Consider the following 72,089-nt stretch of genomic DNA (forward strand, 5'->3'; position numbering starts at 1 on the left):
TGTCAGTCCTTTGAATATGGAGGAAGGTAAATACAGATATATAGGCGTTAAGCACATGGTGGGGTAAAACTCATGTCGTCAATTCTTAATAATTGACTCATGACTATTACAACAAAAATATCATGCATCCATCATCTGTGCTATGCCCAAGGAGCGAAACATAGATCTTTAAATTCTACATGTATGAGCGCTGACATAGATTGATTTCGAGTTTCGAATTAAAACTTATAACTTTTGAAAATTACTCTATCAAACCTGCATTATATTTGCTACGAAATTACTAATATATTTTAGATAAATAAAATATAACATACTAAAAGAAATTTGAAGCAAAATTTAAAATGAATTTGAGATAAAATTATAAATATTTTTTAAAAGAAAAAATAAATATAAATTACAAATAAAATTTGAAACGATATAATTTCAAAAAAAATATTTAAAATTTATTTAAACTTGTGAAGAAAAAGATTTGTTTCAAAATGTATAAATTGGATATTTAAGACCGAAATAAAATTTGGTTTTAGATTTATATAAATTAGAGATGAATTTAAAATAAATGAATTTGAGATGAGATTTCTAATGAATTCTTATAAACAAAAATAAATACATATTACAAATAAAATTTGAACAACCTAATTTTTGTAAAAAAAAATTGTTTAAAATTTAAAAAAAATTTGAGATAGAAAAAAAATTGTTTCAAATTTATATAAATTAGAGATAAGTTTTTAAAATAGAAATAAAATAAATTTGAGACCAGATTGCTAATGAATATTCATAAATAAAAAAAAATACATATTACAAATAAAATTTAAAATAATATAATTTCTGTCAAAAAAAATTATTTAAAATTTAATAAAAATTTGAGATGGAACAAAATTTGTTTTAAATTTCTATAAATTTGAGATAGATTTTTAAAATAGAAATAAAATCAGTTCAAATTTACGTAAATTAGAAATGAATTTGAAATAAAATTAAAATGAATTTGAGATGAAATTATAAATAAGTTCTTATAAATAAAAATAAATATATATTATAAATGAAATTTGAAATAATATAATTTCTGTCAAAATTCTGTTTAAAATTTTATTAAAAATTGCGATGGATTTCAAATTTTTATAAGTTAGAGATAGATTTTAAGACATAAAAAATATATCTTTTTCTAATTTATGTAAATTAAAGATAAATATTCTTGAAGCCGGTGGTGATATATTCATCTTATTTAGTGTACAATATTCTTAAAGCGGGTGGTGAATGATATCTTCACCTTATTTAAAGATTATTTGTTTTCATTTGTTAAATTAATTGTTTCTATGAAATTCATTTTTTATATTTATTTCTTTATTAATAAAATCTCTATACTTTGCCTTATTTTTTTTAAATATAATAATTACATATTTTTAATATTGATGCAGAATGTCAATGATAGAGAGAAGGATATAGAGGAACATCACAGGGGAGAGGATGGATGATGAAAATCTCCGGATACAAAGGATTTGGTCCCATGAAAATAATAAATGACGTAAGAATCGATTACTCGTCGGATTTAAAAATTTATTTAGTTACTTGCAATTTAATTAATGATTAAGTTTACTGAAATGATATGAATATTTATTACTATTAATATTAATTGTATGATATATTTTTTAATTGAGAAATTAGTTATTTTTGATATTTTTAATCTGTTTGAAATGTGTTATGATTTATTGTAAGGTAACATGTAGATGAAAAATTGATTAAAATATAAATTTAATGATAAATTTAGAAATATATATATATATATATATATATATATATATATATATATATATATATATATATATAAAAAGATAAATTCAGTTAGCCTCATTCACTATACCTGAGGTAACTAGTCAGGTCCCACAAAAGTTTCCGATCAGCCACCAAGATAAATCGGGGAGCGCGGGTGATGGCCAGCCCAGAAACCCAGCATCCTTTGATTGCCCTCCCCATTTGGAGGAAAAATTCTTATAAATACACCGTAACTAGGGATCAAATCGAAGGTGTCTAGATAATAATTTAGATATCCTACCACGGTACCATAGCTCTAGGGACATAAATGGATTTATACAGGACGACTATACAAACAGAATCATAAACTAATTTATAAATAGATTAAAATTATATTTGATGGGTCAAATTAAAAATAGATTTATAAATTATTTTTATAATCCATCTTTAAAATTAGAAATGGATATTTTCATCTTAATATTAGCAATAGATTTTTCACTAATAAATTTTTGAGACAAAATATATCATCTTAAATTTTCTTTAGAGATGAAAAGATAACCTTCGGAAAGATTTTTTCATCTATGAATCTCTATTTTCTTGTAGTATATATACTCAAATATCTAAAACTTGTGAAATTCTCAAAAGGCATACATAACTTTTAGATTTTTTAAAGAACACACTTTTTTTTTATTTTGCTCCTTCTCCCAACCATTGTTGTGTTGCATTCAAAGAATAATACAATTATGGTGTTGGATTTCAAAGAACAACAGCACTATGGTATTGTATTTCAAGTATCAGCATCACTTTGGTGTTGATTTTTAAAAATAAGCACCACTTTGATGTTACATAAACTCTAAAATAGCATCAATGTGGTGTTAAATTTTGAAAATTAGAAACATAGTGATGTTGATTTTTTAAAATACAATATTATAGTGGTAGTGCTCTTTTAAATTCAACAACATAGTGATGTTCTTTGAATGTAACACCACAGTTATTAACAAGAGAGGTAAAATAAAAAAAAATATGCCATTTGAGAAATCTAAAAATTAAGTGTACTATTTAGAAATTCTATAATTTTAAATACGATCTTGGTCAATTGCAGTTAATAATTTTGTTAGCACACTCCAGAGAGCTAGAGGGGGTGATTAGCTCCAATCGCTTCGTTGATGATTTTGTTATAGCGGATAATTGAAGCGAAGACTCCATAATGCTACCACCTTTGATTTCATTTGATATTCACCTCCTTGAAGTGACTAATCTAAAGGTTTACTCCTCACTATGAAATCCTCCTTCTAGGAGACCGAAAAGCCTTGTACAAGCAAATACACAAGCGAATATGAGATACAACAAGAAATACAATAAGAACAAGGAAATAGATACAACAATTAAAGACCTTTGCTCTTGATCTATTGTTGCTGTGGATCTCCTCTTGATACTTGGAAATGTAGTAATACTTTGCTCAAAGAACCTTCAAAAACTGGCAGAAAAAATAGGAGAAAAAGTGTTGTATATTTGAATCTTCGTTGTTGCCTTTCTATCCCATGGATTAGGACTCCTAATTAATTGTTCTTACCTCCAATCGATTTTCACATCAAATTTAAGCGCACCCAACCATCCAAACCTCGCATCGGCTCTTTTCTTGATCACTTAATCTATTAGTCAATCAATTACGGGCCTTACTTAATCAATTACGAAGCCTTTTGTTCGCTCACGAGTTCTCCCAATCGATTACCCAATTGATTAAGCAGCTTTAATCGATCACCTGATTGATTTAGAAGCTCTATGTTCGATCACCTGATCAATGTATGATCCTCCTTGACACACTTGGTCTTGTCAACATGCGATCCCTCTTTGACCCATTTGGACTTCTTTTACCGACGTCCAGTCCTCCTTGACCCATTCGGACTTTCTTTTTCCTAACGGCAGTTATGACTTACCTTGCCTAACTTCCAATTAGGACTTTACCAGTCAAATACCGGTCCTCCTTGACCTACTTGACATTTTTCACATATTGTCTTGGATCGGTCCTCCCTGACCTATTTGACATTTTTCACATATTGTCCAACAACACATTGTCCAAACATATTATCCACAACATATTATTCAAACATCGAAACTCAAGTTCGAAAGTCGAATCGACTTAAACTTAGTGAAACTCGTCAACCTTAACTCTAGGAACGATTGCACTAACAATCTCCCAATAAATTTAACCCTTTTTCTCTTGCAAAATCTTTAATTTTTTATATATATATTTTTTATTCTTTTTAATTTACCCTATCAATGAGAAACTTGGTATCAACTCTTCAGCATTTAATTTTTGCCTGAGGTATGATAACGAAAGACAGCCTACTTTGTCTTCTGTTCATATGACATAATCCTTTCTTTTTTTTCAGAAAAAAATTACAAAGATACGTTTTTTTCAAAAAAAATTACAAATTTTCCCTTCCATTAGACGATGAACACCAACAGAGGGAGAGAGGATCCTTCTCCACTATGGACGTGTCGTCATTCAGTTATAATTTATTGTGCCCTTTTTTTCATTTAGATTATATAGTTTAAGTTGAGATGGACGATTAGAGACTGTTCAGAGACTACTAACGATGGATGGGTGCCTGAGCTGCTAGGTACCGAGCGGGGGTGGCCTCCAAAAGACCTTCGGTCATCCATCCAGAATCAAACTATAACTTAGATAGGAAAGTAAAATCAAAAAGAGATCGTAACCAATTACGATTGAATCACGACCATAATTTAATTATAATTACATTATAGATCATCTCCTGATCCACTTTTTATGGACAAGAGAATTCGGTCTTCAACCGAGGAAGCAAACCCTAAAATATAGGAACCCATTTGAGTTGAGCTCTAAAAGGTAGGTAAGTATTGGTATAGAGGATATTTCCTCTACCATGCATTCTCTTTTAATTAATATACTAATTAATAATTAACGTGCAGTAGAATCCAGATGATGCGAGTGTGGACGAGAAATCACCTAATTTACAAGAGCCAAGCAATGCATGTCAGAATAGTTTGTCCTCTTGCAGTTTGTTCTTCGTTTTTAAAACACATTAATCGTTTAATTAACAAGGTCAATTAGTCGGTCTTTCATATCATTATTTTTATAAAGCGAATCTTGCAGTGGAGTAGAATATGGCACCCTGTTCATACAAATTTTGACAATGATCGAATCTGTAGTTATATATATACATATATATATATCTTCCTGTCAGGGCAGTGATGAGAAAATAAAATAAATTTTTTGAAGTTTTTTATCTTCTCAAATATGTCAAAGTTAACAAACTGATGTTTGACGTTATCTAATTAAAGAGCCACTTGTAGATTATTTTAGGTTGACCGAGTTCAAGTGTGTTCTGACATCTTCAAGTTTGGCTGAGTTCTTTAGTTTAGTTATCCTCCCAAATTATTCAGTTTACTCAATTTGATAGAAAATCTTGTTCAATTTAATAGAAAATATATTCGATTCTAATTTAAAATGTTAAATTTAAGAGATATTATATTCATTTTTAAATTTTTTAAGCCTAAAAAATATAAGGGACAATTAGATAATGATATTTGCTTGAGGGAATTGAAATAAACAAAATTTTACATGCAAAGAATAGAAATAAAATTTTTTGAATATAGGAAGTAGGAACTACATATAAGGTTGAAGCACTGGTTGAGAATTTTTCTCCAATTTACTCTTAGAATAAGCTACTGTGAATGATTGATAATAAAGTCAAGGAAAAAAAAAATAGCTTGAAGGATCAAATCTAGCAAACGGAGATACTATAAAAGATGAGTTTAGTTAGAGTGGGAATTCTGTCTATTTTCACGTGGAACACGATCCATCTCAAAAACATTAAAAATTAATTTTCCAAAATACGGATTCTAACAATAAGATTAATTAACTACATTAGGACAACGTGGAGTGCTAGATTTGCTTCCTAAGTAATTTCCTTGAAAGATGAATAGCAATTATACTGCACACCGAAGAGGAGAGGAGAGGAGAATTTGTTGAATAGATAAACAAGAAGAGAAATTGGACAAAAAAAAAAAACAAAGAGAAAATTGTTGTCCTCAGAATTAAAGTTATGCCCTTTTAAGTTGGAGAGATCTTTTCAGGTCAATCTGCATCAAAAATGAATGTTTTATTGGATCCTTACTTAATTGAGGTTGTCTCTTCATATTATATTAGTGAAGTCTTCGTCACACCTTTACTAACTACCACATCGTCATTTGGTCTGTGCCAATAATTTCTTAGTAAATCAATAATTTAGGTGAAATAATTAAACCAAAACTTAAACTCATGATCACAAATCGTATGGTAATAATTTTATTATTGCGCAAGGCTTTCCTTAGAATAGTATATATATAGATAGATATAGCTACCACGCTTTTCACCTGAGTACAGAAGTCCCAAAAGCTTAAATTTTAATTTGTGTAGGTCTTCAATGGGGAGATCACCTTGCTGCGAAGATCAGAATGGCCTGAAGAAGGGTCATTGGACCGGTGAGGAAGACCGGAAGCTCGTCGAGTATGTACAGAAGCATGGACATGGCAGCTGGAGATCCCTTCCAAAACTTGCAGGTTAATTAATTCGATCAGTAAATTAAATCTTGGTTGATTAGTGAAGATTATCATGGACCACCTAAATCTTGATTTAACAGGTTTAAATAGATGTGGGAAAAGTTGCAGACTGAGATGGACAAATTACCTGAGGCCAGATATCAAAAGAGGCAACTTCTCTAAGGAGGAAGAGCAAACCATTCTCAATCTCCACTCCCTGCTCGGAAACAAGTAATATTAAACTTATGTAAATCTTACTACGGAATTACTAATCTGTTGAAACGTTTTAGATGGTCGGCGATCGCCTCGCACCTCCCTGGTCGAACCGACAACGAGATCAAGAACTATTGGAACACTCACTTAAAGAAGAAGCTCCTCCAACTTGGGGCCTTGCTAGAGTGGTCGCAGCAGCTCCAGCTGTTGGCTTTCATGGGGAGCGGGGCAGCATCAGAGCCCAACTGCCTTGTCTCCCAGATGACAACAGCTCCTGTCCCTTCCATGCCTTTTGCTCAAAATCTAAACTCATTTCAAGGCATTCAATCTTCGACATGGATGGGGTTGAGCTGCCCGGACGAGAACTCGATACTAATGTCTCCTCAATTGACTCTTCCTCCACTCGCAGACATCGATTTCGGACACTCAACCAGCAGCAGCTCCAGCTGCATTGACAATGGCAACTACCTTCCTTTCTCCTGGCCTGAGAGCTTGTTGGATGATCCATTCATCACTGATCACTTCCCCTGATCTCACTCGTTTCTTGTTGTTTTCCCTTCTTTAAGGGAAAATTGGCCTTTGCACAGTATGTGTATCGAAAACAAATAAGTAATATCTTATATAAATTGCTTTTACTCTTTATTAATTCATTTGGGTGTCAAAGATGTCTGATATAGGACGGTAAACGAATCAAACACCTGTGACTAAATTTGATATTTAATTTGGTAAGATTTTATTTATGTTCTCATGATAAAAGATAAAGTTATCACTTTAATAATCCTAGCTTCACATATTTTAAAAGAAGATAAATCATAAAAATTTATTCAGCTTTAGTTGAGTGACACTAGCTCAGCTACACCTACAGTGGTAAAATTTATTCATCTTTATCAATAAATTCTTATGTTAATACATAAATAAACTTATATTATCCAACTATAAAATTTCAAAAACAATCAAGTTCAATAACATTTAAATAAATCAACCTCAACACATAAAAAATCAAATCAAATTTGAATAATCATTTTAAGGATTTAACTTATTTTAAATTCAATTTAATTTGACCCAATTATCTTATTATATAAGTTTGAGGATCATGAATCTCGATTCATTTATCATCCTAATCTAATAAGATTTCTTTGATTTATAAGATACACTATTATATCCGTCTAACCGTCTCGAGATGATCTTACCTTTTTAAAGTTGGTATAAGATATTTAGCTCTTTAAACTGATTAATTTTGAAAGTGATCGGATCGGTTCCATAGAAATTTTTCACAGGATAAATCAGAAAACGCTCCTATAAATCATCCAAATAGAGTATTTTTAGACCTGTTTTCCATTGAAGGTGATACGACGCATGTTCGTGGGGTCAGTAAGATGATGTGGCTAGAAGTCAAGCTGACGTGGAGCTCAGGAGGGTCAGAAGTCTAGCCTCCGTGGCCGGTCAGAAGTCAAGCTGACGTGGAGCTCAGGAGGGTCAGAAGTCTAGCCTCCGTGGCCGGTCAGAAGTCAAGCTGACGTGGAGCACAGGAGGGTCAGAAGTCTAGCCTTCGTGGTCGATCAGAAGTCAAGCATATGTGGAGGTCAGAAGTCTAGCCTCCGTGGCCGGTTAAAAGTCAAGCTTACGTGGAGGCCTGAAGTCAAGTTTGCATGGCTAGGGTCAGAGTCTCGGTTGACGAAGCGAGTCGGACAATAGCCGGGCTCGATAATGATCAAGAATTGGGCCCACGGACCAGGTACAGCTGAGAATTGAACCCACAAGCCGGGTACAGCTGAAAGCTGGACCTACATGTCAAGCATAGCTGAGGGGGGCCCATAGGCCAGATAGAGACGCAGAAGGAAAGGCCTTGGTGTTGGTTAGTCCTAGGAAAACGTACCGATTCCACTGTACAAAAATTTTTTGTACAAGTGTCGAACCTTTCCTTAAATAACCTATTGTGTTCTTTAGAAGTTAAATTAGGAATTACAGACGGAACTTAACATCATTGATTCTAAATTTAACTTATCTGTTCTTAATGGTTTAGATTTGAATCGCAAGCGGAACTTAACACTATTTATTCAAATCCACCTATGTTATTAATTCCATTAAATATTAATTTCCAAAATTGGCTTCCAGGACTGCATGGCGAGGTACATGGTCTTCTTGGATATGGGAGCAACCACCACCGCCTAGACAAAGCCTTTTAAGGAAAGCTAATATTTAATTTCTTTAAATAACTCTAGGTTAACCAAAAGGAACAATCGAAACACAAATTTAAAAAATAAAAGAAAAGAAACACAACTTCGAAACAAATCCGAAAACTCTAGAATCATATGCCTCTTGTGTTTGGTATTTCCAAAAATAACTATACAAAGAAAACTAGTATGATGCGAAAAATAATTACTAGTTATACCTTTCTTTGTAAGCAAATAACCTCTTGATCTTCTACCGTATTCCTCTTCTTATCCCGGACGTTGTGTGGGCAACGATCTACCGAGATGAGAATCCACCTAAGCCACCTTCTTCTCCAAGAAAGATTCGGCCACCACAATTCTCCAAGAGAAGTAGAGGTCCGGACACCACCATAAGCTCCAAGGGATGTAAGAAACAAAACTTCCTTTCTCTCCTTCTTCTCCTAGCTAGAACCGGCCACCATCAAGAGCTCCAAGAGGGGATAAAACCGACCACTAAAAAAGAAGAGAAGAGGAGAGGGAGAACCTCTAGGGCCGGCCACACCAAGGAGAAAAAGAGAGGAAGAAAAGAATAGAGTTAGCACCCATGAAGAGACCTCTATCCTTTTTTTTATAATCCTTGGTCTTGACAAATAAGGAAATTTAAATAAAAACTCCTTTAATTCTTTTGCCATGAAAAGGAAAATTTATTTTAATTAAAAAATAATTTTATTCTCATTATTATAATGGCCGGCCACAACCAAATCTCCAAGCAAATAAAATTTTAAACACAAATTAAAACTTCCTTATTTGCTTCCAGAAATTTTATAAAAAATTTCTCCAATAATTTTTCCCGTGGATTATAAAAATAAAATTTTATAAATTAAAATCATTCTTTTAAACATGTGGATAATTTTCAAAAAGGAAAGTTATCTTTAAAAATATTAAAATCTCCTTTCAATCTACAAATAAGGAAAGATATCAAATCTTTTCTTAATCTCTTGTAGAAACTTATAAAAGATATATTTAATTTTTTAAACTCTCTTTTAAATCATGAATATGGTTAAAAAAGGAAAGTTTTCTTAAAATTAAAATCCACCTTTCAATCTACAAATAAGGAAAGATTTCAAATCTTTTCTTAATCTTTTGTAGAAAGCTATAAAAGGAAAGATTTAAATTTCAAACTCTCTTTTAAAACCATAATATCCACGTAAGAAATAATTTGAATAAAAAACCCTTTTTAATATGATGTGGCTGGCCACCTAAGCTTGGGCTCCAAGCAATTGGCCGGCCACCTTAAGGCTCAACCTTTAGGCTTGGCCGGCCCTAAGCTTGAGCTTCAAGCTTGGCTTGGCCGGCCCTTATAGGTTGGGTAAGAAGGTGGGTATAGATGGGTATAATTCTCTATATACAAGAGGCTATGATAGGGATCGAGAGGAGGAATTGGTTTTGGTCTCCCGATGTAATTAAGCTTCCCGTGTTCCCCCCGAACACACAACTTAACTTCATTAATAATAATTCATACCACTAAAGAATTATTATTGAACTACCGCACCAATCTCAAATTACATTTTGAGCTCCTTCTTATTATGAGTGTGTTAATCTCCCTGTGTTTAAGATGTCGAATGTCCACTAATTAAATGAGTTACTGACAACTCACTTAATTAATATCTTAGTTCCAAGAGCAGTCGGACTAAGTCCACCTGCAGGGTTTAAAATAACAATCCTTATGAGCTCCTCTTGGGGACATTATCAACCTAGATCACTAGGACACAGTTTCCTTCTATAATCAACAACACACACTATAAGTGATATCATTTTTCAACTTATCGGACTTATTGATTTATCGAACTAAATCTCACCCATTGATAAATTAAAGAAATAAATATCAAATATATGTGCTTGTTATTATATTAGGATTAAGAACACACACTTCCATAATAACTGAGGTGTTTGTTCCTTTATAAAGTCAGTATAAAAAGAAACAATCTCTAATGGTCCTACTCAATACACTCTAAGTGTACTAGTATAATTATATAGTTAAGATAAACTAATATCTAATTACACTATGACCTTCCAATGGTTTGTTCCTTTCCATCTTGGTCGTGAGCTACTGTTTATAATTTATAAAGAACCGACAACACGATCTTCTGTGTGTGACACCACACACTATGTTATCTACAATATAAATTAATTGAACATCTACATTTGGTAGACACTTGACCAATGTGATTCTTATAAATGTTTATACAAAAGCTAGGCTTTTAGTATACACTCCAACAATCTCCCACTTATACTAGAAGACTATGTTGCCATAAATACTGCCATACATCTTATTCCCATCCATTCAACATATCCATCAAAAGCTCTTGCCTTAAGGACCTTAGTGAAAAGATCTATAGGTTATCACTTGATGCAATATAGGTGGCAACAACTTCTCCTCGTTTATACGATGTCTCGTATTGGGTGGTACTTGGACTCTATTGTGTTTACTTGCCTTATGGACTTATGGTTTCTTCGAGTTTGCTACTGCACCAAATTATTTTGGGCAAACCAGAAATTATATCTAAGTCTATCTTGAAGTATCTGAGTCATACAGCTTCTATGGCTACCTCAGAGGCTGCCATATACTCAGCTTCTGTGGTGGAGTCCGAAAAAGCACCTATGCTTATCACTCTTCCATAGTTATGACTTTATCTCCTAAAGTAAACACAAAACCCCGAGGTCGACTTACTATTGTCCCTATCTGATTGGAAGTCAAAATCCATGCAACCCACATGGACCAAATTATCTACCTTGTAAGCTAGCATATAATCTTTAGTGCCTCTAAGGTACTTCAATATATGCTTTACCGTAGTCTAATGTCCTTGTCCAGGGTTACTTAGATATCTACTAACTATGCCCTCGGCAAAACAGATTTATAATCTCGTGCATAGCATACATTAGGCTTCCGACAGTCGAAGCATAAGGAACTGCCTTCATTTCCTCTATCTCCTTTGATATTTTCGGAGACATCTCTTTAGATAAAGCTACTCCATGTTGAAAAAGTAAGAAACCTTTCTTGAAGTTTTGCATGCTTAAAACGAGCAAGGATTGTTTCGATATATGAAGCTTGGGATAAGTAAAATATATTCTTTTCTTGCGATCCCTTTGATCCCAAGAATATATGCATTCTCCCAAGTCTTTCATATCGAATTGTTTGGACAATCATACTCTTACTTCTGAGAACACTTTGATATTGTTTCCAACTACGAAAAATGTTATCTACGTATAGTACAAGAAATACCACTACGTTTCCATCACACTTCTTGTATACACAAAACTCATTCGGTTATAAAATAAATCCATAGGTCTGGATTACTTTATTAAACCGGATGTACCAAGACCTTAAAACTTTACTTCAGTCCATAGACTGATTGAGCTTACACACAAGATGCTCTTTGCTCTTTGCAATGAACCCTTCTGGTTGCTATATATGGATGTTTTCTTCAAGACTTCCATTAAGGAAAGCTTGTCTTGACAACCACTTGCTAAATCTCATAGCTAAAAGAATCCGGATAGACTTAAGCATGGTTATCGGTGAAAAGTTTCCTTTTTCAACAAGTCTTGCTTTGAAAGTTTCTACCTTCCTATCTATCCCTCTTTTCCTATTGTAGACTTATTTTCACCCAATGACTTTTACACCATTTGATGATTTTATAAGCTCCCAGACTCTATTAGAATACATATATTCTAATTCTGTATTTATTGCTCTTTGCAAAGATGCTGCATCTTTTATCTTGGAGTGCTTCATTATATATTCGGGGATCAGGCTCATGTCCACCAGGGATCAAGTCCAAAGACTCTCCTAAAACATGAATCTTTTAGGTTGGCTAACAACCCTCCCACTACGACGAGGCACTTTCTACAATTATGTATCATTTGTGATACGTGTTGCAGTTTCTTGTGATATTTCATCTTGTACAGTTGGTACTAGATTAGACGTGTCATTTATTTAAGAACAATTTTACTTATGGGCTTGTGGTTCATTGTATAGTCATTTTCTGAAATCGGGCATTGGTGCTAATAATGACCTTCCGATTTTGAGGAGTACTATAAATCTCCTTTCGTTTCTCTAGGATAACTCACAAACAAGTGAACTCCTGCCCAACTTATCAGTGTCTCTCATGTGCTAGACCACCCAAATCCGAATATGCTTCAGACTAGGTTTACGCCCATTCTGCAATTCTATGGGAGTAGAGAGTTCTGACTTAGAAGGTACTATGTTCACTTCCGTTTCCAGTGTATATCCTTAAAACGAATTTGGTAATTTTCTGAATAACTCATCATCGATCTAATTATTCCATAAGAGCCTCATACCTTCTTTCCACTACACCATTCTGTTGGGGTGTACCAGGTGCAGTTAGTTGGGATTGAATCCCTTCTTCTGATAAGTGACTCATAAATTTTCCCAAGAGGTACTCGCCACTACGATATTACCATAGTGACTTGATACTTTTACTTTGACGTTTTTCCGCATCAGCCTTGTACTCTTTGAACTAATCAAAGCACTTAGTCTTGCGGTGCATCAAGTAAATGTATCTATATCTCAAATAGTTGTCTATAAAATAGACAAAATATTCGAACCTACCTCTTGTCTGGATAGTCATAGGACCACACAAAGCAGAATGAACCAATTCCAACACATCCTCGGCTCTATACCCCTTAGACTTAAAAGCTTCTTGATTATTTTTCCTTTCAAGTAAAACTCGCAGGTTGGAAAGATTTCCACTACCAATGAACCCAAGAGTTCATTGATTATTATCCTTTGAATCCTACTCAAGTTAATATAACCTAGCCTTAGATTGCCAAGGATGTGATTGGTTCATTTTCGAAGGTTGCTTTCTCTTATTAAATTTAGAAGATGTGTTACTAATTTCCATTTATTGCATTGTAGGAGTTATTGGATTTATAAATTGTCAAGCAACGTACCAGAATAGATATCTTTCCTATTTTCTTGATAACAACTTTGTTATCAAAATAGACACAATATCTATTCTTTAATAGTTTAGAAACTGCAATCAGGTCCTTTCTAAACTTAGTACTTAAAGATAATTTCTAAAATCCATATTTTATTCCTATCATAAGATAAGAGTCTTCTACTGCAACAGTTACCACTTTTGCAGCAGTGCCCATGTAGACGGTGACTTCCCCTTCATATAGTTATCGAGTTTCCTGGAACCTCTACAATGAATTGTAGACATGATCAGTGGCTCCCATATCTACACACCAGATACCGGTAGATAACACCACTAATCATATATTAACTAATGAATGAAATACACCTATTTTGTTCTTAGTTTTAAGAGGACAGTCTACCTAAATGTCCAAGTCCTATTTCTAATCATTACAATCGGGACTACTAAGTCTATTCTATAGTATAACAACTAGAGGATTGACAAACATTTTAAATCCTAAGAATCATAAAAATATTTGGTCAAGACCAACAACTTAAAATCCCCATGAATTTTGTATGCCACGATATTGTGGACGTATACAAAACCAAAGAGGAGATTTTATCCATTAATTTTATTATCTTATCATTCTATCTTTATGATAAATAAAATTAATAGTTGGTCTATCAAAAATTTGGTCAAAAACTTTGAATTTGAAATAATATTGATTCCTCAAAACAATATTATTTAAATTCACCAACACCTCAAACACCATGAATTTTGCATGCCATGATAGTGTGAATATATACAAATTCAAACATTTGTGTGAGGAGGGTTTTACCCATTAATTATCTTGTCAATAAGTCTTTATGACAAATAAAATTACCTTAAACACCGTGAATTTTGTATGCTACGATAGTGTGAACGTATACAAAACCAAACATTTGTAAGAGGAGTTTTTCCCATTAATTTTATTTTCTTGTCAACCTGACAAATAAAATTACCTCATACACCGTGAATTTTGTATGCCATGATAGTGTGGACATATACAGAAACTCGACATTTGTAAGAGGGGGTTTTAATTTTATTATCTTGTCAACTTATCTTTTTGACAAATTAATAGTTGGTTTTCCTTTGGTCATACAAATAATAGCAGTGACTCCGATGGGGAGGATACTATTAGACGTGCGTAAGTGTATACCATTACTTGACACTAAGTCCATTAATAAGATTATGCCCCTTCCGGTGGGGAAGATCATATGCTCTTAATTAATTTCCTATAGTCATCCTAAATAGAAGTTTGATCTAGTGATCCGCAAACAAACTCATCCGATATGGAGGAAGACAATCAGAGCCAACGAGCAAGTTTATTTGTATCACTTACAAACCAGTAATGGAGACCGTGGAATTTATTAAAATAAATCCCTCTCCCACTTAGTTATTTAAAGTGAGGAATTTTAAGTTATCCTAGCATACATCACATGCATACACACACATCACAGTAAATAAAAGTAATAAATATGAAAATTATTTTCCAACTATTATGGCATTTTCCTATTACTATCCTCCATGTGCTCCAACCCTAGCTGCTGTCATCTTTAGCCACCACCATCAGGTAGAGTTGTCACATTCATCTTGCTTCTTATTCCGCTGCGCCTCTGGTGCCCCAAAAGTACCACGCCTCGCAAGAATCCGATCCGCGACAAAAATAGAATTTTACAGATATCGATCCTATATTCCACGAGGGAATGTACAATGTAATCTAGATCAAAAATAAAATTCTAAAATCCTAGGGCTAATACAGCTCCTGCTGTATTAGTTACATACAATCATGCACACACAAAATAATGCCCTTGACATGTCCAAGGGTTCAATCACACACAACATCTATAAGTCAAAATAGTTGGAGCCTGCTACCACAAAGTTAGCACATCCTACTATTATCCTGCCTAAATTATGTATGACATGTGCATAACCTAATTTGAAAACCAAACACACATAGGCAAACCCTAAATCTGATACCAATTGTTGGTTAGTCCTAGGAAAATGTATCAGTTCCACTGTACAAAAATTTTTTGTGCAAGTGTCGAACCTTTCCTTAAATAACCTATTGTGTTCTTTAGAAGTTAAATTAGGAATTACAGACGGAACTTAACATCATTGATTCTAAATTTAACTTATCTGTTCTTAATGGTTTAGATTTGAATCGCAAGCGGAACTTAACACTATTTATTCAAATCCACCTATGTTATTAATTCCATTAAATATTAATTTCTAAAATTGGCTTCCAGGATTGCATGGCGAGGCACATGACCTTCTTGGATATGGGAGCAACCACCATCGCCTAGACAAAGCCTTTTAAGGAAAGCTAATATTTAATTTCCTTAAATAACTCTAGGTTAAACAAAAGGAACAATCGAATCATAAATTTGAAAAAGAAAAGAAAAGAAACACAACTTCGAAACAAATCCGAAAACTCTAGAATCATATGCCTCTTATGTTTGGTATTTCCAAAAATAACTATACAAAGAAAACTAGTATGATGCGGAAAACAATTACTAGTTACACATTTCTTTGTAAGCAAATAACCTCTTGATCTTCTACCGTATTCCTCTTCTTATCCCGGACGTTGTGTGGGCAAGGATCTACCGAGATAAGAATCCACCTAAGCCACCTTCTTCTCCAAGCAAGATTCGGCCACCACAATTCTCCAAGAGAAGTAGAGGTTTGGCCACCACCACCAAGCTCCAAGGGATGTAAGAAACAAGACCTCCTTTCTCTCCTTCTTCTCCTAGCTAGAACCGACCACCATCAAGAGCTCCAAGAGGGGATAAAATCGGCCACTAAAGAAGAAGAGAAAAGGAGAGGGAGAACCTCTAGGGCCAGCCACACCAAGGAGAAAAAGAGAGGAAGAAAAGAATAGAGTTAGCACCCATGAAGGCACCTCTACCCTCTCTTTTATAATCTTTGGCTTTGGCAAATAAGGAAATTTAAGTGAAAACTTAATTCTTTTACCATGAAAAGGAAAATTTATTTTAATTAAAAAATAATTTTCTTCTCATTATTATAATGGTCGGCCACAACCAAATCTCCAAGCAAATAAAATTTTAATCACAAATTAAAACTTTCTTATTTGCTTCCGGAAATTTTATAAAAAATTTCTCTAATAATTTTTCCCTTCATGGTGGATTATAAAAAGGAAATTTTATAAATTAAAATCATTCTTTTAAACATGTGGATAATTTCCAAAAAGGAAAGTTATCCTTAAAAAATTAAAATCTCCTTTCAATCTATAAATAAGGAAAGATATCAAATCTTTTCTTAATCTCTTATAGAAACTTATAAAAGAGATATTTAATTTTTTAAACTCTCTTTTAAATCATGAACATGGTTAAAAAAGAAAAGTTTTCTTAAAATTAAAATCCACCTTTCAATCTACAAATAAGGAAAGATTTCAAATCTTTTCTTAATCTTTTGTAGAAAGCTATAAAAGGAAAGATTTAAATTTCAAACTCTCTTTTAAAACCATGATATCCACATAAGAAATAATTTTAATAAAAACCCCTTTTTAATATCATGTGGCCGGCCACGTAAGCTTGGGCTCCAAGCAATTGGCCGACCACTTTAAGGCTCAACCTTTAGGCTTGGCCGACCCTAAGCTTGAGCTTCAAGCTTGGCTTGGCCGGCCCCTATAGGTTGGGTAAGAAGGTGGGTATAGATGGGTATAATTCTCTATATACAAGAGGCTACGTTAGGGATCGAGAGGAGGAATTGGTTTGGTCTCCCGATGTAATTAAGCTTCCCGTGTTCGCCCCAAACACACAACTTAACTTCATTAATAATAATTCATACCACTAAAGAAATATTATTGAACTACCGCACCAATCTCAAATTACATTTTGAGCTCCTTCTTATTATGAGTGTGTTAATCTCCCTGTGTTTAAGATGTCGAATGTCCACTAATTAAATGAGTTACTGACAACTCACTTAATTAATATCTTAGTTTCAAGAGTAGTACCACTCAACCTTATCGTCATGTCGGACTAAGTCCACCTGCAGGGTTTAACATGACAATCCTTATGAGTTCCTCTTGGGGACATTATCAACCTAGATCACTAGGACACAATTTCCATCTATAATCAACAACACACACTATAAGTGATATCATTTCCCAACTTATCGGACTTATTGATTTATCGAACTAAATCTCACCCATTGATAAATTAAAGAAATAAATATCAAATATATGTGCTTGTTATTATATTAGGATTAAGAGCACACACTTCCATAATAACTGAGGTCTTTGTTCCTTTATAAAGTCAGTATAAAAAAAATGATCTCTAATGGTCCTACTCAATATACTCTAAGTGTACTAGTGTAATTATATATTTAAGATAAACTAATACCTAATTACACTACGACCTTCCAATGGTTTGTTCCTTTCCATCTTGGTCATGAGCTACTGTTTATAATTTATAAAGAACCGATAACACGATCTTCTATGTGTGACACCACACACTATGTTATCTAAAATATAAATTAATTGAACATCTACATTTGGTAGACACTTGACCAATGTGATTCTTATAAATGTTTATACAAAAGCTAGGCTTTTAGTGTATACTCTAATACTTGGGTGAAACCCAGCAGGCCGGGATACAGATCTGGCGTACAGGTCGAGACGTGCAAGCCATGGATAACAGTAAACAGAAGCAAGTCGGGATATAGACCTGACGTACAGGTCGGGACGTACAGGTCACAGATAACAGTAGGCAGAAGTAGGTTGGGACACAGCTCTAGCATACAGGTTGAGACGTACAAGCCATGGATAACAGTAGGCAGAAGCAGGTTGGGACACAGACCTAGCGTATATGTCGGGACGTACACCCCATGGATAACAGTAGACAGATACAGGTCGGGATACAGACTTGACGTACAAGTCGGGATGTACAGGTCACGGATAACAGTAGGCAGAAGCTGGTCGGGACATAGCTCTAGAGTACAGGTCGGGACGTACAAGCCATGGATAAGAGTCGACAGATATAGGTCGGGATACAGACCTGGCGTACAGGTCGAGACGTACAAGTCATGGATAACAGTAAACAGAAGCAGGTCAAGATACAAACCTGACGTACAGGTCGAGACGTACAAGCCATGAATAACAATCGACAGATACAGGTCAGGATACAGACCTAGCGTATAGGTCGGGACGTACAAGCCATGTATAACAGTAAACAGAAGCAGGTCGGGATTCAGACCTGACGTACAGGATGGGACGTACAGGTCACGGATAACAATAGGCAGAAGCAGGTCGGGACATAGCTCTAGCGTACAGGTCGGGACGTACAAGCCATGGATAACAGTAAACAGAAGCAGGTCGGGACACAGCTCTAGCGTACAGGTCGGGACGTACAAGCCATGGATAACAGTAGACAGAAGCAGGTCGGGACACAGACCTAGCGTACAAGTCGGGACGTACACGCCATGGATAACGATAAATACAGGTCGGGATACAGACCTGGCGTACAGGTCGGGACATATAGGTCATGGATAACAATAAACAAAAGCAGGTCGAGACACAGCTTTAGCGTATAGGTCAGAACGTACAGGCCATGGATAACAGCTGACAAAGGCAGGTTGGGATACAAGCCTAACGTACAGATCGGGGCATACGAACCACGGATAACAGCATACAGAAGCAAGTCGGAGTACAGATCTCGGAATACAGACCCAACGTTCGGGCACTGCAGGACAAACAAGCCAAGAAATCGTAACTGCTTGTTAGAGAGTGTTAGAGAATAATCAATGTGTCAGGGAATATTCTAACAGTCGGGGCTCACTATACCTTTGGTTTTGCCGTTTGCCTATTAAGAAGAGCTACGTGTCAATCACCACCAGACAAAGCCTGATAGCCGACATTTCCTGACACTCGCCAGGTCCCAGAAACATTCGTTGCAGTATAAAAAGGGATGCTTTGTCCCTTATGCAGGTACACTCACTCGTCATTTCTCACCAGTCTTTACTTTTTGTCCTTTCTCTGTGTTTTCTGGGGAAAAAGTACTTGACTTGAGCGTCGGAGGGCCTGACCTAGGGACTTTTCCCCTGGTTTCTGGTCTCTAACGAGTCGAGGGCTCATCTGAATGTGCGTAGAGCAGCAGTGTCATCGTCCTGGTCATCTTCCTTAGTCAGGTGCCCGTGCGAACCTTTCAGGGGGGTGCCAGATAGATCCGACGCCGTAGCGACTTTCCGTCAACTTCCAGTACATCAAGGCTCGCCTCCATCCGACTCAGCTTCCGGACGGGATCAAATTTGGCGTCGGCTGTGGGAACACAACAGCCTGTTCCGGAACGTGAAGATGGAGGAGTCTGGTCGTATCAACGTCACCATGACCGCCAGAGAATATAAACTCTTCAAGGAGGCCAAGAGGCGAGCAGCCTCCGAGAAGCAAGCAACTGTCTCGCGACCGCGACAAGCTCCTGCTGAAGCTTCTAAGGAGCCCCTCCCTGTCTCAGATCGGGGCTCTAAGATAAAATAGCCTGAGGTATTTCCTCAGGTTCCTTATCGTGAACCCGACGTGGGGTATTATCAGCCATAGCCCAGGGCCACAGCCTTAAGAAAGAACAACCACCAGTCTCTATGGCTGAAAGTTCCTTGCCTAGAGATTCGAAGAAAGGGAAGGCTCTCATCATATCGGAAGTGTTCCCAGAAGACCCAGATGAGAGAGTACCATTCTCAGCCAGGATTTTAAATGAAAGATTGCCCAAGGGCTACAGGGCCCCGTCGATCGGAGAGTATGACGGGAGCAAAGACCCGGAAGAGCATTTACGCAAATTTAAAAATGTAACCCTGTTGCACCAATACAGTGATGCTGTCAAGTGTCGAGTTTTCTTGAATACTCTAGCTGGTTCAACGCTAAAATGGTTTGATGGATTACCACAAGGATCCATCACCTGTTTCTTAGACTTCAAGATGGCCTTCCTGCGTCGTTTTGCCAGCAGTAAAAAATATCAGAAGACAGATTACTGTCTTTTCGCTCTTAAGCAAGGGTCGACCGAGCCCTTAAGAAGTTATATCAACTGCTTCAATTAGGTGGCCCAGGATGTCTCCACCGCCACTTCAGAGATTCTGATGAGCGCATTCTCTCATGGATTAGGGGAAGGAGAATTCTTCAGGGATCTCATCAAAAATCCCGCTCGGAATTTTGATGAGATGGTGGAAAAAGATGCTTGCTACATCAAAGTAGAAGAAGCACAGGCGGCTCGGAGGAAAGCCGAAAGACCACCTCCCTCTACCAACAAGCTGGAAAGAAGGGTGCCTCAACCACCTCCTCAACCTTCGCCGCGCGCTCAGGAAGCTAGACCTACTTTCCATCCCGGGATGGAGATCAGACCAGCTCCTCGAGTCGCAGCTATGCATGCTCCCCGACCCTGGACCATGGAACACTCGGTATTGCACTTATCATCGGTCTCACACTCATGATACTAATCACTATTTCCAGTTTGCTCGGGATTCCAAGCAGGCTGCCGAGTTAGGCTTACCACCACCCGAGTTAGCCCCTCAAGTGCTCAAGATGATGGAAGAGCAATGAACCGCGGCTGGACAGGTCGGGCAACCTTGTCCTGACCTAGTGGGACCCAGTATTCATCAACCTGGTTGGGGGAAAGAGCCAGAAGGAGCGTGGGAAGCCGAGAATAGAGGCAATGCCGCCGTCCGATAGATTGGCATGATCTCTGGAGGGCCAACTGATGGAGACTCGGGAAGAGCACGCAAGTTACATGTGCACTGCTTGGAGGTTCACACTGTAGGATGCAGCCAAGAGCAGGCTGCTGGCCTTATTATCAGCTTTGGGTCGGCAGACCTGGAAGGTCTGGAGCTACCTTATGATGATGCCCTTATCATCAAAGCCATTATTGCCAATAGCTGAGTGGCTTGGGTTTTTGTTGACACCGGGAGCTCAGTCAATATTCTGTTCAGAACTGCATTTGAGGAGATGCAGATTGATACCACTGAACTTCATCTTGTGGCCACGTCTCTATATGAATTTACAGGCAATGAGGTGAAACCAATGGATCAGATTAAACTAGCCATATCTCTGGGCACTGAGCCATTGGTGCGTATAAGGAGGAGCACTTTTATAGTGGTGGACTCCCCTTCCTCTTATAACGTCATTTTGGGAAGGCCTGCTCTGCATGAATTTTGGGCCTCTATTTCAACCTTTCATCAAAAAATCAAATTTCCTGTGGGCGAGCAGGTCGGGGAAGTTAAAGGAGAGCAGAGGGTCTCCCGCCGATGCTATATTGATATGGTCTGGGTGGAAGCTCAGAAAAATCAAAGGATGCAAGATGGGGGTGTCCACGCTATTCAAGAAGAGCTTTTGCCCATGGCTGATGAACCTATCCCTTGGGAGGAGGTGCAATTATACGCTGAACGCCCTAAAAGTTTAACTCGCTTGGCAAGCGACCTTCCTTCTCTTCTCAAGGAAGAGTTAGTTCAATGCTTGATCCGTAACCGAGATGTCTTCGCCTGGTCTACAGAGGAGTTACCTGGGGTCGAGCCGGAGGTAGCCGAGCATAAGTTACATTTACTACCAGATTCCCGACTTTTCAAGCAAAAGAAAAGAAACTTCTTAGCCGACCAGAACAAAATAATCAGGGCTGAGGTGGATCAGCTCAGGAAGGCAGGCCATGTTCGAGAAGTGCAGTTCTCATCCTGGCTTTCTAATGTGGTCTTAGTGAAGAAGCCCAACAATAAGTGGAGAGTATGCATAGACTTCCGAGACCTCAATCGAGCTAGTCCCAAGGATTGCTATCCTCTGCCCCGAATTTATCAGATGGTGGACTCAACTGCCGGTTGTGAGAGGATCTGCATGTTGGATGCATACCAGGGGTATCATCAGATACCTTTAGCGGTGGAGGATCAAGAAAAGGTTAGCTTCATTACGGCTGATGGTACCTTCTGTTATACTATCATGCCCTTTGGTCTCAGGAACGCAGGAGCCACATACCAAAGAATGATGGACAAAATCTTCCGGGAGCAGATCGGGCGCAATGTGGAAGTTTATGTGGATCACATACTCATCAAATCCCCGTTAGCCGTGAACCTGATCCAGGATGTAGAAGAAACCTGCAAGACTCTCCATCAGTATGGGCTAAAGCTGAACCCCTTGAAATGCCTGTTTAGGGCTAAAGGAGGAAAATTCTTGGGCTACTTGGTGACCGAGCGGGGAATAGAAGCTAATCCAGAAAAAGTTTGGGCGCTACGTGATATGCAGCCTCCCCAGAATTTGAAGGAAACTCAGAAGCTGGTCGACAGAATAACAGCCCTGTCAAGATTCATTTCCAGATCCGCAGACTGGGCCACTCCTTTCTTTAAAGTGCTCAGGAAGGCTTCCAAATTCCAATGGGATGAAGACTGTACCCGAGCTTTTGAGGAGCTGAAGAAGTATTTGGAGGCTTTGCCATCTTTATTTAAGCCAGTTGTTGGGGAACCCTTATGGGTCTACTTATCTGCCACCCCCGAGGCCGTAGGGGTTGTGCTTGTTAAAGAACATGACAATGTACAACAACCTGTGTATTTCTTCAGTCATCTATTAAAAGGGGCCGAGTCTCGATACACGGCCCTCAAGAAGTTGGTTTATGGATTGGTCCTTATGGCTCGACGGTTAAGACCTTACTTCTTAGCGCATCCTATCACAGTTCTGACCAATAGCACAATGGAGAGAGCTCTGACTAATGTAGAAGTTGTAGGTCGGCTTATCAAGTGGGCGACGGAGTTGGGGGAATATGATATACAATATCAGCCGTGCACAACCATTAAGGTGCAGGCCTTAGCAGATTTCTTAACAGAAATACATCAGACCAACTCTGAAGAAACCTGGAAGGTCTATGTGGATGGATCGGCAAATCACCAAGGAAGCGGGGTCGAGGTCTTATTGATATCTCCCTAAGGGAATATACTCCAATTGGCGGTTTGATTGAATTTCTGAGCCACCAACAATGAGGCAGAATACGAGGCTTTGTTGGCTGGACTGCAAGCAGCCCGGCACGTAGGGGCAGCCTGGGTAATCATTTATTCAGATTCCCAGCTGGTAACTCAGCAAGTGACTGGCAACTTTATGATAAATTGTGATAAATTACAAGTATACCGGGAAGCTTATGAGAAGATGAAAGAGGAATTTGCAGAGATCACAGTAACCAAGATCCCCAGGTCGGAGAATGAGAAGGCAGATGAGCTAGCAAAGATGGCTAGTTCCTTAACCAGTTGGGTGTTGGACCGGTCAACGACACAAACTTTCCTTATAGCTCGGATAGATCTGCAAAACAATAGGGAAGCAACTATTGATTGGCGGGCACCCATGATCAACTATCTTAGGCAAGGCATCTTACCGACCGACCTAGAAGAATCACGGCTAGTCAGGAAGCAAGCCCATGCTTATGTCATGATCGGGGATCAGCTCTACAAGAGGTCCTTCTCTAGACCCTTACTCAAATGCTTGGATATGGAGGAGGCTGACCAGGCCTTGCGAGAAATACATTTGGGATGCTATGGAAGTCATGTAGGCAGTCAGACATTGTCTCGCAAGGTACTCCTGGCTGGGTATTTTTGGCCTACTTTACGGAGGGATGCTCACAAGCTGGTAAATACCTACCTATCCTACCAAAGACATCAAAATTTAACACATCGACCAACAGCTCTGCTGAGAACATCTATAGTCTCATGTCCTTTTGATTAGTGGGGTATGGATATTGTGGGACGATTTCTGATGGCTCCGGGTCAGAGGCATTTCTTGTTGGTGGAGGTAGATTATTTCTCTAAGTGGGTGGAAGTAGAGGCCCTGGCCAGGATCACAGAAGATGTTGTCATCCAATTTCTATAGAAGAGCATTCTTTACAGATTCGGTATTCCTCACAAACTGGTGTCAGACTGTAACACCCACGAAATTATAAGATAGGTGTATGAATATTATTTTTTTCCTTAGAGCATAGAAATGAAAAGAATAAGAGAAAAAGGAAAATAAAAACAAAAAGAAGAAATATAGAATAAGAAGAGGTGAGGTCAAGGATTGAACCTTGAACCTCCCACAAATGATGGAGATAGATTTATGAATGATAACCATTAGGATAAGAAGAAATAATTGGAATGAAAGGAATGAAAAATTTAGTTAAAGGAGAAAAGAAAACTAAGCAAAAGAGCAAGAGAAAACCAAGTTGCTTATCTCCTTTTCCCTCTTGGTTAAGAAAAGGGAGCAAGCAAAAGAAGGATTGACTACTTCCCTTCCCCTCTCTATTTTCGTGGGAATTAATGGAGTGAGGGAAAAGAGGAGTTGGGGGAAAGAATGGGGACATGTCTCATTGGCAAGGGATAAATAGGATTAGAGAAGAAAACAAAGGGATTTAATTCATTTTCTTCTTCCTCCTTCTTCTTTCTCCATTCTCACCGAACCAAGAAACTCCTTTCCTCTCCTCATACCAATTTCTAAGTTAAGTTCTTCTCCAAGAAAGCTAATTACCGAGAAGGAAACTTCAAGTTCTAGCCCTTACAAGCAAAGCAAACAAGAGAAGATACAAGAAGAAGAAGCTTCCACCTTCCTTATCACTAGAACACCTTTTTCTCTAAGGAAAACCACAAGCGAAAGGATGTAAGTTCCCCTCACCTGTGGTACAATAGCTTTTATTTTGCTATGAAGATTCGGTTGCATATAAAAAGAAAGAGAAAGCTAAGAAAACATCATGAAGGAATTCTAACCAAGATAAGATCAAAGGAAGGATATAGAGAATGAAAGGATCTAGATTTAATATGATTGAATATTTCTCTTGTAGCATGTATTTTATGGTAAGGATTTATCTATGTTAAAAATGTTTGGTAAAACCTAGATCCATGAGTATTCGGCCATGGTAAAAACTAAGGGCCTAGGAGAGCTTTAAGTTAAAATTAAGTATGCCAAGATCTCCTTAAGATAAGTCATGAAACTATTATGATATGCCATGATTATATGTTTAGTTAAACTCTATTCATGTCCATGAAAGTTCGGTTATGTTGGTTTTTTTAAAAGCCTAGGAGAATTTAAAGCAAAACCTAAGATGCTCATGATCTCCTTGATGAAATGTTATGTAGCTAATCTAGTGGGCTCATGTTTATTGTTGTAAGGAAATTAAATTCATGCTCTATATCATTCGGCCACTTCATGATTTAGGACTTAGGGAACTTAGAACCTAACCCAACTATGCTCATGTTATTCCTTGATATATATGCTATGAAAGTTGTTTAAGGTTTCCATGCTTTTAGGACACTTGAACCTAAATTTTTAGTCCTATAGTATTCGGCCATTACATGATGTATAACTTAGGAAACCTAGAACCTAACTCAATTATGCTCATGTTATTCCTTAATATTTTTGCTATGAAAGTTGTTTAAGGTTCTCATGTTTTTAGGGCACTTGAACCCTAATTTTAAACCCTACATGTTTCGGCCACATCAAGACCTAGGGCTTAGGGAACTTAGAACCTAACCCAACTATGCTCATGTTATGCCTTGATATATATGCTATGAAAGTTGTTTAAGGTTTCCATGCTTTTAGGACACTTGAACCTAGGTTTTTAGTCCTATAGTATTCGGCCATGACATGATGAAGGACTTAGGGAACCTAGAACCTAACTCAACTATGCTCATGTTATTTCTTGATATTTTTGCTATGAAAGTTATTTAAGATTCTCATGTTTTTAGGGCACTTGAACCCTAATTCTAAACCCTACATGTTTCGGCCACATCAAGATCTAGGGCTTAGGGAACTTAGAACCTAGCTCAACTATGCTCATGTTATTCCTTGATATATTTGCTATGAAGGTTGTTTAAGGTTCTCATGTTTTTAGGGCACTTGAACCCTAATTTCAAACCCTACAAGTTTCGGCCAATACATGATGAAGGACTTAGGAAACTTAGAACCCAACTCAACCATGCTCATATTATTCCTTGAAATGTTTGCTATGAAAGTTGTTTAGGGTTCACAAGCTAGAATGATAGTCTTTAACCCAACGCATGCTCGATAAGGTTCGGCCATGATAAGTTGTAAGTCTAAGTAACCTAGAACTCTACCTAAACTTACTCATGATAGTTCGTATGGTATAAGAAGTGATGCTTGCTTAGGGTTCACATGTTGGGATGAAGTTTTCACCATAAACCCAACCTATATGGTTCGGCCACAAAGAGACATTAGGGTTAGAGATCGAATTATGTTTTCCATGTATCTTATATGCCATGATTGTAAGATTTCCATGCTTCTATGTTTAATTATGCACACTTATGATCTATACATGATGGAAACCCTTATGCTATGGTGTGTATTATTTATGATGAAGCTATGTGCAAATTTATGCATGAAATATATGATTTGCTGTGTGCCCAATTTATGCATGAAATATATGATGTGCTGTGTGCCAAATTTATGCATGAAATATATGATGTGCTGTGTGCCCAAATCTTTACATACCATTATGATGAGCTGTGTGCCCAAAAGTCTATATGGTATGATATGATAAGTGACACGATGTACAAGAAGAGATAAGAACCATGATATGTAAGAACATGCTATTTTACTTTATGTATGGCTTGTACCAAGGGTGGGCTCCATAAGCGCCCCGGGGTCGATGGACTAAGAAACGGGCCTCGTTAGGGATGGGCTCCTAAGTGCCCTTAGGTCGATGGAATAAGAAATTGGCCTAGTATGTATGCCTTGTAGGGTTCAAGACTTGCTACCTTGGACCTATATAGGACGCGCGCACTTATGTATGTGGTACAAGCCAGGGCCCTAATCATGTTAAGATTATGTTTAAGTATGTATATTATAAGTTTTCAAAGGACATATTGCATATGTTTTCATGATACATGGTTAGGAATTTACCTTGCATATACCTTATGATTATGCCATGATATTTATGATGATGTTATGATATGTCAGGGTGAAATTGATGATTTTGTTATGTTATGCCATGATACCTTACACTTATGTTATGATATGCTGCATGATATACTGAATTACCTTCATGTGTTATGTCTTGTGATTTTGATATATGTCATACGATTTTTTGTGAGTAGGAAAGGAACTTACTGAGCCATGAGTGCTCACAGCTTACTTTCTTGTACCACAGATAAAGGCAAGGAATGGATGAACTAGGGGAGCAGCAGGAGGGGCTAGAAGGATGTGTGTGGTAGTGTCCTGGCTAAAGGAGAAAGACCTGCTTTTTGTTTAATAAGAACCATGCCTAATTATGTTACTGCTTTATGACTCTATGACATTTAATTTTATGTTTGGACATTATGACTTACAAATCATGTTAAGTATGCTATGTGATTTCTATATGCCCAGGTGATTAGTCATGTTGATTCATATAGAAAAAAAAAGAAATGTTTCTAATCGTTATAAATAAGACTTCCGCTGTAGTAAGTAGGTATGTATATGTATGTGTAAGTAACTCCCGTCTCCTTAGCAGGAGGGGCGGGGCGTTACACAGACAATGGAAGGCAATTTCAAGGGCAAAATATCCAGGCCTGGTGCAAGGGGTTTGGCATAACGCAGGCCTTCACTTCAGTAGCATACCCACAAAGCAATGGTCAGACTGAGGTAGTCAACCGAGAAATAGTACGAGGTCTGAAGGGTAAGCTGGATCATGTGGGAGGTCACTAGGTGGAGGAGTTGTCAAGCATCCTATGGGTTTATCGTACAACACCTCAAGAAAGTACAGGTCTGACACCATTCCATTTGGTTTATGGCAATGAAGCGGTCGTACCCATAGAAATTAGAGTGCCATCAGTCAGGAGGACATTATACAATGAAGGAAACACAGAGCGGCGGTTGGCTGAACTGGATCTCATTAGTGAAACCCGTGACAGAACGGCGGCTCGGCTGGAGGCCTATCGACAAAGAATGAGGCAAAATTATAACAGAAGAGTGATTCCTCGATTCTTTTGGGAAGGAGATCTAGTCTGGAAGCAAATTAAGCCTGTGGGAGATGTGGCTAAGTTAGCACTGCAGTGGGATGGACCTTACAAAGTCATCAAGAAATTATCGTCTGGAGCTTATTACTTACAAGATGACCTGGGCAAGAAGTTAGATCGACCATGGAACGCTAACTACTTGCGACCTTACAGAGTCTAAAGGAGCATATAAAGAAGAATAAGTCAGGCTGTAAGCTGAGCTATCACCTAATTGACAGACCGGGGAAAAAGCAGATCGGATAGAGCGGTGAGGGGATATGAAAGCGGAAATTGTATGTCCTAATATTTCTTTCGACAAACTAAGCAATTTTAGCAAAAGTAAACCTTAGAGTGCAAGCGGAAAAATAGTGAAGTAATTCACAAGAAATTGTTATGTCATTATACACAAGTAGTCAAGAAGGATCATTTGAAAGGAGCAAAAATCTCATCCGAAATCTCCTTAAGGATTCGGTCATGATCTAAAAATTCAGGAGGAGAAGTTGATTTCAAGTAGCCATGTTCATAAAGTTGTCGTAGAGCCCCGACCGCATCATATATAACAGAGGTGGAGAAACGTTGCCCTGCTTGTGTATAGAATTCTGGAGAACGCAGGTACAAAGCGCTGCTCTGTTGACAGTGGTCATTCTCTCCTTCCTTATAGATGGCTAGGGCTATAGATACTCCTTCAGCAGTAGCCCGGGCCTGAGCCAGTTCAGTCCGGGCTGTCAGAAGTTCTACTGTTTGAGAGGTTAATTGGGCTGCCTAAGATTTTAATTTCTTGTCCTGCTCCTGTGCTAAAGTTTCGGCAGCTCTCAGCTTCTGGGTCAATTGATCAATAGCTCGCTGATGCTCCAAAGCTTGTTGATCCATGCGTTGCTGGTGCACGGCATCGACTTGGCTTTTTTCTTCTTGGAGGCCTTTGAGCTTGTGGTTAGCACGTGTCAAGGATACTTCCATATCGGTATTCCTTTTGGTCAGTTCCTTTATCTCGGCTCTCAAGGCATGACTAGCCTGAGCAGGGCTATTTAATTGCAGCTCTAGTTCGGAAACCCTGTCCCGTAGCATCTTGTTTTGGTGATGAACATCATGGAAGGATTGATTTATTATCAAGGATTCTGCACAGGCCTGGGACATAAAAGAAATATCTAATAAGAGTGGGGAAGATAATAGCCGAGGTGATCATGGAGGCTTACCTTGATATATAATTCTAAAAATCTCTCCATCTGGGCAAGGGTTGGTAAGAGTTTCATCTGATGCATACTCTCTTCCCACAAAGTGGCCAAACGACCTTTCATTGTGAAAGAGCTGGTGGGAACATCTCGTCATGACCTTAGTTCAGCCTCAGAAGGGGTAGTGGTATGATAATGATGATGAGCAGGTGGTGAAGGCTGTGAAGGCCCAGCAGCGGAGCTAGAAGGCCCAGCAGCCGACCTAGAAGGAGCTGAGGGAGACACCTAAGAAGGTTCTGGCGGTGAAGTAGCTGGTGAAGGGCGATGCGAGGGGCCGGCCTTAGTGCTCTGATGCTGTTGCGAAGTGGAAGGTTGAGCTATTGGAGGCTCGACCTGAACCTCGGGCGGAGCAGGGGGAACATCTGCCTGGCTCGGGACAAGAGTCGGGGTCGCAATAGGAGGCGAAGGAGGAGAGGCGGTTGCAACAGGAGGTGAAGGAGAAGGGATAGCGGAAGGGCCCGAGTCTAGCACAGGATGAGGGGCTCGGTGGTGAAGTCTTTGAGCCAAAGGCCGATCATCCGAGTCAGAATCTTCAGATGGTAACTGAACCCTACGCCGAGAAGAAGAAGGGGCGTCACGATTCAAGCGATCGATTATAGAGCGTGCTTGACGAGCCGCCTGAGAAGCTTCTCTGAAGGCAGGGCTAGCGTAAGGTACGTTGGCTGATCTTTGATCGAGGCCAAGACCCGGGATATAAGTAGTTCAGGGAGGATTAATTGATTGAAGAGGCGTCAGGGTGAGGGGTTGGGCTGTAGGCAGAGCCCGGGGATGAGCCGGGATGGACGTGTTGGTGCAATATTCCCTAGGTCAAGATTGACCGGGTTGACTGAGCTTGAATTGAGTCAAGTTCGAGTCATGATGTGTGGGTTTCAATGTTTGACAATACACGTAGACAACACATGAAGATTGCAGGTACAATTGTTCATGTGGGGAGATTGTGAAGGAGAGTCAAGCAGGTCAAGGTTGACTGGATACTTGACTGGAAATCCTAGTGAGTGAATCTAGGTGAAAGTCCTGGTGAGTGAGGCCAGGCAAATGGAAAGTCCTAACTGGGAGGTTAGGCAGATGGAAGTCCTGGTGAGTGAAGCCAGGCATTTGTGAAAGTCCTGGTGAGTGAAGCTAAGTGAAAGTCCTAGTGAGTGAAGCCAAGCAAATGGAAAGTCCTAACTGGGAAGTTAGGTAGATGGAAGTCCTGGTGAGTGAAGCCAGGCATTTGGGAAGTCTTGGTGAATGAAGCCAGGCATTTGGGAAATCCTAGTGAGTGAAGCCAGGTGAAAGACCTAGTGAGTGAAGCTAGGCAGAAGAAAGTCCTGGTGAGTGAAGCCAGGCAGTTGGAAGTCCCGGTGAGTGAAGCCGAGCAATAGAAAGAACAAGTAGGTCAAAGGGATTGACTGGATACTTGGCACAAGGAGAAAAGTCCAAGTGGGTCAAAGGGATTGATCATACACTTGGTGAGGGAGTCCTAGCAGGTCAAGGGTGACCGGATGCTAGGCACGATGAACCAACAGGTCATAGTTGACCAGATGTTGGTTTAGGAGGCTTTAGACTTGATTTTGGGAGAAAAATCATGAGCTGGATCGATCAGCCGATCGATTGGCTCATGCCCAATTGATCGACCGATCGATTGGGCGAGTCTTCGCAACAAGCCTCCTTCCAATCGATCAGTGGATCGATTGGGACGAGTGCGCAATCGCACAGAATAGCGCTGGATCGATCAGCCGATCGATCCAGAGCCCTCAATCGATCAGTGGATCGATTGGGAAGTGCGATCTTCGCACGATAAGCCTTGGATTGATCAACCGATCGATCCAAGCAATTCCTGAGAGCACAGAGGCGCTCTGGATCGATCAGCCAATCGATCCAAAGCCTCCCCGATCAATTGGGAGCAATCCAATCGATCGGGATCTGACCGTTAGCATAATATTTAGCTGCAGGTGTTCGATTCCTTCGGCAGAACTTCACGCATTCATCTCAGATCGTCAGAGCAACTCCATAGCTTCTCCAAAAGTTCAGATCGCCAGTTCTTGAAGGTTCTTGGAGGTCTTCTAAGTCAAGAGGCGGATCAAAAGCAAGAAAGAAAAGCTAGGGTTAGGGTTTTCAGTTGTAAAACCTGTAAGATTTCGTGTATTTGTTTTTCCCTTTGCTTTCTTCTTGTAGTGTGAACTTGTTAGGGCTTCTCCGCCTTTGGTAGTTATCATAAAGGAGTATTATTCATAGTGGAGGGTGCGTGAGTGAGTGGATCCTTGGATTAGTCACCTCTTGTGAGGTGGATACCAAGTAAATCCTATTGTTTGCGTTGTGTGTTGTGTTTCTTTGTATTTCTGCTGCATATCTTTGAAGAAACAAGCAACGTCAAGCACGACAAGCGCACCGAGCTATTCACGCCCCCCCTCTAACTACATAATCGGTCCGAACAAGTGGTATCAGAGCAAGGTTGCTCTTCACCGGAATCATCGCCGGAAGGGGCAAAGAGCTAGAGGGTGAAGAAGTTGGAGCAAATTCTACAAGTCAACACTACAACAAAAACCCTCATAGACATCGGTTTTCCACCGGTGTCTATTATATTTTCGACCGATGCCTATGAAGGCGATGTAAAAGGTTTGTCATTTTAGACATCGGGTTAAAACCGGTGTAGTATCACTTAACGACACCGGTGTTCGAATCGGTAATTAATCGGTGTAGTATCACTTAACGACACTGTTTCATCAACGGTGTAAAACCGATATAATATTATATGTTAATAACACCAGTTTTGGCAGCGGTATACAACCGATGTAATATTAGTTAATGACACCGGTTTTGCAGCGGTGGAAAACCGATGTAATATCAGTATTTTTTAACAACACAAATTTGATTTCCGAAACAGTGAAAAACCGACAGTAACAAAAAAAATATACAAATATTCACAAATTACACAAATATTCTTCATTCAACAGTATCTAGAAAATACACAAATATTCACAAATTATATAAATATTCTTCTTACAACAATATCCATAAAATACACAAACATTCCTTTTATATAAAAAGCTAATAGATATCAGAATCAAGGTAGAACATTCTTTTAACAATACATCAAGGTAGAACATCGTGAGTCAAAAATCAAGCTGAGGCTACATTAAATTATGAGAATCAAAATCTGTTCAACTTGCTATACTGCTCCATTCTTCTTGCGCCTTTCATTTCCCTAATCTCATCACTTTTCACCTTCAAATGCCTAGTTTTCTGAGTTAAAACATCCACTGTTCTAATCTGTCAAACAAAAGTATCATTTGGTCTACTTAACTACAGTAAAGAAAAAAAAATAGAAGAATTATACATGCTGCAGAAGTCCTAGAATATCACCATAAGAAAGAAATTGACATGGGACAATATACACAATTTACATTCCATGCAAATGCATGCATCATCCAAAGTTTTCAAAAATCAAATACCTTTCCTACTCAAATGTAATCTAGCATGCATTCAGCCCACTCGAACTGCACTTCATCAATTTCAACTCTGGAGTACTTGAGATTTGTAAACTATAAAAACACATAAATAATATATTAGTAAACTAAGAACAAAAATCATAGTTGAAAGAGAGAAGAGAAGTCCGTTTTAGACCAAACAAATGGTATGCTGCAACTTAACTTAAGAAGATCGTTTCCACAACCTCCAGATTCCTTGGGTGGGCAAGGAATGTTGCTTCCATGATTCTTAGCCTTGCTATCAGACTCAATGGTGGATAAAGATGAGTTATCTGGTCGCTTGTTTGTGGAACGTCTCCGTCTTTTCCCAACAATTTTTCTGATGACATACTTCTTTGCCCTTTGTCTCCTACTAGCCCAGGAGGAATCAATTGCAGGTGTCTGAGAAGCAGTTCCCTTTACTATCTTTCCGTAACAATCTAAGCAAAGTTTGTAAGAGCAATTTGAGCAGCTTCTGTGAAAATCCACTAGTGAAGTCTTGTAATAATTACTAGTTCCAAGGGGAAAACAAGAAAAGAAAACAATATCAATCAAGTGAACATTTTAATGCATGATGAGATGATAACAAAGAACAGAATATGACCTAAAAATTAGAACTTGCTAAAGCAAAATAGAGGCACAAGTTTACAAATGACCATCTAAGAAACAGGGTCAGGACACATTATTTAGTTATTATGTCCATGATTTCATAAACATAGCAAATTACGAAATTCTCAGAGGTGTTATAGATGTGAAGACATACCAGTTAACAAGCTCATTGTGAGGCTCATATACTCGAAGAAGTACACCAGAAAATCCACCTTCTAGATGATAGATCAATCAAGAGGATATCTAACTGGAGGAAGAAACTAGGAAATTGTTTTGAAGCTTACCTTGATCCCCTTGCTTTACTTCTAGCTCATTTAATTGGTTCTGATAGATATGTTTCAGCAAGGGAAGCAATTTAGATATCAAGCTATATGTGTGCTCCTTAATATTAAACTTGTTTTGACCATTTGCCAGTTCTTGAAGCTGATACAAATTGCATATGCACATAAAAGTTCTAGACTAGTATGAAAGTTGACAGAACCGTCTCTAACTTAATAATAATTGGCTAGGCAGTTAGTCTTCTTTAGCTCCAAGAGGAGAACAAGTCGGACAATCCAATTGTCCATGACTAACAGGGTAGACAGTTGTCACATCGACAAGAAAAATCTCATCACTATCGGCATGCTCAGTCTTCCTATGCTCCTGAACAATTTCAAGATCCTGAAGATCACATAAATGGAAACTTTCATGACAAAACATTCTCAAAGTAAATAATGTTCATAAAACTTTGCATGTTAAAAGTAAGTAAACCTTATAACCATCTTTAGCTGGACTTCTAGAACATGCTTTGCAATCACAACAGACGCGACAGACAAGACAAGCAATCTTTACCTCCTTTTCAAGCATACCAGAGTACCTTGACAATACAAACTAAATCAGATAAACAGAAGTAGTTTTTTTTATGTATAAGATCATATATCACTGATATCAAGATGTTCAAGTCTAAAAAGAATATGTGATTCAAATCTTGTTTTCACAATATCAAAAAGCTAAAAGAGAAAAATAAATCAAAAGCATTTTGCCAATATGATTCAATTCTCTTCCTGTAGACAATGCATGCCATTTGAAATTTAATTACAAACAGGGTGGATATACAAACAAGATCACAATTCAAGGCATTAGATGTGAATATAGTAACAGCAATATAGCTCAACCACAATGAAACTTCACCAAAATAACAAAAGCAATCTAGCTCAACTCACAGTGAAACTTATACTTATAAGACAAAAAGGTAATTTAATAATATCAAAATCAAACCAAATCATGAGAAAAAGGCTCAAATATTAACCCAAACCTAAAATTAACTTGGATTCATCCTACAATAAATCAAAATTGATCTAAAAATCTCTACTGAAAGTCCTAATCCAAGTGTGCCTTGAGTGACCCTCCATAATGATAATCCATTCAAGTGTACAGATGAATTTATCTACTGTTCAAATGCTGCATCTCTAACAATTGATGAGTGTAGTAATGGGTCAACATTTTTCACCTACAGCAGATTGTTTGAGGATGAGAAATAAAATGGTCAAACTAAATCTTTGTTGCAACAAATGTTTAGCTAATAGATTTTGAAAAAAAATAAAAACTTCCACAGTACATATAAGCAATCTTGAAGTAGAAGGCAAAAAAAAAAGTAAGACATATTCAATGACTTACCCATAGAGGTAGCTGACCATGAGTAAATATTGGATTAGCAATAGCCATCTGACCAAGAGTCCTAAGCATAACTGGGATATTTTTCTGAATAAGCTTAACCTTGTGACAGAGAGTTGTTTCCTACTTTCCTCCTTCAGCAACAATTAACTTAGTATGACAAACAAAATTTGCACTTCATCATTATACCAATAAATAAACTATGAGTCATTCATGAATCATCACCTAAACCCTAAACCGTATTAGGAACTATTCAGATGGATTCAGAAATTCACAAAATCATAATTAACTTGGTCATGAATCGATTTAACAAAAAGGTCAAAAGAAAATACTCACTTAATGATCAAAGCCTTTAAGTTGTATATGTAGCGCGTCTAAGAAGCCCAACACACAAATCCTGTAGAAACAACAACAACAAAAAGAGGTAAATTTATAACAACTCCTCAATCTAGCAAACAAAAATGATAAAATCAACTCAGGATAGTGTTTGAGAAAATTCATCAAACACATTGCATGCATCAATCAATTAATACTTGCAATCAAGAGATCAAGAAGATGAAACTGTCAAAGATGAGGAAGGACTTTAGTAGCGATGATGGATAAAATGAGGCACACATCACATAGTGGTTGTTCCCTGTCAATAAAGATATGCAGGTCTGAGATTGCCAATTCCATATCCTAATAGTTTGGTCATCACTTGCGCTAACAATCCATGGATGTTCATCATGGAACTGCACAGTGCGACTGTAATCAAGATGACCAAGGAGAAGCACCAGTGTCTTATAATTCCATACCTTAATCTTATAGTCATCTCCTGCAAATACAACATCCTTGTCAGAAATAAGTGTAACTGAATTGGACCCTTGAGATTATTGGAGTAGATCTAAAGCTAGCATGCTTTAAAACAAATTTGATGGTTACTTTCAGCAAAATATTTTAATCTAAGATTCTGTGAGAATCGACTCTTGCTTTCTCTCACCTTTCTCCCATAGCAAACTCAACATAAGCTCGTTGAATGATATGTTGCAAAGAGCAGTCTTGACATCTTTAGTTTGCAAAATATTTTGAAGTGAGGTGTACAAATAATAGAAATTCATGAGAAGCAACATCTAGTCAATATTAGAAAATATTTCTGTCAACTATCTTTGATCATCGTTTGCTAAGATAATGATAAGAGTTTCATGTGTCATCTATTAGTGGTTTAACAACATATAATCAAAGGTGCGATGGAGTAAAGATGACCGAAAACAACAAATGTCAGTAAAATCATAGCACTACATGAATTTTAACTTAAATAGAGAAACAAATTCACCTGAGGATCACTCTTGAACTTGAAGTTATTGTCGTAGAATCTAAGAATGACACAGTCACTGACACGAGAAGCCAGAGAAATGAGATTGAACGCATTCTGCGCCCTCAAGCTTTTCAAATCAACACTACAATTTGGATCAAGAAACTGAATAATCCATGCAGCAATGATAGCAAACAAGAAACAGAGAGTCAAACATACATACTGAATCGAGAAATAGACATGGTAGATAGAAAATAGGCATTAACGGTGACCAATCTTCCTTTCTTCGCATCCTCGGAGTATCTCGAAGGGAAGTAACCCTGCTTCTCATCTTGGAAGAAGTGAGATTGGGAAGCTACCGAGGAGTAGCACTTAGACCATAATCGCGGTCGTGGGAACCGAATCGACTAATAAATAAGGTTGTGGAGTATGGGCGGCTGCCGGAGACGTTGGTAGGAGGAGCGGCTAGGGTTTGGAAGTGGCGAAGGACGGATGAAAGAAAGAGCTTGCGCCGTATCGCAGAAAGCGAGTAGTGTGAGCAGAAGCGCTGTGAGTGTTTGAGGGCGACGGAGGAGGAAGAGGGACGGCCGTGGGCCGGAGGAGGACAAAAGCACAGCGCATCACTTTTAATGCCCATTATTACTAACCGTCTGGCCCGTTAAATTTGGTCTTCAAGACTACATAGTACCGGTGCTCATCGAAGCGGTCGATGAGAGTGCCCATGCGGTAATCTCATAGCTAGATAACGCCACTGTGAAAGCTTGCAAGGACCCAGGGACGTCTGCTGTGGAAGCTCACACCCTTCACCCGGTTGCTCTTCGTCTCGAATTTGGTCAGCATATCTGCCAGATCAAAAACATACCAAACAAACGCAAATCAGAACGGAGGAAGAGGGGGTGCACATCGGAAAATAGATCTAGGGCTCAAATCCGAAGCCGGATCTATAGAAGCTTCTTCTGACCAGAAATTTAAGAACTGGATCTCGAGACTAGATCGCTACCGATGGGGATCTGGAGGGGAAACGATAAAATTGAAGGGGTAGATGGACACGGAGACGGAGAGAGGAAGCAAGGACGTCGTGTGTTGATCCTAATCGAGAGAGGAAGGGATGTCGATCTAGGAAGGGGAAGAGGGAGATGAGGCTGAGCGAGATGGTTGGACGGCCAACGGCGAGGAGGAAAGTGGTGGTGGTGTCGCGACGATATACAGTGGACGGTGCGATATAAGTTTAGGTTTGGAGTGAAGAGTGAAGTGTTGCAAATTTCGGCTAAGTATTGATGGGAAAATTAAATTATTTTATTTTATCATAGACACCGGGTTTTAAAAACCGCTGTTAAAATCGGTGTCTATTAAAGAAAAAAGGTGCTCATAGGCATCGCCTTAAAAAATCGATATCTATGAGCGAAAATCTGCGCTTATAGACACCGGTTTTTGGAAAAACCGGTGTAAAATACTCAAAGACATCGGTTTTTGCTTAAAACCATTGTTGTTCCACCAATGTCTATGAGGGTTTTTCTTGTAGTGGAAAGACTTCATCACAAGAAGCTCAACTTCAAATGGAATTCCAAGGTGTCCTTGGATTCGACACAAGGGTGCCTCCATCATTCATTTCAACAAGCTTCGATCTTTGGAAATCAAGGATCGAGAATTTCTTGATGATGGAAATAGAGCAATGGTTTGCTCTAATGGAAGGATTTGAAGCTCCAACAAACTCCAAGGGCAAGCCTCTCAAGAAAAGCAAATGGAGCAAAGAACAAATCCAAAGATGTGAGGCCAATGACAAAGTGACCAAGCTTTTGGTCAATTTATTGCCAAGCAACATCTTGGATCAAATTGGAGATTTTGAAGATGCCAAAGAGCTATGGAGCAAATTGGCCAAGATTCATGAGATCCCCTCCACTGTACCAAATCAAGAAGAATCCAAAGAAGGTGACTCACTGGATAAAGACCAAGAGGAAGAGGACTCCGAAGTTGATAGATGCTCAACTTCCAAAGAAGAAGTCCAACAAGCTTCATCTTCAAAGGAATTAAATGAAAAGGGCAAAGAGGGAGCATACTCTTTGTTTCACATACAAGATGAAGATGATGAAGCCTCCACCTCTAGGATTGAGGGGGAGTGTAGATTATTGACACCGGAGCAAGAAGAAGTCTCCACATCCAGGTCAAGAGAAGAAGAGGATGAAGAAGCTTCCACCTTCACAAGTCAAGTCAAATCTATTGGAGGAAAATCATTTTCAGATCAAGAGGAAGCCTCTACCTCCGGATCCAAAGGAGAAGATGCCACCCCTACAAGCAAAGGTATAATAATTTCAATAGAAAATAACAAAAATCATATTATTTGCTTTGAGTGTAGGGAAAAAGGGCATTACAAAAGTAAATGCCCTAAATTGGCCAAGAAGAAGGGCCAAGTGGCACAAAAGGGCGAGGAGAAGCCCAAGGAGACCGCTCCCGGAACAAAAAGAAGCAAGGAGCACATTGTGTGCTTTTTGTGCAATCAAAAGGGACATTACCGGAGTCAATGCCCCAAGGGGAAGAAGGTGGTCAAGGCTCAAGGAGGAAGCACACCTCAAGGGGGAGTCTCCAAGGTAAAAAGAAAGGTATCATTTATTGAGCCTACTCCCTTGAACAATGGTAAAAAGCATGCTAAGTCAAGTCTTTATCATTTTAATGCTATTTACCATAAGAATAGAGAGCATGATAGCATTAAGGAAAAACACATGGCTCTCCATGCTAAAACTACCACACCTAGGGTTAGGAAGGTAGATGGAATTTTAGGCAAGAACTCTAAGGATTTTAGCTACAAGCCTAGAAACAAAAATGCTCATGGACTTAATGGAAAACCAAAAACTAAGGACTTAGTGATGGAAAATCAAGTCTTGAGATCAAGACTTGACAAACTATAAAAGACCCTAAAAAGGATGAAAAATATCCTTAAAGCGCAAAATGAGCAAAATCTAGTTTTAGGACAACAAGAGTCATCCAAGGGCCATAGAGGTTTGGGATACAAACCTAAAACCAAAAAGGATGTACCTACTTACCATAGAGTTCCATATAGTTATGGAACAAACCCTAGGACTAGTGGTCAAGTCAAGAATACTAGGGAGGTTATTCCTAAGAGTATTTTTGCAACAAATGTGACTAAGACTTCTAAAAAGTCCAAGAAAGTCACAAGGGAAGCAATCTCTAGGGTTGACCTAGAAAATGTGACCAAGGCTTCTAAGAAGCCAAACAAGGTCACTAGGAAGGTATCTAGGGAAGTTATCCCTAGTGAGTACCTATAGCATCCAAGGAGCACCAATAGGTTTTGGGTTCCTAGGAGCATCTTCTCTACCCCATAGATGGGTTAGAGAGTGTCAACTCTAAGTGGAAGGGTAGTTAATCCAATCATGATGAAGTTGGCACTCTAAGAGCATTTTCAAGGTTATTGTTAACCTTTGAAAATGAAAAGAATTATGATTTACTCTTATAAGAGTAAAATGTGTCACAATTTGATAAATTGGATGATATTTTAAGTGACACAAATTGGGAAAATAATAAGAATTACCAAGTTGGGATTTTGGTATGTTCTTAGGAAATTAAAGGCAACTTATGCCTTAACTCAGGTGGTTACTCTTTAAAAGAGTAAATTGTGCCAAAATTTGAGGAATATACTTAATTTAAATTGGCACAAATTAAGAAAAGCAAAAGAAATGTCAAAATTGGATTATTGGCATTTTCTTGGAAAATAGTGGACAATCTAGGTTTTAAAGTTTATTTTAGCTAAGGATTAAGGATACTTAGGAAGATAATCTAGGTATTTTATTTATGCTAAATTGCCATGCTTTGTTTGCTCATCATATATTATGACATCATATTTATTTAGTTATATTTACATTCATATTTTATTATGAAAATCACAAAAATACCATGTCATGTCATACATACATCATGTAGTTATAGGATATTTTCTTTTGAAAATTATTTCTTTTTGATGTATGTCATAACATATCATGCATTTTGTTTAATCCTTTGAAATTAAGGACAAATGGTATTTATTAACAAGTAACATCCTTGGTGGATGTTTACAACTCAAAATGCCTAGATAGATATGCATGATCCCTAGATTAGGGCAAAACCAAAAGTTACATCTCGCTAAAGAACTATAAGGTGACTTGTATGTGTTTTAGTACACATTAGATACAAGTGAGATGTTAGAATGATGAACAAAACTCAAGATGTTAAATTAGTGCATTCATTTGAGCTTTATGTTCATCAAAACACATAGTTATGTGTTTTCCAATCATTGGGAAAGCTAATGTACAAGTCATGTGCATTGAGCCCAAAAACATGGTTGGATATTGGTTTTGAAAATCATTTTAAAATACTTTTTGAAAACCTTGATGAAGACTATTTTTTTATAGTAATCATCATTGAATAGTTGAGCACAAACTTGGAAGAAAACACTAAACTTTTTACAAGTTTCCAAGTTTGTGTCAATCTTTGAAAATATGATGTATTTTCTTATAAAACTATTTTTCCATGATAATATATGCCCTAAATAATGTCTACAACGATTTTTATGATTTTTGGAATTTTATAGATTTTTCTAAGGGTTTCTGAAATTGACTGAAATGGAATTTCAGCTTTTTCAGACCTTCAATCGATCACCCGATCGATTGAAGGGTCTCAATCGATCGGGCGATCGATTGAGAGTAAGTTTCTCGCGAACAGAAGCTTCTTGAATCAATCCACCGATCGATCCAGCCCTCCTGAATCGATCAGTGGATCGATTCAAGCAGGTTCAATCGATTGAGACCCAACTCCGATCGATTGGGAATGCTGATTTTGGCTGGTAAAGCCTGATTTCAGCATTTTAAATCATCTTTAGTCTAGGTAACCATTCATAACCCCTTGGAAAACATTTGTATACATTTAGGGGGAGTTTTCATGATGAAAACAAGAATGGATTGGTTAAGGGAGACTAAGTAGAAGTTTAGGTTGAGGTTTGGTTTCATTATTGAATTTCCGAACCTCAAAACTTCTAAATTTGGGTTTCCTAAAGATTTAGGGATTCCAAGTCATTGTTGGTGCAATGACAGAAGTTACGTGCATGTCTTTAGGGGGAGTTACTCTTTAAGGACATGAAAATATAATTTTCATACACCTTGGAAGGTGGTTAACCTTCTATCGTGAAAATGCTCAAGGTTGGGCATTTGACTACAATGGAGAGTGGATATCTTCATTGTTTAAGTGGTGCATGCTCATGGATGAGCATGTGATAATAATGAAGGGTATGGGACCTTCGTTAGTGTGTTGTGAGCAATGAGTGAAGTTGTGAACAATGAAGGGTAACTCTTCAGGAGGAGAGTTTGTTTTTGATGAGTGCCCAAAGATGGGAAATGTTTGTGATGTGTGCCAATAGGGGGAGAATGAGTGTGGTTAAGTTAGGTCTTCATTACCTAAAGGGGGAGTTTGCCCTCTAGAAAAGGAGGAGAATGAAGGGAGCCATCATTCACATATTGGCATGAAGGAAGTTGAGGCTATGGGATTAGCCTAACTTAAAGGAGGTATTGTCAAACATCAAAAAGGGGGAGATTGTTGGTGCAATATTCCCTAGGTCAAGGTTGACCGGGTTGACTGAGTATGAATTGAGTCAAGCTCGAGTCATGATGTGTGGGTTTCAATGTTTGACAATACACATAGACAACACATGAAGATTGCAGGTGCAATTGTTCATGTGGGGAGATTGTGAAGGAGAGTCAAGCAGGTCAAGGTTGATTGGATACTTGACTGGAAATCCTAGTGAGTGAAGCTAGGTGAAAGTCCTGGTGAGCGAAGCCAGGCAAATGGAAAGTCCTAACTGGGAGGTTAGGCAGAGGGAAGTCCTGGTGAGTGAAGCTAGGCATTTGTGAAAGTCCTGGTGAGTGAAGCTAGGCATTTGTGAAAGTCTTGGCGAGTGAAGCTAGGTGAAAGTCCTGATGAGTGAAGCCAGACAAATGGAAAATCCTAACTGGGAAGTTAGGCAGATGGAAGTCCTGGTGAGTGAAGCCAGGCATTTGGGAAGTCCTGGTGAGTGAAGCCAGGCATTTGGGAAATCCTGGTGAGTGAAGCTAGGTGAAAGACCGAGTGAGTGAAGCTAGGCAGAAGAAAGTCCTGGTGAGTGAAGCCAGGCAGTTGGAAGTCCCGGTGAGTGAAGCCGGGCAATAGAAAGACCAAGTAGGTCAAAGGGATTGACTGGATACTTGGCACAAGGAGAAAAGTCCAAGTAGGTCAAAGGGATTGACCGGATACTTGGTGAGGGAGTCCTAGCAGGTCAAGGGTGACCGGATGCTAGGCACGATGAACCAACAGGTCATAGTTGACAGATGTTGGTTTAGGAGGCTTTAGACTTGATTTTGGGAGAAAATCATGAGCTAAATCAATCAGCCAATCGATTGGCTCATGCCCAATCGATCGGTCGATCGATTGGGCGAGTCTTCGCGACAAGCCTCCTACCAATCGATCAGTGGATCGATTGGGACGAGTGCGCAATCGCACAGAACAGCGCTGGATCGATCAGCCAATCGATCCAGAGCCCCCAATTAATCAGTCGATCGATTGGGAAGTGCGATCTTCACACGATAAGCCTTGGATCGATCAGCCGATCGATCCAAGCAATTCCTGAGAGCACAGAGGCGCTCTGGATCGATCAGCCAATCGATCGGGATCCAACCGTTGGCATCGTATTTAGCTGCAGGCGTTCGATTCCTTCGGCAGAACTTCATGCATTCATCTCAGATCCTCATAGCAACTCCACAGCTTCTCCAAAAGTTCAGATCGCCAGTCCTTGAAGGTTCTTGGAGGTCTTCCAAGTCAAGAGGCGGATCAAAAGCAAGAAAGAAAAGCTAGGGTTAGGGTTTTCAGTTGTAAAACCTATAAGATTTCGTGTATTTGTTTTTCCCTTTGCTTTCTTCTTGTAGTGTGAACTTGTTAGGGCTTCTCCACCTTTGGTAGTTACCATAAAGGAGTGTTATTCATAGTGGAGGGTGCGTGAGTGAGTGGATCCTTGGATTAGTCACCTCTTGTGAGGTGGATACCAAGTAAATCCTATTGTTAGCATTGTGTGTTGTGTTTCTTTGTATTTCCGCTACATATCTTTGAAGAAACAAGCAACGTCAAACACGACAAGCACACCAAGCTATTCACCCCCCCCCCCCCCCCGCGTCTAGCTACATAATAGGTCCCAACAAGACGTGCCGTCCTGGGACGAGCGAAGGAGGCAGGTCGGACATTAGATGCGACTCGGTGAGGAGGATGGGGTCGAGGATTTGCAGGGGAAGCCACACCGACAGAGGTCGAAGACGAGTAGGGGAGCGATCTTCTTTGTAAAATAACTCGACCACGCCTTATTATTTCCATGTCACTTAGAGGAAGAGGTTGAACTTCTGAAGCACGAGTTAAGACCTCAGCTGTACAAGATAGAGTAGGAGGTCAGCTGCAGTGAGAAAAATAAAATGCATGAAGTTAGAAGAGAACTAAAAGAAAAGCTTACCCAGGGAATGAGGCGTCTCAGGAGTAAGATAGCTCAGGCGAAAATAGGATAGCACTTCCTTAGATAATAAACGCGTCAAGTTCAGCTGCCATCCGGCCAAGCGAGAGGAAGCCTCTATATAGGATGTGTCAAGATGGAAATCCCCCAGTGGCGGGCTCGGGGGAAGGGATGATTGCCATCGCAGGGGCCACTCTACCTCATTGGGAAATCGAATGAAGAAGAATTTGCTTCTCCGATTCGATTCCGAAGGTTGTAGGGGTGAGAAAAAGGTCGTTCGAAGTCGTGGTTGGAAGCGGAAGGAGCCTTCTTCCTATTGCCGGAGGGTGAAAAAATAGTGGAACAAGGGGGCAGACCAGGAAAGCTTGCATACGTCGCAGAGCACTACAAATCCACAGAGGATTCTTATAGAATTCGGCGTCAGTTGTCCCAAGGGAATTCTGATGTGGCGGCACACGTCAGAAAAGAAGGGATGGAGTGTTGGGTTTTTCGGGCCGCGAAAACCGCTTTTCGCGTCGCGGAAACCCCGAATCACCCATGCCACTGGATCTCGTGCGAAGAAAAACTTTCAAAAATACGAGTATGAGTTTTAAACTTTGATCTACAGTAGATCTACAAAGGAAAAACATTTTATACCTTCGATGCGTGCCCTTCGCAATCCCGCAAGTCCAAGGTACGTCGGATCTCGAAGTTGTCAACGTAGACAACTCTCTAGTGATATCCACACGAACAAGATGTGTTCTCTAACACTCAAGGATGGAGAAGAGAGTTGTTGGTTGCTACTCGGAAAACCTAGAGGTTCCACTGTACAAAAATTTTGTACAAAGGTCTGAACCTTTTCCTAGCTACCATGTGTTCTTTTAAATTAAATTTTGGATCGCCTGCAGAACTTAATACGTTTGATCCAAAACTTAATCTATTCGTTCTTTTAGGTTTTGACTTGGGTCTCCTGCGGAACTTAACACGTTCGACCCAAATCGCCTTAAGTTATTAATTCCATTAAATATTAATTTCCATAATTGGTTCCCAGTACTGACGTGGCGAGGCACATGGCCTTCTTGGATATGGGAGCAACCACCACCGACTAGACAAAACCTTTTATAGAAATCTAATATTTAATTTCCTAAACTAACTTTAGATTAACCGAAAAGAACAATCAAATCACAAGGAAAAAATAAAACAAAAGAACACAACTTCGAAAAACATATTCGAAATACTAGAACGTAAGCCTCATGTATTTGGTATTATTTCCATAAATAACTAGTATGATGCGGAAAAGGAAAAACTACTAGTTATACCTTCTAGAGAGACCTCTTGATCTTCTACCGTATTCCTCTTCTAACCTCGGACGTTGTGTGGGCAACGATCTTTTGAGATGAGAAACCACCAACCACCTTCTTCTCCTCCTAGCTAGGTTCGGCCATAAAAAGCTTTACCAAGGATGAAGAACAAAACACCAACCAAGCTCCAAGAGATGCTAGCTTTCTCTCCTTCTTCTTCTTCTTCTTCTCCAAGTAGTATCCGGCCGCCACAAGAGCTCCAAGCCTTTGAGAGTTTCGGCTACCACAAAGAGGGAGAGAGGAAGAGGATGGCCGGCCACTCCAAGGAATAAAAGAGGGAGAGAAATAATAGAGGTTGTCACCCATGAAGGCACCCTCACCCCTTCTTTTATATTCCTTGGCCTAGGCAAATTAGGAAATTTAATTACAATAAAATTTCCTTAATTCCCTTGACATGATTTAATTGAGAAAAATAAAATAAAATTTTCCCAATTAATCTCTAATGGCCGGCCACATCAAAAGAGATAAATTAGACAAGTTTTAATCAACAATTAAAACTTCCTAATTTGTTTCCCGAAATTTTAAAAATAAATTTCTCTTTAAAAATCTCTTCATGGTTGATAAAAAGAAATTTCTATAATTTTAATTTTATCAACATGTGGATAATTTTAAAGAGAAAATAAAATATCTCACCAATCTACAAATAAGGAAAGAGATCTAATCTCTTTCTTTAATCTTTTGTAAATCTTTTACAAGAGAAATATTTTAATTTTAATTCTCTTTAATAAATTATTTCTTCCACATAATAAAAATTAAAATTAAAATTCTTTTTTTAATTTAATTTGGCCGGCCCCCACTAGCTTGGATTCAAGCTAGGGCCGACCACCCCAATTTATACCTAGGCCGGCCCTAGCTTGGTTCCCAAGCTAGCTTGGCCGGCCCCTATTGGGTGGGTATAGAAAGTGGGTATAGGTGGGTATAGTACTCTATAAATAAGAGGCTACGATAGGGACCGAGAGGAGGAATTGGTTTTGGTCTCCCGATGAAATTAAGCATCCCGTCTTCGCCCCGAACACACAACTTAATTTCATCAATAATAATTCATTCCACTAAAGAACTATTATTGAACTACCGCACCAATCCCAAATTACATTTTGGGCTCCTTCTTATTATGAGTGTGTTAGTCTCCCTGTGTTTAAGATAACAAATGTCCACTAATTAAGTAAGTTACTAACAACTCACTTAATTAATATCTAGCTCCAAGAGTAGTACCACTCAACTTCATCGTCATGTAGGACTAAGTCCACCTGCAGGGTTTAACATGACAATCCTTATGAACTCCTCTTGGGGACATTCTCAACCTAGATCACTAGGACACAGTTTCCTTCTATAATCAACAACACACACTATAAGTGATATCATTTCCCAACTTATCGGGCTTATTGATTCATCGAACTAAATCTCACCCATTGACAAATTAAAGAAATAAATATCAAATATATGTGCTTGTTATTATATTAGGATTAAGAGCACACACTTCATAATAGGTCTTTGTTCCTTTATAAAGTCAGTATAAAAGGAATGACCTCAAATGGTCCTACTCAATACACTCTAAGTGTACTAGTGTAATTATATAGTTAAGATAAACTAATACCTAATTACACTACGACCTTCCAATGGCTTGTTCCTTTTCATCTTGGTCGTGAGCTACTGTTTATAATTTATAAGGAACTGATAACATGATCTTCTGTGTGTGGCACCACACACCATGTTATCTACAATATAAATTAATTGAGCAACTACATTTATCATAAATGTAGACATTTGACCAATGTGATTCTTATTTCTATATAAATGTTTATACCAAAAGCTTGGCTTTTAGTATACACTCTAACAATCTCCCACTTATACTAAAAGACTAAGCTGTCATGGCACCACACACCATGTTATCTACAATATAAATTAATTGAGCAACTACATTTATCATAAATGTAGACATTTGACCAATGTGATTCTTATTTCTATATAAATGTTTATACCAAAAGCTTGGCTTTTAGTATACACTCTAACAATCTCCCACTTATACTAAAAGACTAAGCTGTCATATCTGCTGTCATACATCTGATTCCCAACCCTTCAACATGCCCATCAAAAGCTCTTGCCTTAAGGACCTTAGTGAAAGGATCTATAGGTCATCATCTGATGCATTCTAGGCAGCAACAACTTCTCCTCGTTTATACGATTTCTCGTATTGGGTGGTACTTGCGCTCTATTGTGTTTACTTGCCTTTATAGACTTATGGTTTCTTCGAGTTTGCTACTGCACCAATATTATTACAATAAATTGTAATAATCTTTGGACAAACCAGAAATCATATCTAAGTCTATTTTGAGGTTATTGAGTCATTCAGCTTTTATAGCTACCTCAGAGGCTTGTCATATACTAAGCTTCTATGGTGGAGTCCAGAAAAACACCTATGCTTATCACTCTTCCATAGTTATGACTTTACCTCCTAAAGTAAACACAAAACCCCGAGGTTGACTTATAAGGACCAAATTAACTGCCTTGTAAGCTAGCATATAATCTCTAGTACCTTTAAGGTATATGCTTTACTGCAGTCCACTGTCCTTGTCCAGAGTTACTTTGATATCTGCCAACTATGCCCTTGGCAAAACAGATTTCTTATCTCGTGCATAGCATTCATTAGGCTTCCGACAGCCGAAGCATAAAGAACTGCCTTTATTTCCTTTATCTCCTTTGATGTCTACAGAGACATATCTTTAGATAAAGTTACTCCATCCTGAAAAGGTAAGAAACCTTTCTTGGAGTTTTGCATGCTTTAAAACGAGCAAGGATTTTTCCGTTGTATGAAGCTTGGGATAAGTAAAATATTCTTTTCTTGCGATCCCTTATTACTTTGATCTCAAGAATATATTCATTCTCCCAAGTCCTTTATATCGAACTGTTTGGACAACCATACCCTTACTTCTGACAACATTTTGATATTATTTCTAACTACCAAAAATGTTATCTACGTACAGTACAAGAAATACCACCACGCTTCCATCACACCTTTTGTATACACAAGACTTATCCGGTTACTAAATAAATCCATAGGTCTGAATTACTTTGATAAACCAGATGTTCCAAGACCTTGAAGCTTTGCCTCATCCATAGACCGATTGAGCTTCACAAGATGCTCTTAGCCCTTTGAATGAACCCTTCTGGTTGCTTTATATGGATGCTTTCTTCAAGACTTCCATTAAGGAATCTTGTCTTGACATCCACTTGCCAAATAGATAAAAGAATCGGATAGACTTAAGCATGGCTACCAGTGAAAAAGTTTCCTTTTCATCAAGCCTTGCTTTGAAGGTTTCTACCTTCCTCATCCCTCTTTTCCTATTATAGACCTTTTACACCAAAGGCTTTTACACCACTTGGTGGTTCTACAAGCTTCGATTTTATTAGAATACATATATTATAATTCTATTATTCATTACTCTTTGCCAAGATCCTGCATATTCATCTTGGAGTTCATCATATGTCCGGAGATCAGGTTCATGTCCTTCGAGGATCGAGTTCAAAACTCTCCCAAAACATGAATCTTTTAAGGTTGCTTAACAACCCTCCCACTACGACAAGGCATTTTCTGCAATTGTGTATCATTTGTGATACGTGTTGCAGTTTTCTTGTGGTATCTCATCTTGTACAGTTGGTACTAGATTAGACATGTCTTTTATTATTTCCTTAAGAACAAATTTACTTATGAGCACGTGGTTCATTATATAGTCCTTTTAAAATCAGTCATTGATGCTAACAATGACCTTCTGATTTTTAAGACTATAAACCTACTTTTTGTTTATCTAGGATAACTTACAAACAAGTGAACTCCTATCCAACTTATCATTATCTCTCTTTAACATATGTGCTGGATTACCCGAATCCGAATAGGCTTACGCCTATTCAGCAATTCTATATGAGTAGAGAGTTATGACTTTGGAAGGTACTACGTTCACTTCCATTTCCAGAGCATATCCTTAAAACAAATTTGGTAAAATAACTCATCATCAATCTACTTATTTCCATAAGAGTCCTATATCTTCTTTCTACTACACCATTCTGTAGAGGTGTACCAGGTGTAGTTAGTTTGGATTGAATCCCTACTTCTGATAAGTGACTCCTAAATTCTCCCAAGAGGTACTTGCCACTACGTTCTTACCATAGTGACTTTTACTTTAACATTTCTCCGCATCAGCCTTGTACTATTTGAACTAATCAAAGTACTTAGTCTTGCGGTACATTAAGTAAATTTATTTGTATCTTGAATAGTTGTCTATAAAATAGACGAAATATTCAATACTACCTCTTGTCTGGATAGTCATAGAATCACACAAATCAGAATGAACCAATTTCAACATATCTTTGACTCCATACCCCTTAGACTTAAAAGCTTCTTGGTTATTTTTCCTTCCAAGTAAGACTCGCAGGTTGGAAAGATTTCCACTACTAATGAACCCAAAAGTTCATCAGCTACCGATGAATCCTACTCAAGTTAATATAACCTAGCCTTAGATGTCAAAGATATTAATGGTTCATTTCCGAAGGTTGCTTTCTCTTAAATTAGAAGATGTGTTACTAATTTCCATTTGTTGCATCGTGAGAGTTATTGGATTTATAAATTGCCAACCAACGTACCAGAATAGATAACTTCCCTCTTTTTCTTAATAACAACTTTGTTATTAAAAGAGGCAGAATATCAAGTTCTTTGAATAGTTTAGAAACTGAAAACTAGTTCTTTCTAAACTTGGTGCGTAAAGACAATTACTCAAAAATCCATGTTTTATTCTTATCAAAAGATAAACATCTCCCACTGCAACAGCTACCATTTTTACAGTAGTGCCCATGTGGACAGTGTTTTAATTTTCATTTAGTTGCCGGGTTTCCTGGAACTCTGCAATGAATTGCAGACATGATTAATGACATCTTGTATCTACACTCCAGGTTCTAGTAGATAACACCACTAGACATGTTTCAACTAATGAATTAAATACACCTAAATTGTTCTTAGTTCTAAGAAGACAGTCTACCTTAATGTCCAAGTCCTATTTCCAATAATTACAATTGGACTACTAAGTCTTTTTCTATAGTATGACTACTAGGGATTGACAAACATCCTAAGAATCACAAAAATATTTGGTCAAGATCAACTCCTTAAAATCTCCATGAATTTTGTGTATACAAAATCGAAGAGGAGATTTTATTCATTAATTTTATTATCTCGTCTACTTTACTTTATGACGAATAAAATTAATAGTTGATCTGTCTTTGATCAAATATTTGGTCAAAACTCTTTAAATTTAAAATAACATTGATTCCTCAAACAATATTATTTAAATTCACCAACACCTCAAACACCGTGAATTTTGTATGCCACATTAGTGTGGACGTATACAAATTCATCATTTGTAAGAGGAGGGTTTTACCCATTGACTATCTTGTCAATATAACTTTTTGACAAATAAAATTACCTCAAACACCATGAATCTTGTGTGCCACGTTAGTGTGGACGTATACAAATTCAAACATTTGTAAGAGGGGTTTATTAATTTTATTATATTGTCAATCTAGTTTTATGACAAATCAATAGTTGGTTTCCCTTTGGTCATACAAGTGATAGTAGTGACTCCGTTGGGGAGGATACTATTAAATGTGTCTAAGTGTATACCATTACTTGACACTAAGTCCAATAATAAGATTATGCCCCTTCCGTTGGGGAAGATCACACGCTCTTAATTAACTTCCTATAGTCATCCAAAAATGGAAGTCTGTTCTAGTGATCCACAAACAAGCTCATCCGTTATGGAGGAAGGCACTCAGAGCCAACGCGCAAGCTTGTTTGCATCACTTACAAACCAGTAATGGAGACCATGGGATTTACTTAAAAATCCCTCTCCCACTTAGTTATTTATAAATGAGGAATTTTAACTATGCTAGCCTACTAAATATGCAAACCAACATGCACACACAGCACAATATAAAAGCAATAAATAGAAAATCTAATTTTCAACTATTATGACTTTTATCTCTAGTTGTCCTCCGTGTGTTGTCATCCCAAGCTGCTGCCATATTTGGCCACCGCCACCGGGTCTAGCTGTCGCATCCATCTTGCTCCTAGTTCCGCTGCACCTCTGGTCCTTAAAAGGTTCCACGCTTTACAAGATTCGATCCGCGACATAAATAGAATTTTACATTTTTGATCCTATATTCCATAAAAGGAATGTACATGTATCTAGATCAAAAATAAAATCCTAATAAAACTTAATACAACTCCTGCTGTATTTTATAATACAATCATGCACACACATATAAATGCCCTTGACATGTCTAAGGGTCCAATCACACACATAATAACTATAAGCCATAATAGTTGGATCCTGCATCCACAAAGTTAGCACATCCTACTATTAACATGCCTAAATTATGTATGACATGTGCATAATTAAACTAATACCAAATACACAGAGGCAAAACCCTAGCTCTGATACCAATTGTTGGTTGCTACTCGGAAAACCTAGAGGTTCCACTGTACAAAAATTTTGTACAAAGGTCTGAACCTTTTCCTAGTTACCAAAATTAAATTTTGGATCGCCTGCGGAACTTAACACGTTTGATCCAAAACTTAATCTATTCGTTCTTTTAGGTTTTGACTTGGGTCTCCTACGGAACTTAACACATTCGACCCAAATCGCCTTAAGTTATTAATTCCATTAAATATTAATTTCCATAATTGGTTCCCAGTACTGACGTGGCGAGGCCCATGGCCTTCTTGGATATGGGAGCAACCACCACCGACTAGACAAAACCTTTTATAGAAATCTAATATTTAATTTCCTAAAATAACTTTAGGTTAACCGAAAAGAACAATCAAATCACAAGGAAAAAATAAAACAAAAGAACACAACTTCGAAAAACATATTCGAAATACTAGAACGTAAGCCTCTTGTATTTGGTATTATTTCCATAAATAACTAGTATGATGCGGAAAAGGAAAAACTACTAGTTATACCTTCTAGAAAGACCTCTTGATCTTCTACCGTATTCCTCTTCTAACCTCGGGCGTTGTGTGGGCAACGATCTTCCGAGATGAGAAACCACCAACCACCTTCTTCTCCTCCTAGCTAGGTTCGGCCACAAAAAGCTTTACCAAGGATGAAGAACAAAACACCAACCAAGCTCCAAGAGATGCTAGCTTTCTCTCCTCCTTCTTCTTCTTCTTCTCCAAGTAGTATCCGGCCGCCACAAGAGCTCCAAGCCTTTGAGAGTTTCGGCCACCACAAAGAGGGAGAGAGGAAGAGGATGGCCGACCACTCCAAGGAATAAAAGAGGGAGAGAAATAATAGAGGTTGTATCTCATGAAGGCACCCTCACCCCTTCTTTTATATTCCTTGGCCTAGGCAAATTAGGAAATTTAATTACAATAAAATTTCCTTAATTCCCTTGACATGATTTAATTGAGAAAAATAAAATAAAATTTCCCCAATTAATCTCTAATGGCCGGCCACATCAAAAGAGATAAATTAGACAAGTTTTAATCAACAATTAAAACTTCCTAATTTGTTTCAAGAAATTTTAAAAATAAATTTCTCTTTAAAAATCTCTTCATGGTTGATAAAAAGAAATTTCTATAATTTTAATTTTATCAACATGTGGATAATTTTAAAGAGAAAATAAAATATCTCACCAATCTACAAATAAGGAAAGAGATCTAATCTCTTTCTTTAATCTTTTGTAAATCTTTTACAAAAGAGATATTTGAATTTTAATTCTCTTTAATAAATTATTTCTTCCACATAATAAAAATTAAAATTAAAATTCTTTTTTAATTTAATTTGGCCGGCCCCACTAGCTTGGGTTCAAGCTAGGGCCGGCCACCCCAATTTATACCTAGGCCGGCCCCCTATTGGTGGGTATAGAAGGTGGGTATAGGTGGGTATAGTACTCTATAAATAAGAGGCTACGATAGGGACCGAGAGGAGGAATTGGTTTTGGTCTCCCGATGAAATTAAGCATCCCGTGTTCGCCCCGAACACACAACTTAATTTCATCAATAATAATTCATTCCACTAAAGAACTATTATTGAACTACCGCACCAATCTCAAATTACATTTTGGGCTCCTTCTTATTATGAGTGTGTTAGTCTCCCTGTGTTTAAATGTCCACTAATTAAATAAGTTACTGACAACTCACTTAATTAATATCTAGCTCCAAGAGTAGTACCACTCAACTTCATCGTCATGTCGGACTAAGTCCACCTGCAGGGTTTAACATGACAATCCTTATGAGCTCCTCTTGGGGACATTCTCAACCTAGATCACTAGGACACAGTTTCCTTCTATAATCAACAACACACACTATAAGTGATATCATTTCCCAACTTATCGGGCTTATTGATTCATCGAACTAAATCTCACCCATTGACAAATTAAAGAAATAAATATCAAATATATGTGCTTGTTATTTTATTAGGATTAAGAGCACACACTTCCATAATAACTGAGGTCTTTGTTCCTTTATAAAGTCAGTATAAAAGGAATGACCTCAAATGGTCCTACTCAATACACTCTAAGTGTACTAGCGTAATTATATAGTTAAGATAAACTAATACCTAATTACACTACGACCTTCCAATGGCTTGTTCCTTTTCATCTTGGTCGTGAGCTACTGTTTATAATTTATAAGGAACTGATAACATGATCTTCTGTGTGTGGCACCACACACCATGTTATCTACAATATAAATTAATTGAGCAACTACATTTATCATAAATGTAGACATTTGACCAATGTGATTCTTATTTCTATATAAATGTTTATACCAAAAGCTAGGCTTTTAGTATACACTCTAACAAGAGCACCCCAAGTGTGCTAGCACTTTCTAGGGCTCTCGGATGGGATTGGAAAATGAAGAAAGGAAAAGAAGAGAACACACTCCTCTAAAAACTCTATGTGACTTTCACTAACCTTTCTTCTTGGATTAGATTCACTCTCCTTTCTTCTCCCTTGCTTGAAACCCACGACCAAGAGAAGAGAAGGAGCAAGAAGAGAGCTTAGGAGGAGGAAGATCACTTGAATGAGAGTTACACTTGCAAAATGAAACTCTTTTCATCTAATTAAGTGGTTTGTAACCTCCATGGGATACCAAGAGTCACAACTCTTGGTAACTCCCATGAGGTGGCACTTCACTTAAGTAACCATGATGATGTGGAGCATCATCATTGGTCCACTTAATGTCAACTCACCAATGAGGTGGCATAAAGTCAAGTCAAACTTGACTCTTCATCTTCCTCTCAAGTCAAGTCAAACTTGACTTAATCTCTCTCATGGTTGATCTAATCCAACCATTTAATTCAAGCCAATTTAATATAATGAATCTAATTCATTTAATTAAATTGATTCAATGAGTCATAATCTAAATTAGACTCATTGAACACATGAATCAACTTGAGGCCAACTCAATTAGCCCAATTAGGATTACTCTTAATCCAATTTGATTCATCAAATGAATCTAATCCTCTTGGTTCATCATATGAACTTAATCTCCATCCACTTGTTCTTTGTGTGTGACCCAATAGGTTCTTGTAACGTTGGCAATGCCCCTAAACTCATTTAGAAACATAAGTAATGAGCGGTATCTAGCAATACATCATTACTACCCAAGTTACAAGAATGTTAAGATCCAACATCACCTTGTGACTACTAATTGTGACTCCTCACAATATATGACAAGTGTCCTTCTATCCTAGACATCTAGATTGATCAATGTGAGGCATAGACCGTGTCATCCTCTAATCAATCTAAATCTTGAACTCCAAGTAGACTCACTCAATCAAATGAGCTCAATATCCTATATTGACTCATTTGGGCATGGCCATGCACTTCGTGGTCTCGCTCTATCAAGAATACCGATGTCTCTCCCGTCATATAAGAGGGATAGATCCCATCTACATCACTCACATCCCCCTGCATAATTTGTTACATACTCAGTAATCGCCTTTATGGTCCACCCAGTTACGGGTGACGTTTGACGAAACGAAAGTACATAACTCCTTATGTAGGGAACCATGGTGACTTCAGGTCTAAGGACTAGTAGTCATACTAATAGCCACATGAGAAAGTATATGACACTCATATAACGATCCATGATACTTTCTCATGGCAGGTCATTCAATATACATTCTCTAATGCATACCCATGTGTCAACTTGATATCTCTATATCCATGACTTGTGAGATCAAGTCATCGAGTTGACCTACATGCTAGTCTTATTGCATTAACATTGTCCCTGAATGTTAATACTCGACTAGGAATGATTATGAGTAGTGTTCCCTATATCATCTCACTATCGGTTCAACTAATCGATTGATATAGGTGAGAACCGTCTACTCAAGGACGTTATTATACTTAGTTTATTTGACACCAATACAAGTAAGTATAATAACCAAAAACCAAATGCCTTTATTTATATAGAATATGATACAACAAGTCTAAAATACAATCATCAAATGATTAGCTCTAGGGCTCTAGCTAACAATCTCCCACTAGCACAAGTACCAATCAATGTAGGCTCTAAGCCCAAATGACCTAGTGTGACCATCATGCTTCCTCTGTGCCAAAGCCTTGGTCAAGGGATCTACGATGTTAGCCTCTGTAGGTACTCTGTAAATCTTCACATCTCCTCTCTCGATGATCTCTCGAATGAGATGGAAGCGCCATAGTATGTGTTTGGTCCGCTGGTGTGAGCGAGGTTCCTTCGCCTGTGCTATAGCTCCATTGTTGTCACAATAGAGCTCAATAGGGTCAGCAATGCTAGGAACCACCCCAAGTTCAGTGATGAACTTGCGAATCTAAACTGCCTCCTTTGCTGCCTCTGATGCAGCAATATACTCGGCCTCTGTCGTAGAATCAGCTACTGTGTCCTGCTTCGAACTCTTCCAGCTCACAGCACCACCATTAATGCAAAACACGAACCCCAACTGTGATCTATAGTCATCCTGGTTGGTCTGGAAGCTAACATCACTGTAACCCTTTACAGCTAGCTCATCATTACCTCCATATATCAAGAAATATTCTTTAGTCCTTCTCAAGTACTTAAGAATATTCTTGACCGCTATCCAATGACTTTCACCTGGATCTGACTGGTATCTGCTCGTCGTTCTCAAAGCATACGAGACATCAGGTCGAGTACATAGCATGACATACATGATCGATCCTATGGCTGAAGCATAAGGGATCTGATCCATGCAGTCTCTCTCCTCTCTAGAAGAGGGACCTTGAGTCTTCGAAAGACTCATGCTATGTGACATCGACAGAAATCCCTTCTTGGAGTTCTGCATGGCAAACCGAAGGAGTACCTTGTCAATGTATGTACTCTGACTTAGGCCAAGCAATCTCTTAGATCTATCTCTATAGATCTGTATCCCTAAAGTCCAGGATGCCTCACCTAAGTCCTTCATTGAGAAGCAACTCCCTAGCAAGGTCTTGACAGACTGAAGCAAAGGGATGTCCTTCCCAATGAGTAGTATGTCATCCACATACAATATGAGGAAGACAACTATGTCCCCTACAACCTTCTTGTAGACACAAGGTTCATCTTCGTTCTTGATGAAACCAAACTGTTTGATTGCATCATCGAATCGAAGATTCCAGCTCCGAGAAGCTTGCTTTAGTCCATAAATGGACCTATGCAGCTTGCATACTCTGCTAGTATGCTGTGGATCTACAAAACCCTCAGGTTGTGTCATGTACACATCCTCGAGTAGGTTTCCATTCAGAAACACGATTTTGACATCCATCTGTCATATCTCATAGTCATGGTAGGCTGCAATAGCAAGCATGATCCGAATGGACTTAAACATCGCTACTGGAGAAAAGGTTTCATCATAGTCAATACCATGAATCTGCTTGAAACCTTTAGCTACCAAGCGACCCTTATAGATAAGTCCATCCATGTCAATCTTTCTCTTAAAGACCCACTTACACCCAATGGATTTTACCCCTTCAGGTGGATCAACCAAAGTCCATACTTGGTTGGTGTACATGGATTCCATTTCGGATCTCATGGCCTCTAGCCATTTCTCAGAATCTGGTCTCATCACAGCTTCCTGATAGGTGGTAGGCTTATCCTCTATGAGCACAACGTCATCATGGTCAGACAAGAGAATTGAGTATCTCTCAGGCTGACGACGTACCCTATCAGATCTGCGAAGAGGTATGTCTACTTGAACTGGTTGTTGTTCCTCAACTCCTTGTGGAACAACATCATCCACAACACTTTGTGGTTCCAGTTCAACTTCCATCGAGGCTTCAGTGCTATTGTTTCGCATCTTGAACTTCTTCAAGATCGAACGTGCTCCCACTAGTCTTTCTAGAAACAAAGTCCCTTTCTAGAAAGACCCCAGTCTTTGCCACAACTACCTTGTGTTGACTGGGAATGTAGAAGTAATATCCCTTAATTTCCTTGGTATATCCAATAAAATAGCACTTGTCGGATTTGGGTCCTAACTTGTCTGAGACTTGATGTCGAACGTAAGTCTCACAACCCCAAATCCTCATGAAAGACACCTGGGCATCTCTCCCAGTCCATATCCTATATGGTGTCTTTATCACGGCCTTGGACGGAACTCGGTTGAGAATGAAAGCTGCCGTGTCTAGAGCATAGCCCCATAGGTATGTCGGAAGATCTGTGTGACTCATCATAGATCGTACCATATCTAATAGAGTACGATTCCTCCTTTCGGATACACCATTCCACTGTGGTGTTCCAGGAGGAGTGAGTTGGGATAGAATCCCACACTCAGCTAGATAGTCACGGAACTCATGGCTAAGGTATTCTCCACCTCGATCTGATCGAAGTATCTTAATACTCTTGCTAAGCTGGTTCTGTACTTCATTCTTGAATTCTTTGAACTTTTCAAAAGATTCTGACTTATGTGTCATCAAGTACACATAACCATATCTACTGAAGTCATCAGTAAACGTGATGAAGTACTTATAACCGCCTCTAGCAGCGACATTGAAAGGGCCACATACATCACTATGTATGAGTCCTAACAAATCAGTCGCTCTTTCGCTGTGCCCACTAAAGGGAGTCTTGGTCATCTTGCCTCGTAGACATGACTCTCATATCTCATATGATTCTAAATCAAATGAGTCTAGCAAACCATCCTTATGGAGCTGGGATAAGCGCTTGTCATTTATATGACCTAAGCGACAGTGCTAGAGGTAGGTTTGGTTCATGTCATTTGACTTGAACCTCTTGGTATTTATGTTCTAGATAGGGCTCTCAAGATCTAGAATATAGAGTCCGTTAATCAGAGGTGCACTACAATAGAACATATCGTTTAAATAGACGGAACAACATTTGTTCTTTATTGTAAACGAAAATCCTTTCTTGTCCAAACAAGAAACTGAAATTATGTTCTTAGTCAAGGCAGGCACATAACAACAATCATCTAATTCTAGTAGAAGCCTAGAGGGCAGAGATAGATGGTAAGTTCCTACAGCAATAGCAGCAACCCGTGCTCCATTGCCTACTCGTAGGTCTATCTCACCCTTCGTCAATGCCCTGCTATTTCTCAGCGCTTGTACATTAGTACAAATGTGCGAAGCACATCCGGTATCTAATACCCACAATGAAGAAATAGAGAGGTTGACTTCTATAACATGTATACCTGAAGTAGAAATCTTATTTCTCTTCTTCGTAAGATCTTCCAGGTATTCTTTGGAGTTCCTCTTCCAGTGCCTCGCTTGTCCTTGATATAGGTGACAAAGATGTTCAACCATATCGTAAGCGCCCATCAACTCATGTTGCTTCTGAAGCTCAGAGTTCATGGTCGCGAGCATAAGACAGGACACATCTAATGCGTCATCTTGATGCTTCTTGTAAGCATCTCGATCTGCTCGCGTGGCAGTGGCAGGAGGAGCCTCCGGAATGGGCTGCTCCAGAACGTACAGTTTACGTTCTTGGGTGAGAACTATTCTCAGGTTCCTGTACCAGTCCAGGAAATTTGCTCCGTTGAGCTTGTCCTTCTTAAGGACAGAACGCAGAGAGAAGTTGTTCGTGTTTGACGTCATGGAAATTCTACAACAAAAATAAATGCAGAAATAAATATCATATTCTTAATCATTCAATTAGGCCTTTAACTAAATGATGCTCCCACTGAATTCTATAATTCATGTGGGACAAGATCCACATCATACTAACCCTTTGAGTTAGCTTTGGCTAATACGCCCAAGACTTAGTATGATCGGTAGGTAACGATTACCAATTACATCTCTATGCAACTCTTGTTTATAGGATCAATATCCGCATTTATATTAAAACTCAAGTTAGCTTTGGCTAATACGCCCAAGAGTTAATATAAACGTGATTTTGACCTACCTTTCCAACTGTTGGAAGAATGCCTATAGTTGTACTCAATCCAACCGAGTAAACTAGGAATACTCAATCTAATTGAGTTGTATTCACCCATGCGTTGATAGGCGGGACCAAGATTGTCCCTCCGTACCCTACCAAGATAGTATGTGTTGCTCTGCTTTGGCAGATTCAACAACAACATGCGATCGAGGTAGTGGTAGGTATCACGGCATGGTAGGCATTACGAGTTGACGCATTTTAGATCTAATCTAAACGATGATGCGTATCATATACTCGATAGATCTAATCTAATCGAAGGGTGCATCATGTGCACGACTTAGATCTAATCTAATCGTTAGGCACTAATTAATTACTTAATTAACTAGCATGCATCACATACACACAAAAGAAATTAATTAAATAATTTTTGTGATTATGTAATGGCCCTACTACGAACTTCTCAAGCCAATGAGAAGATCGGATGGTCAACCTAAGGTCAACAGCTTCTCAAGCTTCTTCCTTTGACCACCTTGTGTTGCTCGCGCCCTCCTCGTAACTCCGTCTCGTGTGGACCTTCCACCACTTCAAAATTACATTACAATTTTGAAACTCGAGTTACATTCGAGTCTAAATCTAATTTACAACCAGAATATAAGAGAAAGGCACGACGCGCAGGTCGCGAAAATAAAATAAAATAAAATAAATACAGCACGCACATCACATAACGGCACGCAGGCCGTATTATGAATTACAACACATTTCCAAATCCAATTTGGGTCGTTTGGGACATGACTATCACAAAATTAATATATAATTCAAAATTATATATTTCTATAATTTTCTATAATTTTTTTATAATTTTACAGATTTTATGAGTAAATTTTTCCCGACGGTCTCGATTAGCGATTTCGGGCGCAATCGCGGAGCAAATCCCCTTGCGGGATTAGGGGCAGTACCCCTACCCGCGATCTAACCATCGCGAGTTGCTCCTAAGCGATCCAAGAGCGCCTTAGCCCGCTGTCCCAAAAATTTTGGGGTAAACTTTGCCGTTTTGGAAAACTCTTCTCGGTAGTCGAAGCCTACAAGTGCCGAAACACTTGTGCTTCGCTTCTACGAGAAAAATACCCATAAAAACTCTAAAAACCATAAAATTAAAGAATATCACAGAACTTAATTTTTGTCATAAAAACAAAAACTAAACCCGTACAAGCTTCGCACGTGGCTCTGATACCACTGTTGGGTTTTTCGGGCCGCGAAAACCGCTTTTCGCGTCGCGGAAACCCCGAATCACCCATGCCACTGGATCTCGTGTGAAGAAAAACTTTCGAAAATATGAGTACGAGTTTTAAACTTTGATCTACAGTATATCTACAAAGGAAAAACATTTTATACCTTCGATGCGTGCCCTTCGCAATCCCGCAAGTCCAAGGTACGTCGGATCTCGAAGTTGTCAACGTAGACAACTCTCTAGTGATATCCACACGAACAAGATGTGTTCTCTAACACTCAAGGATGGAGAAGAGAGCACCCCAAGTGTGCTAGCACTTTCTAGGGCTCTCGGATGGGATTGGAAAATGAAGAAAGGAAAAGAAGAGAACACACTCCTCTAAAAACTCTATGTGACTTTCACTAACCTTTCTTCTTGGATTAGATTCACTCTCCTTTCTTCTCCCTTTCTTGAAACCCACGACCAAGAGAAGAGAAGGAGCAAGAAGAGAGCTTAGGAGGAGGAAGATCACTTGAATGAGAGTTACACTTGCAAAATGAAACTCTTTTCATCTAATTAAGTGGTTTGTAACCTCCATGGGATACCAAGAGTCACAACTCTTGGTAACTCCCACGAGGTGGCACTTCACTTAAGTAACCATGATGATGTGGAGCATCATCATTGGTCCACTTAATGCCAACTCACCAATGAGGTGGCATAAAGTCAAGTCAAACTTGACTCTTCATCTTCCTCTCAAGTCAAGTCAAACTTGACTTAATCTCTCTCATGGTTGATCTAATCCAACCATTTAATTCAAGCCAATTTAATATAATGAATCTAATTCATTTAATTAAATTGATTCAATGAGTCATAATCTAAATTTGACTCATTGAACACATGAATCAACTTGAGTCCAACTCAATTAGCCCAATTAGGATTACTCTTAATCCAATTTGATTCATCAAAGGAATCTAATCCTCTTGGTTCATCATAGGAACCTAATCTCCATCCACTTGTTCTTTGTGTGTGACCCAATAGGTTCTTGTAATGTTGGCAATGCCCCTGAACTCATTTAGAAACATAAGTAATGAGCGGTATCTAGCAATACATCATTACTACCCAAGTTACAAGAATGTTGAGATCCAACATCACCTTGTGACTACTAATTATGACTCCTCACAATATATGACAAGTGTCCTTCTATCCTAGACATCTAGATTGATCAATGTGAGGCATAGACCGTGTCATCCTCTAATCAATCTAAATCTTGAAACTCCAAGTAGACTCACTCAATCAAATGAGCTCAATATCCTATATTGACTCATTTGGGCATGGTCATGCACTTCGTGGTCTCGCTCTATCAAGAATACCGATGTCTCTCCCGTCATATAGGAGGGATAGATCCCATCTACATCACTCACATCCCTCCGCATAATTTGTTACATACCCAGTAATCACCTTTATGGTCCACCCAGTTACGGGTGACGTTTGACGAAACGAAAGCACATAACTCCTTATGTAGGGAACCATGGTGACTTCAAGTCTAAGGACTAGTAGTCATACTAATAGCCACATGAGAAAGTATATGACACTCATATAACGATCCATGATACTTTCTCATGACGGGTCATTCAGTATACATTCTCTAATGCATACCCATGTGTCAACTTGATATCTCTATATCCATGACTTGTGAGATCAAGTCATCGAGTTGACCTACATGCTAGTCTTATTGCATTTACATTGTCCCTGAATGTTAATACTCGACTAGGAATGATTAAGAGTAGTGTTCCCTATATCATCTCACTATCGGTTCAACTAACTGATTGATATAGGTGAGAACCGTCTACTCAAGGACGTTATTATACTTAGTTTATTTGGCACCAATACAAGTAAGTATAATAACCAAAAACCAAATGCCTTTATTTATATAGAATATGATGCAACAAGTCCAAAATACAATCATCAAATGATTGGCTCTAGGGCTCTAGCTAACATGGAGAGGAAGTCGAAGGCCGACCACAAATTGCTCTTTAAAGAAGGTGCAATATCCATTGGGAGGAGCAAAAAATTGGTGTATCCCGGTGGGGATGATCACATACGCGTTATCCCGGACTCCATAGGTATATCGCAGGTCATCCCGATCCAGTTTGTCGAAAGTGGATGAGCCTGGATAGTACACCGTCGCCAGAGAGGACAGAAAAGAGGGGGAGGTCATGACAAAAGAAACAGAAGAAGAAGAGATCAAGAGGGAAGCTATCGACGCAAAAGCAAAGATTCAGGAGTAATAATGGATTCACTCGGATGGAAGTGGAAGACGTGCAAAGTCTGAAAGCAAAAGCTAGTGGAGATTATTTATAACCGCGGGACAGAGGGGCAATTTCGTCAGACATCATCCACCGGTGCACAATAATTGGCGGGAACAAAGAGAACCGACGGATCTTCTTTGAAAATAACGCCCAAGGGTATATCTGGAAAAGTGTTAGCATGAAGTACGAGGAGATGAGTTTCAGGAAAAGACGCAATCGTCTTAAAGCGTTCTCTGATTCCCAGTCTGGTCTTAACTCTTGATTTCCCACTCTGGAATTATCATGACCTGGATTACGATGGAAAGAATAGACCGGGGGGTATGGCTGAGCCATGATAGTCAACAGAAAAAGGCAAGTTAAACAGGTCGGGATATAAACGCAGACCAGGGTGATTTGCTAAGCCAAGCTAAGTGGTTAGCAGAAAAAGGCATGGAAAACAGGTCGGAGTAAAAAAGGGAATTCCGACCGGGGTCAAATAAAACTTGAATCAGAAGGCCAAAGCACACGTTCATATTGCCACGATTCATATTGGTCAGGAAACATACGAGGCAACTGATAAGAAGCTAATGAGCTAAGGAAAAATCGAGAATCAGCAGTCATGTCATATCATAAGAGGGTTAATATATTATAAGAAGGTTAAACAGTTCAAGGTAACGACAAATCCTAAATTACAAAGCAAATAGTTTGAGCAAATGTTTGGAAGCTTCATTTTTACAATAAAGTTTAGCATACAGTACTGCATCAAGGCTCCGCATCAGCAAGAGGCTCAAGGAGAAGAAATAAGTCATCGTTATCTTTGAAGGAAGGAAGTGACCCGGGCGGAAGCTCGTTCATCAGGCGAGCAGTGTCTAAGAAATCTTCTGAAGGGGCAGAGCGAAGCAGATCTTGCTCAAACATTTGACGAGCCCCACCGGTCGTGCCACAGCATAGCATAAGATTCATCAGACCTCCAATTTTCCTCAAGAAGAAGGGAGAGGTGATGTAAGATCGCCTGTATGCTCTTAGACGCTCTACTTCGCCTGCCTGATAATTTACCAACTCTGCCCGGGCCTTCTCAGGGTTAGCTTGGGCCAAAGTCAAATCTTTTTGACTCTGGGAAGCATCCTCTTGAGCCTTCAAAAGGTCGACCTGCATTGATTTGAGGGTCGCTTGGCTGGCCTCCCACTGATTTGAATGGTCTTCTCCCGGTTGGCACTAGAAGTGAGCTGACCCTGAACGTTTGTTAAACTTTTCTGAAGAGTCTCTTGGGTTTCTTGCAGACTCTTCAGATCGGAGGATAATGTGGTCAGCCGGGCGTCCTTCTCATCCAGCGAGCGACGCCTCTCCGCCTCAGAGGCCAGTTTGGACTCACTTGTCTTCAGAGCCGCTTCCAAGGTCTTTATTTTGTCAAAAGCTGCATGGGAAATATTGCGGGTGGACTCTGTAGACTCCCCAATCAATCGGAGATTACTTGCTGTCCCCGGGGCTCGGGTTGAGGGGATCGCGGGGAGTTAGCGGCAGCTCCAACTCCTGAAGGCGAGCCTTTAACACTTCATTCTCCCTTTGCAAGCGAGAGGCATATTGAATGACACTCAGGTTGGCGGAACAAGCCTGCGTTAGATATAGGGAGAAGGATTACAAGAGATTCCAGCAGAGGAGCCTTGATAAAAGAAAACTTACGGAAACTATCTAGCGAGAAGCTTGATCCAACCCTTCCATCGACGGATTATTCCAAAACTTCCGATTGCTTGATCTTTAGGATGCCGCTAAATCGCCCTGCAGCTGAACCAGGGCAACAGGGGGAGGAGCCTCTTCAGTAGTTTCTTCGGCGGCGTCGGGCTCGGTGGAGGAAGGCATGCGCCAGGAGTCGGTGAAAGCATATTTCTTGGAGATTTTCCCCCTGGCTCGAGATGTGGAGGCCAGAGCAGCTAACAGAAGGGAGCCGGATAGAATTGCATAACTCCCGGGCTGGTCCATTAAAGGAAGGGGTAGCTGCCCGGGAGAGAAGACCTGAGCGGGAAGAATAGCCTGTTCGGGAGATAAATCCCGACCGGGTGTTGGGGCTGATGTTCGTGGAGACAGAATGGGAACCTCTGGCCTCATAGCCATCTCCCGGTCGAGAGTAACAGTCTTGTCCTCCGAAGATTGAGAGGCGGTTGATGAGCGACGGCCAGAAGGAAGCGGTGGAGGTGATTCCTGAGTCGCTGGAGTAACCCTCTTCCTTTTGCGCTAGAGCCGTAGACGTTTGGCGGGCGGGGGAAGCTTCCTCCTGGGCTGGCGTAGGTGGGACAGACTGTGAGGCAGAAGGGGTAGACTGCAAGGCAGAAGGGACAGACCGGGAAGAAGCCGCTAAGCCCTGCTTAAGCTCCGCACTTATAGCTTTCAAAACGGCGAAAGATTGGCATTTTATATCTGAGGAGTAAGCCCGGAGCATGGCAGCCTCTGTAAAGGGAAAGAAAGATACCTCAGTTAGCGAAGAATAGTAAAGAGGAAAACAGGGTCTTACCTAACGGAGCCCCTATCTCTGTCTGAACTGGGCTGAGCCCGAAAGAATACAAAAAGCCTTCCAACAGTAGTATAGACAAGCGAACGCTCACTCCTTGAAGTTTTTCTGAAGTGGCGTCGTAGGAAGACTGATGCTAATGTACAAGGAGATTGGAAGGGAGGTCAGAACGCCATTGGGTCGGCTCGACCAAGGGTTCAGGTGATCTAACAAAGAAGAAATGAGATTTCCACCCCTTGTTGGAAGAGGGCATGTCATAAAAGAACTTGTAACCAGGCCTAGCCTGTACCATGAATACTCCCGGTTCCGAGCATTTGAAAGAATAAAAATGATGGAAGAGCTGAACGGTCAAGGGAATTTGGTATATGCGACATAGAATGATAGTGCCACATACAGCTCTGAAGAAGTTGGGAGCAAATTGAGAGGGGCAGATACCAAAGTAGCGGCTCAAGGAAGAGATAAAGGGAGGTATAGGAAACCGAAGGCCTCCTAAAAGATGGTCTCTAAAAATAGTCATGAAGCCTTCAGGAGGGTTCTCGGGGTGTTCACGAGGTGTGGGAACTCGAAGTTCATAAACATCACTAAGTCGCAAGTCAGACCGAATCACAGACAGGTCATGGTCATCTATGTCAGAAATGAAACACGAATACCAAAGGGAGGCCTTACCGTCAGCCATTATCAAGGTGAGGAAGGTTGAAGAAGAGGTCAGTCGAAAAGAGGAAGAGCACCAAGCATGAAGATTTGGGGAGAGGAAGGGCTGAGACACCAGAGACAGCGAAGCAACAGGGAGACGAGAGTAGTCGAAACGCTCAAGGCAACGACGGCGGACTGCCTTTAGGGCTTATAAAGGGAGTTTTCCTAGGGAATATCGAAAAGATGAGTCGAGTATATTTTTGGGTAAAGCACCCAAAGTTGTCCGATCACAGAGTGACATGCTCTTATGGGAAGTCGTGTACAAAAAGGAGTGGAGTCGGCGGCGTCATACGGCGTAAGCAATAAAGGAGTGGGATAGGTGTCGCTCTCCTAGGAAGCGTATTAATGATGGACGTGATAAGGAAATCATGAGATGAAGCGGGTGTACGGAAATGCTTACCATGCAACTTTCTCGGGAAGTGGTGAAGAAAAGTGACGGGGAATAAATTCAAATGTGGCGAGACCACGAGACATCCTTGTCCCAGGGGCTGAGTAAGATTTTAATATTTTTATCTTTACAATAAATCTGATACTGTATATCTCTTGCTTGCAGACGAAGTCAAAACAGTCTCTTCAGGTAAATCCTGGTCCGGAAATCAGCCCCAGGTCGGCAACATCTATCTCGGTCGGGAAATCACCCCCCAGGTCGGCAACATCTATCCTGGTCGGAAAATCACGCCCAGGTTGGCAACATGTATTTCTGAATGGGTTTTCATAAGAATTCCCCGTCGGTTGTCCCAAACTCTTGCCCCAGTGCGAGTTATAAGTGAGCAAGGCTCTCACACCCAATGATCGTCCAAGTCAGGTCCCAGACTCTCGCCCCAGTGCGAGTTATAAGTGAGCAAGGCTTTCACGCCCAACGACCTTCCCAGTCGGCTGTCCCAGTGTCTCGCCCCAGTGTGAGTTATAATTGAGCAAGACTCTCACGCCCAACGACCTTCCCGGTCGGCTGTCCCAGACTCTCGCCCCAGTGCGAGTTATAAGTGAGCAAGGCTCTCACGCCCAACGACCTTCCCGGTCGGCTATCCCATACTCTCGCCCCAGTGCGAGTTATAAGTGAGCATGCTCTCATGCCCAACGATCTTCTCGGTCGGTGCAATGATTTTCTCGGTCAGTACTCCTTATATTCGTCGGCGTAAAATGCAGCAAGCCAAGTTATCGTGCCAGACTGGTCGGTAAGCCATATTTCAAGGGTTCTTGCCAAATATGAAATTTTGTAGGCACATTCTCAAGCATCTCATTCGCTTCGACCAAAGGCTCATATGTTATGAGGTAAGAGCAAGATGGGGTAAGCAAGTTATCTTTATTATTTTTGCAATTTTTGCTAGAAATATTAGAGAAACGCAGGTGTTCTATAAAAACATAATGATACCTAAGCAATAGGGCGTGGGGCTACACCATGAGTGGAACGCAAAAAATAGGTTTTATTCTGTTAAATCAGAGGTACATTTTTTAAGGGTTTACATGGCTACCAGAGTCAGAGGCTTGAACCTTTCTAGTCAGATGAGCTTGGGCTTTAGTTAAATCTTCTTTAATAAGATCGATGGCGCGCTTCAGTTGCCCAATAGTCTCATCTTTGATCCGTCCTTCCTCTTTCAGAAGAGCCACCTCATCCTCATGCTTCATCTTCAAATAAATAATATAGTGCACCTAGCTCTGGAAGTCCGATTGAGCTTTAAGCTTGATAGCGATTTCAGCTCGGGTTTTGGATTTGGTAGCCAGCCAGAGGTTTTCCATTTCATGAGTAAAGGACGCTTGATGATCTCTGCTCGCAGTCATCTCCAGCAGGATTTCTTCTTTTTGAGCCAGTAACTCCGTCAGAGCGGCAATTTGTTGAAGCGAGGCTTCCTCTTTCTGAGCCGATAACTCCAGCAGATGGGAAGTTTGCCGAAGTAAAGAAGCAAGTTCGCTAGGTTCTGTTGTAGGTTCCATGGAGACAAGATACTATATTAGCAAGAGGATAGCTTGAGGCATTAGATGCTCGGACCTTTTATAAGGAAGGAGAAGGTGAAGGGATTTCCTCAGAATTTGTTCCTCGGAATTTGAGTTGCTGCTTGGCGAACCGTGTGACATTCATGGGAAAGGGGTACACTCGGAAGTTGAGGAGTCAACATACGCATAAACGGAGCCTGTTCATCTCCTAGGACGGCAAGAAATTCTACAGAAGACAAATGGAAGACAGGTCGGCGGATGCGGGAATCAGGTCAGGTAACAAAAGGACTTGGGTCTAGTCAGTCAGACTAAAGCCTCCTTCGACTAGACTTGAGGGGGAGGCTTGTGATACAGCGCATGTTCGTGGGGTCAGTAAGATGATGTGGCTAGAAGTCAAGACCACAAGATGGTCAGAAGTCAAGCTGACGTGAAGCTCAGGAGGGTCAGAAGTCTAACCTCTGTGGCAGGTTAGAAGTCAAGCTGACGTGGAGCTCAGGAGGGTTAGAAGTCTAGCCTCCGTGGTCGGTCAGAAGTCAAGCTAACGTGGAGCTCAGGAGGGTCAGAAGTCTAGCCTCCGTGGTCGGTCAGAAGTCAAGCTTATGTGGAGGTTAGAAGTCTAGCCTTCGTGGCCGGTCAAAAGTCAAGCTTACGTGGAGGCTCGAAGTCAAGTTTGCGTGGCCAAGGTCAGAGTCTCTGCTGACGAGGTGAGTCGGACAATAGACGGGCTCGATAGTGATCAAGACTTGGGCCCATGGGCCAGGTACAACTGAGAACTGAACCCACAAGCCGGGTATAGCTGAAAGCTAGACCTATAGGTCAGGCATAGCTGAGGGGGGCCCACAGGCCAGATAGAGACGCAGAAGGAAAGGCCTTGGGAGAAACCCAGCAGGTCAGGATATAGACCTGGCGTAAGTCAAGCTGACGTGGAGCTCAGGAGGGTTAGAAGTCTAGCCTTCGTGGTCGGTCAGAAGTCAAGCTAACGTGGAGCTCGGGAGGGTCAGAAGTCTAGCCTCCGTGGTCGGTCAGAAGTCAAGCTTATGTGGAGGTCAGAAGTCTAGCCTTCGTGGCCGGTCAAAAGTCAAGCTTACGTGGAGGCTCGAAGTCAAGTTTGCGTGGCCAAGGTCAGAGTCTCTGCTGACGAGGTGAGTCGGACAATAGACGGGCTCGATAGTGATCAAGACTTGGGCCCATGGGCCAGGTACAACTGAGAACTGAACCCACAGGCCGGGTATAGCTGAAAGCTAGACCTATAGGTCAGGCATAGCTGAGGGGGCCCCACAGGCCAGATAGAGACACAGAAGGAAAGGCCTTGGGAGAACCCAGCAGGTCAGGATATAGATCTGGCGTAACTCAAGCTGACGTGGAGCTCAGGAGGGTTAGAAGTCTAGCCTCCGTGGTCAGTCAGAAGTCAAGCTAACGTGGAGCTCAGGAGGGTCAGAAGTCTAGCCTCCGTGGTCGGTCAGAAGTCAAGCTTATGTGGAGGTCAGAAGTCTAGCCTTCGTGGCCGGTCAAAAGTCAAGCTTACGTGGAGGCTCGAAGTCAAGTTTGTGTGGCCAAGGTCAGAGTCTCTGCTGACGAGGTGAGTCGGACAATAGACGGGCTCGATACTGATCAAGACTTGGGCCCATGGGCCAGGTACAACTGAGAACTGAACCCACAGGCCGGGTATAGCTGAAAGCTAGACCTATAGGTCAGGCATAGCTGAGGGGGGGCCACAGGACAGATAGAGACGCAGAAGGAAAGGCCTTGGGAGAAACCCAGCAGGTCAGGATATAGACCTGGCGTACAGGTCGGGACGTACAAGCCAGGGATAACAGTAAACAGAAGCAAGTCGGGATACAGACCTGACGTACAGGTCGGGACATACAGGTCACGGATAACAGTAGGAGAAAGCAGGTTGGGACATAGCTCTAGAGTACAGGTCGGGACGTACAAGCCATGGATAACAGTAGGCAGAAGCAGGTCAGGACACAGACCTTGCGTACAGGTCGGGACGTACACGCCATGGATAACAGTCGGCAGATACAAGTCAGGATACATACCTGACGTACAGGTCACGGATAACAGTAGGCAGAAGCAGGTCAGGACATAGCTCTAGCATACAAGTCGGGACGTACAAGCCATGGATAACAGTCGCAGATACAGGTCGGGATACAGACTTGGCGTACAGGTTGGGACATACAAGCCATAGATAACAGTAAACAGAAGCAGTTCGGGATACAGACATGACATACAGGTTGGGACGTACAAGCCATGGATAATAGTCGACAGATATAGGTCGGGATACAGACCTGGCATACAGGTCGGGACCTACAAGCCATGGATAACAGTAAATAGAAGCAGATTGGGATACAGACCTAACATACAGGTCGGGACGTACAGGTCACGGATAACAGTAGGCAGAAGCAGGTCGGGACATAGCTCTAGCGTACAGGTCGGGGCGTACAGGTCACGGATAACAGTAGGCAGAAGCAGGTCGGGACATAGCTCTAGCGTACAGGTCGGGACGTACAAGCCATGGATAACAGTAAACAGAAGCAGGTCGGGACATAGCTCTAGCGTACAGGTCGGGACTTACAAGCCATGGATAAAAGTATGCAGAAGCAGTTCAGGACACAGACCTAGCGTACAGGTCGGGACGTACACGCCATGGATAACGACAGATACAGGTCGGGATACAGACCTGGTGTATAGGTCGGGACGTACAGGTCGTGGATAACAGTAGACAAAAGTAGGTCGAGACACAGCTTTAGCGTACAGGTCGGAACGTACAGGCCATGGATAACAACTGACAAAGGCAGGTCGGGATACAAGACTAACACACAGATCGGGGCATACAAACCACGGATAACAGCATACAGAAGCAAGTCGAGGTACATATCTCAGAATACAGACCCAGCGTTCAGGCACTATAGGACAAACAAGCCAAGGAATCGTAACCTCTTGTCAGAGAGTGTCAAAGAATAATCAACGTGTCAGGGAATATGCTAACAGTCGGGGCTCACTACGCCTTTGGTTTTGCCGTCGGCCTATTAAGAAGAGCCACGTGTCAATCACCGGCAGACAAAGCCTGACAGCCGACATTCCCTGACACTCGCCAGGTCCCAGAAACATCCGTTGCAGTATAAAAAGGGATGCTTTGTCCCTTATGCAGGTACGCTCACTCGTCATTTCTCACCAATCTATACTTTTCGTTCTTTCTCTATGTTTTCTGGGGAAAAAGTGTTGGGTTTTTCAGGCCGCAAAAACCATTTTTTTGCGTTGCGGAAACCCCGAAACCCCGCCACCGGATCCGTGCGAAGAAATAAAATTTCCTATACATGTTTTCTACTCCTGGATCTACAATAGATCTACAAGATCAGAAGGTATACCTTTGAAGTGAAGCCCTTCGCGTATCCCGCTCGTCCAAGGTTCGCCGGATCTCAAGGTTGTCAAGTGTACAACCCTCTATGCGTA

The 72,089-nt window shown here is 39.8% G+C and overlaps 3 protein-coding genes across 5 annotated transcripts; 1 reads left to right on the top strand and 2 right to left on the bottom strand.

Moving 5' to 3' along the window:
• Positions 1-6,162: 6,162 nt before the first annotated feature.
• Positions 6,163-7,117, top strand: LOC122021164 (transcription factor MYB93-like). The gene is made up of 3 exons (XM_042579245.1): positions 6,163-6,330; positions 6,411-6,540; positions 6,600-7,117. Exons 1-3 carry the CDS (start codon positions 6,195-6,197, stop codon positions 7,051-7,053), a joined length of 720 nt encoding a protein of 239 aa, XP_042435179.1. The 5' UTR covers positions 6,163-6,194; the 3' UTR covers positions 7,054-7,117.
• Positions 7,118-33,262: 26,145 nt separating this feature from the next.
• LOC122020588 lies at positions 33,263-35,913 on the bottom strand. Of its 2 annotated transcripts, XM_042578572.1 has the most exons (5): positions 35,853-35,913; positions 34,614-35,650; positions 34,148-34,523; positions 34,018-34,078; positions 33,263-33,765 (listed from the first exon to the last, which is right to left on the bottom strand). In XM_042578572.1, exons 3-5 carry the CDS (start codon positions 34,308-34,310, stop codon positions 33,375-33,377), a joined length of 615 nt encoding a protein of 204 aa, XP_042434506.1. In that variant the 5' UTR covers positions 34,311-34,523; positions 34,614-35,650; positions 35,853-35,913; the 3' UTR covers positions 33,263-33,374. The 2 variants fall into 2 exon arrangements, with proteins under 2 accessions (XP_042434506.1, XP_042434507.1); XM_042578573.1 differs by lacking the exon at positions 35,853-35,913 and having other exon boundaries at positions 33,458-34,523; positions 34,614-34,719; positions 35,520-35,846.
• Positions 35,914-35,957: 44 nt separating this feature from the next.
• On the bottom strand, positions 35,958-37,678 carry LOC122020589. 2 transcript variants are annotated; one of them, XM_042578575.1, is made up of 4 exons: positions 37,027-37,678; positions 36,829-36,952; positions 36,311-36,330; positions 35,958-36,150 (listed from the first exon to the last, which is right to left on the bottom strand). In XM_042578575.1, the coding sequence occupies exons 1-4, from the start codon at positions 37,047-37,049 to the stop codon at positions 36,081-36,083; spliced, it is 237 nt and encodes a 78-aa protein (XP_042434509.1). In that variant the 5' UTR covers positions 37,050-37,678; the 3' UTR covers positions 35,958-36,080. The 2 variants fall into 2 exon arrangements, with proteins under 2 accessions (XP_042434509.1, XP_042434508.1); XM_042578574.1 differs by having other exon boundaries at positions 35,958-36,330; positions 37,027-37,671.
• Between the last annotated feature and the right edge of the window lie 34,411 nt (positions 37,679-72,089).

This window comes from Zingiber officinale, chromosome 9A (assembly GCF_018446385.1).
Source record: "Zingiber officinale cultivar Zhangliang chromosome 9A, Zo_v1.1, whole genome shotgun sequence".
In the NCBI taxonomy this organism is placed as follows: Eukaryota; Viridiplantae; Streptophyta; class Magnoliopsida; order Zingiberales; family Zingiberaceae; genus Zingiber; species Zingiber officinale.

Bases quoted from the DNA above. Each gene is read 5' to 3' on its own strand.
- LOC122021164 (XM_042579245.1), top strand. From the start codon at position 6,195: ATGGGGAGATCACCTTGCTGCGAAGATCAGAATGGCCTGAAGAAGGGT. The intron at 6,331-6,410 runs GTTAATTAATTC...TTGATTTAACAG, and splicing joins ATCCCTTCCAAAACTTGCAG to GTTTAAATAGATGTGGGAAA. The intron at 6,541-6,599 runs GTAATATTAAAC...GAAACGTTTTAG, and splicing joins CACTCCCTGCTCGGAAACAA to ATGGTCGGCGATCGCCTCGC.
- LOC122020588 (XM_042578572.1), bottom strand. From the start codon at position 34,310: ATGTGCATATGCAATTTGTATCAGCTTCAAGAACTGGCAAATGGTCAA. The intron at 34,079-34,147 runs GTAAGCTTCAAA...TCTATCATCTAG, and splicing joins AGTAAAGCAAGGGGATCAAG to AAGGTGGATTTTCTGGTGTA. The intron at 33,766-34,017 runs GTATGTCTTCAC...CCTTGGAACTAG, and splicing joins CACAATGAGCTTGTTAACTG to TAATTATTACAAGACTTCAC.
- LOC122020589 (XM_042578574.1), bottom strand. From the start codon at position 37,049: ATGTCTATTTCTCGATTCAGTAT. The intron at 36,953-37,026 runs GTATGTTTGACT...TCCAAATTGTAG, and splicing joins TCTATTTCTCGATTCAGTAT to TGTTGATTTGAAAAGCTTGA. The intron at 36,331-36,828 runs GTGAATTTGTTT...TTGTATTTGCAG, and splicing joins AGTTCAAGAGTGATCCTCAG to GAGATGACTATAAGATTAAG.